Source organism: Mustela putorius, unplaced genomic scaffold (assembly GCF_011764305.1).
Source record: "Mustela putorius furo isolate JIRA1106 unplaced genomic scaffold, ASM1176430v1.1 tig00003903_pilon_pilon_pilon, whole genome shotgun sequence".
NCBI classification, from domain to species: Eukaryota; Metazoa; Chordata; class Mammalia; order Carnivora; family Mustelidae; genus Mustela; species Mustela putorius.
Window position 1 is genome coordinate 2,362,227 of NW_025422051.1, and position 70,174 is coordinate 2,432,400.

Here is a 70,174-nt window from a genome sequence, read left to right on the forward strand (position 1 = left end):
GGGTCATCAGGTTTTTGCCTTTTCTTTGTCCCAGCATGTAAGGTCTCTGAGGCATTAGGGGTTTATGCCCAGGCTTCAAGTCTCTGGTCTCCTTGTGGGCATGGGTCCCAATAGGTGAAGTCCCTGATCCATTCTTTTTTTTTTTTTTTAAGATTTTATTTATTTATTTGACAGAGATCACAAGTAGGCAGAGAGGCAGGCAGAGAGGCAGGCAGAGAGAGAGAAAGAGAGAGAGAGAGAGGAGGAAGCAGGCTCCCTGCTGAGCAGAGAGCCAGATGCGGGACTTGATCCCAAGACACTGGGATCATGACCCAAGCCGAAGGCAGAAGCTTTAACCCACTGAGCCACCCAGGTGCCCCCCCCCATCCGTCCTTTAGTTTATCTCCTAGGATATGAGCGCTTGGAAATGTTTATAGGTATATGTCCCAGCGCATGAGGTATCTGATATTTTTATGTGTATATGTCTCAAGGGATTGAGGTCTACGATCTGTTTGTGGGTATACGTCCCCAGATGCTATTTCTCTGAAACACTCGTGGGTGTCTATCTCTGCTCATGTGGTTTTTGATCTTTTTGTATGTCACAGGATGTGAGGTCTATTCGTTGGGGGCGTGTATTTCCTAGAATTTAAATTCTCTGAGCTCTTTTGGGTGTACATCCAGGATGTGAGATCCCTGATCTGTTTGGGTGTGTGTATCCCACTATTTGAGGGCTCTGATTTATTTTTTTAAGATTTTATTTATTTATTTATTTATTTATAAGAGAGAGAGAGCATGAGAGGGGAAAAGGTCAGAGGGAGAAGCAGACTCCCTGCAGAGCTGGGAGCCCGATGCAGGACTCGATCCCAGGACTCTGGGATCATGACCCGAGCTGAAGGCAGACGCTTAACCAACTGAGCCACCCAGGCACCGCAGTGGCTCTGGTTTCTTTGCTCTGCATCTAGCATATTCTCTGAATTATATTTTGAGGTCTGTACTCTAAGTCTCAGAAGGATTTCTGAATCCTCGATCCAAGGCTTCAGAGCTGGTTCTGGTCTGCATTCCAGGGGTGAGTTCACAGTGCTGTTTGGGTGGCTGTGTCTACACTGTATGATCTCTGAGCTGTTTGGCTTCTGTGTTCCAGAATAACTGGTCCTTGAGCTCTTGGGGTTTGAGAGTTTCTTGACACGTTTGGGGGATGTTTTCAGGCACAGAGTCTCTTTCTTTCAGAACCTCTCCATCCCAGAGTGTGAGCTATCAGACTCATTAGGGATTTGTTCCAGGGTCATGGTCTCTGAGCTTTACATGGCGGGAGGAGGGTGCCCAGCTGGGAATTTGCTGAGCTGTCTGGAGGTCTTCATTCCACAGGTGAAATCACTCCACTCTGTGATGGTCTGTGTGGAGTGTAGTGTCTCTGAACCACTTAGAAAGTCTCTCCTCTCAGGTAGGAGGTGGCAGAGCTGTCTGGGGTCTGTGACCCTCACATGAGAACTCAGGGGTGTTTGTTTGAGTATCTGTCCCTAGCCTCTCTTAATGTCTTGAGCCCATGCCCCAGCAAATGAGTTCTATGGTGTGGGTTTCATCCTCGGGTGTGGGTGATTTATCAGAGCAGTTTCAGGATCTGTTTCGAGTTCAAGGGCTTTCTACTGATGTCTTTATACTTTTGGGGGCCTCTGACGTGCTTCACCCTCTAGGACCGAGAGTGTGAGCTCTCTGATCTCTATATCCCTTGGTGTTGAGATTCGTGACTATTGGGGTATCTTTCCAAGGGTGAGCTAGCTCCTGTTGGGAAAGTCCCATTCCCGGTGTGAGGTCTCTCTGACTTACTACGGGTCTATTTCCAGGGTTTGAGGTATCTGAGTGGTTTGGGGTTCTGTCTCTTGGGTGTTTGGAGGAGCGTTGTCCTTTTCCAGGCTGTTAGGTCTCTGAGCTGAGGGTGGGGGTGTGTTTGTGTCCTGGGGTGTAAGGTTTGTTAACTCTGAGCCTTTTGGCAAGGTATGTCTGATACGTGAGGCCTCTAGCCTGTTTGCAGGTCTGCTTTCCCGGCGTTACTAACTCTTTGAGGGTTTCTGTCCCATACTGTGGCCGTATTTCTCCAGGATGTGCTGTCTCTGAGCTCTCTGTGGGTCTGTTTCCTGGGTTAAAAGTTCTCTGGGTCATTTGAGAGCCTGTGTCCACAACATGAGATCTCAAAGCTGTTGTGGGTCTTTGTCCCAGTTACTGGGTCTCTCCTGTTTGTGGCAGACTTTGAACAGAAAGTAAGGTTTCTAGGCTCTTCAGTGTTATGTGTCCATTGAATGTCAGGTGTCTGAAATCTTTCTGGATTCAGTACGAAGTGGGAGTTCCCTAAGCAGTTTAGGGGTCTGAGTTCAGGGTGTGATATTTCTTTTTTTCTTTCTTTCTTTCTTTGTCAGAGAGAGAGAGAGCACAAGCAGGCAGAGAGGCAGGCAGAGGCAGAGAGAGAAGCAGGCTCCCCACTGAGTAAGGAGCCCAACGTAGGACTCGATCCCAGGACCCTGGGATCATGACCTGAGCCGAAGGCAGCGGTTTAACCAACTGAGCCACCTAGGCATCCCAGGATGTGATATTTCTGAATCATTTGGAGGTCTGTGTAGAGACTATGTAAAGGCTGTGTAAAGACTCTGAGCTGTTTGGGGATATGAGCCCTAGGATATGAGGTTTCTAAGCTGTTTGGGGTCTGTGTCCGGGATGTGGGATCTGAGTCATTTGTGGCCTGTCTTCCAGGGTGTGCAGTCTCTGAGCCGTGTAGAGGATTTGTGTCCAGATTTTCAGGTCTCTGAGCTCTTCTGTGAACTAGAGTGAAGGCCTCTGGGCTCTTTGGGGGTCTTTCAGTGTATGAAGGCTCTGAGCTCTTTGGGGGACTTCTGTGTCTGGTGCGTGACGCCTCTGAGCAGAAATCTATGTCAAGGGTGCGAGGCATCGGAGCCAGTTTAAGGCCTGTGTTCCAGCATGTGTGATTTCGGAGCTCTCTAGAATCATGTTTAAGACAGGAGGTCTCCGAGTTGGTCTGGTGGTCTGGGAAAAGGGTGTGAGGTCTCTGAACTGTCTGTCCATCTTTATCCCAGTTTGTAAGTTCTCTGAGAAATTGGAGGTACAAAAAGAAAAGAAAAGAAAAGAAAGAAGGAAAAAGAAATTGGCGGGTCTTTGTCCCTGGTTGTGAAGCTTTGTTGGGGGGGAGGGGTGGCGGTGCTGTAATCAGATTTTCAGGACTCTGAGCTCATTGGGTACGTGGGTTACAAAGTGGGAGATCGCTTAGGTTTGGTAGTCTTTCCTAGGCTGTCCTGACCCTGAACTACTTAGGGGTTTTTGGGGTCACTGGGCTGCATATAGATTGTTTTCCAAGGCTTGCATTCTCTAAACAGGGTCTGTTTCTGGGCTGTGAGATTGCTGTGCTTTCTGGAGTCTACGTCTAAAACTTGAGTCTCTGAGTCGTTTGTGACACTCTGTTCTAGGGAGAGGTTTCTGGGATGTTTGGTGTCCTACTTTCCAGGCTGTCTCTGAGCAGTATGGGGGGGTCTGTGTCCAAAGTGTGAGGATTCAGAATCATTTAGGAAGCTGTGCTCAGAGTGTGATGTCTCAGTGTTTGGGTAGTCTGTGTCTAGGGCATCACATCTCCATTTTGGGGCTGTCTGCCCCCAGGATATGAGGTCTCCAAATGGTTTGGGAGTTCACGATTGGGGTATAAAGGCTCCACATAGCTTGGGTGGCAGTGTCCCAGGTTGTGAGGTCCTTGTATCTCTATCCCAGAAACCTCATTCTCTAATGTAGTTGGGGCTCTGAATCCCACTGTGTATGTTTGACAGTCGAGGTCTTAGAGCTCTTAGGGAGTCTGTCCCATAGTTCCAGCGCAGCCTCTGAGGTCTGGGTTCTGTGTCTGGGTGCAAGATCTGAGCTGCTTGGAACTGGGTCTCCCAGGGTGCGTGGTCTCGGAGTTCTAGGGTCAATTTCCGGGTATAATGAGGCCTATGAGCTGTTTCGAAGCCTGTGTCCTAGCTGCCCTGTCATCTCTCTGAGCCATTTAGGATTCTGTCACCTGTTGGGAGGTCTTCAAAATAGGTATCTGTGTCACCGCATATGAGGTCTCTCAAGCAAAGCAAAGAACACGGGCTCACACTCCAACTGAGAAGCAATGAAAACAAGTTTTTTGGAAAGGTCATCTCTGTTCTCTGCTTTCTTCCCTGGCACAGAGAGGCACTCATGGAGTATCTGTGGAAAAAGCTTCCCCCGGTAGGCAGAGCCTTTTCTCTCTGTAGTAGGTAGGCTTTGGGTTCAAAGCCTCTAAGAGCAGAGAGGTTCCAGCTCGAATTGTATCATGTTTCTCTATTTCTACTGTATTTTTGTTTATAAGTGATAATGGTTTGTTCATTTAGACAGCAATAGATTGTTTCTTTTTAAAAGAATTATTTATTTGAGAGAAAGACAGTGCACGCCAGCGAGCAGCAGCAGGGGGCGGAGGGAGAGAACCCCAAGCAGACTGTGCACGGAACACAGACCCCAACACAGGGCTCCATCTCAAGACCCCGAGATCACGACCTGAGTTGAAACCAAGAGTCGGACCCTCAGCCATCTGTGCCACCCAGGTGCCCCGGATTCAGTCTGCTTTTTCTTGGTGCGTTTTAAAAGTTCAGTTTTAAAAAGCAAGCTTATTTTAGGTCCCATGATCTATGATGATGGCGCAGGCGGTTCCTTGTGGGAGCATTCCAGCAGATGGCTGCAGTCCGAGGAACACATTCCTGGGCACCCCAGCACCCACCCTCTCATGCCTCCAACCCCCTCCCCCCACAAGGTCTTCAATCCCCACACCTTGGTTTGTTCAGCCATTGATTTGTTTTATTGATGCCCACCCCGGGCCAGGTAGGGCCAAGGGATATACAAGAGGAGAATCAGATTCAGTCCATGCCTGAAGGTCAGTCTGGGGGGCAGGGAGCATGGACACACACAGACACACATACAGGTCTGGCATGTGGTGGCAGGGCACACAGTCTCACGTAGGGGTACTCTGAGCACAGGTAGTCAGGGAAGGCTTCCTAGAGAAGACCTCACGGAGGAAGCAAGGGGCAAGGCAGCCATCAGAGCCTTTGCCTTGTGTCTGTTCTTGGGCAGGTCACTTTTGCGACCAGCGGACCCAAGGTGAGTGCAGAGGGCCTGGGGGCCGGGGATCCTGTCACCTCGCCATACCCTCCCGGGTAAACCAGGCCCACCCCCCTGCCCTTCTTGGCCTGTCCTTTGCCTTCTGCCACGTGCACCCTTTTCTGGGGTCCACCTCCAGAGTTTCCAAGGCTTCCCTGAGACAATCCACACAGGTCAGGTGCTCTGCCCAATGCCCAGCACCTTGCCAACATCCCATCAACGCACATTTTTGTCCTAAGTGCTATCTACAGCCTAGCTTGGTCTCGGTTCAGCCCTATGAAGTCCCAGCAGTCGTTATGCCCCAGGTCGGGGCTCCCGGCCCCCACCACACTGTCCAGAGCCCCAGGGTGCCTTTGTGTATGCACCCTCAAAGGCAGACTTCAGACCTGGCCCCCACTGTAAGGGCCGGCCAAGTCCAGACTGCCCTCTCACTGTCAGCGGGGCAGGAGCACCCACCCCTCTTCCAGTGACACAGGAGTGTCCACTTCCCAACTGTGCAAGCCTGAAAGAGAGACCCTGTGGCTCTGAGGCTCACCAGCAGCCGGCGCAGGCACAGGAGCAGAAACCAGCCCCGGCCCCAGCCCCGGAGATCCCTTCTCTCGATCCCTTCTCTTGCGTGCACAGAGTTTCTGTGGTGGGGGAAAACAGGAGGGCTGGGAACCCGGGGCTCTGCAATCAGCCTGCCCTGGGGCTGCGTCCCCACACCCTTGGGGCAGTAGGGAGAGGGCCTGCAACAGACCCCTCATGCTCCAGGCAGAAGCAGGTACAAAAGCAAACATCCTTCCATTCTGGGGCCCAGCTGGGTTCACCCCTTGGACCTTGATAGGCCATGACTCTCAACCGCAGAAGCTCCTGGTGTTAAAAAAGAACTTCTGAGGGTGGGTGGGGGTTTGTAAGTGCAACCCACAGATGGGGCTAGGACAGGGAAAGGGGACTCCTGGAGTCGGTCAGTCCTCACCACAACCCCACATCCCCCAAGCATGGGGCAGGCGGGGGTGGGGGGGGCAGGCAGAAGGCCCTGGCAGTCATTCCTCGACAGGAGGGCAGCGGTGGGTGGGTGGGGCGGGCGGCTTTATGCCCCACTGGCAGTCTGGCCTCAGACTTCAAAGGGCTAGAAGAGGTATTTACGGCAGGATTCAGTCCCACACTTGCATTCAATACGGACCCGCTTCTTGGGGGAGCCGGGGAGCCCAGCCAGGCCAAAGTTGGAGTCCATGCGGGTGCTCTCCATGTCCACGGGGTCCACTGTGGAGTCACAGCCGGGGGGGGGGGTACTTGTTAGAAAGCCAAGGTGAAGTGTCCCACTGCCCTTTTCACTGTGAGACCTAGGAATCTTGGGGGCTGGGAGCACATCTGGGATTTGGGTCAGGAGGGGGTTGTGGGGTTTGGTGGTGGTTTGGAGATAGGACCAGAGCTCAGCACTGGAGAGCTGTACAGGTGCTGGTAGGACAGCCAGGGGGTGAGGGTTCTGGAGGGAGGCTGGGGGCTGTCAGGGGAAGGGCCACATCAGACAGAAGTCGGGAATGGTCATCCAGAGAGGCACCTGAGCTCTCCTATCAAAGATCCCCCCCGCTTTGAGCATCTCAGGTGGCTAGTTTGTCAAGAGGGGACTGGCTGGCTGGAGGCCTTAAGAGTGTCTGGATGCTTGGACTGAGCCAGGCCAAGCGGGGAGGAGTGGGGAGGATTGAGGAGACTGGGGAAACCCAGATGAGTCAGTTAGGAGTGTCGTAACTATTAGGCCCTACATCCCAGGGGTCTGGGGAGAAGTCTATATGAGTATCTCAGGGTTGGGATCCAAGGGTCGGAAATGAGGGGGCCCCCAAAAGGTAGGCAGAAGTCCAAGAGTCCAGATGGACACTAGGAGTCAGGAAGGGCATTTTAAAGCTCCTCGGGAAGGGGTCCTCACGTCCCATGTCACCGTGTGCCCCTGTCCCTCGTCCCTTGCCACCCCCACCTTGCATGTTGTAATCAAAGGTGAGCTCCTCCCCTGCCCGGATGGTTCTTGTGGCGAAGAAAGCGATGCGGGGCAGTCGCTCATCGAGGTTGTCTATGAAGACGTTGTACACCTGGAGGTTGGGGTCACACTAGGCGAAAAAGAACAGTGGGAGGGTGAGGAGGGGCCCCAGCCTGCTCCTCCCGACCCCCGCCCACCTGCGGGGTACCCACACTGTGGTTGACAAAGTGGGAGATGTTGCCATAATAGGCAGCATCCACGGTGTACACGTCCTCCACGTAGTCCAGGTCAAAGAGGTAGGTGGCGCCCTGGCGGTCGTAGATCTGGCCCCGCCGCTCCGCCTCCTCTGAGGTAATGATCTGGGGAGAGGGCCGCAGGTGAGGGGAGAGGGGCCAGGAAGGCTCAGGAAAAGCAGCAGACCTCCTGAACGCCCCCCCCCAGCCCCTCCCAGAGCCCAGGCCGGTTAACAAGTGAGCAGAGCCAAGGCTGGCTCAGCTGAGGGCAGGTCCGGGCACGTGGGGGGTTGCGATGCAGGGGGTCTGAGGGCGCCCAGAGGAGGCCACTGGGCCTCAGCTGCCTGCCGCCACCCCTCCTCAGGCCTCCGGATGGCCTGGGGTCTCTCAGTGGTGCCGGAGACTGGCCGCAAGGTCCGGCAGTGAGAGAAAAACCCACAGGGAGACTCAGGAGACCACGAGCAGGGCTCAGACAGCGGTGCGTGTTCAGGGGAGGGAGGCGGCACCACGAGAGAAGGTGCCCGCGCTGGGCTGTGGCGCCACGAGGCAGCAAGGACACCAGGAGGAGAAAGCGGCCTGGAACGGTGGAAAAGGGACACGGAATGAATGGGGGAGAGACTCAGACGAGTGAGCTGAGGGCAAAAACTTAGAATCTTAATATCGAAAAGACCCCGGTCCAGAGAGATCAAGACCCTTGTTGAGATTCTGAGATGGCAAAAACACAGCTAAGGCCAGAATCTCAGATGAAAGAAAGGAGGCAAGAGCGTAGGTGAGTGGAATCGTGGAATCTAGGAATCTCCAGGAATCTGGAATCTAGGACGGCAGCAGGCAGTTCCCCCTCCCCAGCCGGGTCTCCAGCTGTCTGCCCCTCAGGTCCCCCCCTACACCCGGGCTGACCACGACAGCCCTCTGGTAATGCCCCAGCAGAGCCAACCATGCCTTCCTCTGGGGGAGGGTCCCATGGGACCCAAGACTGCCCCTTCCTCAGCCTCAGGTGCCTGCAGACCAGGGCAGACCACCTCCTCCACTCCCGGGCTTCCTGCTACCTCCGCCCAGCCCTCAGAGACCAGTGCCCACATGGCGCAAAGCAGAAGCACCGAAGTACCTTTCTTTTCACTCTGCTGCCTGGCCCAGTGACCTATCCTCTGTCCCGTGGTAGGCCTACAGGCACTGCAAACCCACCTCTCCTCTCATGAGGCACCCGTTGGCCACCACCACCTCTGCCACAGGATGCAGACCCAGAGTGGCCCCAGCTTCCTTCCTCGTTTCCCCGCACGCCCGCCACAACCACTCTCCGCTCCCTCCAGGCAGGACAGCCGTGCTGGAGCCCTCGCGGTTTCCTCCCTGCCTCTTGCCCCAGCACCTCCAGCCTCTGCTCCCGGCCAGACCCTCACGAGCACCTTGAGGAGACCTGGGCCCCACAGCTCGCTACCCCACACTCTGAGGAACCTGGCTCGCCCACAGTCCAAATCTGGGCTTGTTCATTCACTGGTTTATTTAGTGGGTTTTTAGGAGGCCTACCCTGTACCCGGTCCCAGCACTCAGGGGCCCGCGTCTGCAGAGGGAGACACAGGGGACCAGGCCGGGTGCCCACTGCAGTCCCAGTTGGGTCAGGGGAGACAACAGGAACCAGGTCTGGTCCCGGCCCTCTTGGGGCTGGGGGTGGTCACAGTCTGGTGAAAGAGAGACGGACTCAGATACCCGCAGTGCAAGGTGCTGGTCAGAAAACCCAGGACTTCGGGTTCCCAGGGCAGCAAAACATCAATACAGCATGTAAAGCAAAGCTACAGTCACAGAAGGGCTTGGACACAAGGTTGAAGAGTGGGGACACTCTCCTGAGGAACGCCAACAGGAGCCCCAGAAGCGTTCTGAGGGCTACATCAAGGTCAGTGTTCCTCCACCTCCCGAGAACACACACTCCTTGCGAGTTGGCTTGACAGGTGTTGCTTCTCTGCGGCCTCCTGATGCCTGGGCGCTGGAAGCCGCCTGTGTGCAGTCCCCTGCAGGCCTGGGACCGAAGGCGGCTTCCGCGGGTTCTCGAGCGTGCTGGGTGGCGTCTGAGCCAACTTTGCCCTTTCCACGTCCTCCTCCCTGGTCTGCATCTTCCCGCCTATTCTGCCTCTACCTGCTTCCTGAGTCTCCCCGAGAGTGAGTCACGCGGTGAGCCCTCCAGGGCACAAACGGCTCCTTCTCCAGCCGCCTTCCCAGTCCCACTCTGTAAGGGCAGGCTTACCCAGAAAATTCAGGAACAGAGCAGGCCCCGTCCCTGCTCTCTAGCAGCTGTCCAGAACGACTGGGGAAGACAGATGGGCTAGAAGCTGGCAACCTAGAAAGGGTGCTGACTGTGAACAGGACCCAGAAGACTGACTCCAAGTCCAGCCGCTGCCCTGCCCCCATCTGGAGAGGGGATCCTGAATGTTCTCTCCTGCCTGCTTCCTCAGCCAAAAAACCAAAAACCCTTCCACCAGGTCTGGCAGCGTACCAGTTTTAGACACTTGGGCCTTTTTTTTTTACCCACTTTGTTAGCTTGGTGACTCTGAGCACGTTCCTCTCTCCCTCTGGGCCTCCACTCTCCTCTGCAGAATTGGGGGGTGGCGCGGGTGGGGGGCGATAGTGGTAGTAGTGACCTGACAGGAGCTGTGATAAAGCTCCAGCGTGATCAGGGACATGAACGACTTTTCTGTTCTGGACGCTGAGCACTGTCAGAAATGGTCATGAGTGCCAGTCTTACCTAGTCGAACATGCTCCTTTATTTTTATGTGCCCTTTCCCAAGAAAGGAAACACTGCTAATTAAATGATGACGTACTGTCATTTAACTAATTGAGATGCACCTTCCTTTCGGTGTTGGTAAAATATAAAGCAAATTCAGGTCTTAGAATGGATAAGCTAGGCTGTTGTTCTCTGCTGGGCTAGGGTGCATGTTCTGATGGAACGTGGAAGGGGGCAGAGGAGAGGACAGGCAGCTCACGAGGAGGGACCACTGGTGCAGAGAGGGGAGGGCGGGTGTTGGGTCCACACTGTAGAAGGACAGCTTGGCAACCAGCTATGGGGTGCATGCCCTCTATTACGTGACACCCGTAGGGTCCGGGACAGCACCATGTAACCGAAAAAATGAATACTCCTGTGATGAGATCCATGACTGTTCACCCCAAGCAGGAGAACTAGGCTACATACCGGCCCAGATCAGGTCTAGCTGGGTGTTCTAGCCATATGGGTTACCAAAGACTGGGTTTTCTGAGCATTTTGGATTTTCTGAATTTCAGACTAATGGCTAGCGTTTATCAAAGACTTACTGTTCAAGTGCTTCTTCCAAGTGCTTCACACATCACAACTCATTTAGTTCTTATAACAAGTGAATGATATGGGTGCTGTTACCATTCCCATTCTACGGACCAGGAAACTGAGGCTCAAAGAGGGTGAGTGACTGCCGCTGAGTGGTGGAGCTCAGCTCCAGCCTCCAACCTCGGCTGTGCTGCCCACCCCCCCACGGGGGACATACGAAGAGGAGTTTCGCTTCGGCAGCAGCTGGGGATGGTGGGTGCCATCAGGAGGCCCCACAGGTCTGAGAGCATGAGGAGGGGGCCTGGAAATCACAGAATGTGGCAGGAGGGAGCCCGAGAAATAGCTTAAGGACAGTGTGTGTGGAGCAGGAAGAGGGGGCACAGGGGTGAGAAGCCCTGACCACCCCAAGTTTACAGCATGGAAGTGTAGATGCTAAGGAAGAACAGCACCCTGGCCAGGGGACCCTGGGGTACTTGGGGGCTGTGCACTCTCCCTCCTCTTCACCCGTCAGGATCCTGTGTGTTATAAAGAGCTTTTCTTCAAGATTGTCAGTACAGTGAGGCTGGAGACACTCCCTTTTCTGGACTTCCTCTAGAACCCGTGGGCTCGTGTGGGGGCTGGTCACCTCCTGCAGGCTGTCAGGGGCTCTGGAATGTGCACATGTCCCCCTTCAGACTGGTGACACCCCTCCAGGCTGTTAACATCTCCTGCACTGTTAGCATCCCTCGGAGGTGTGGGTACCTCCCCCAGAGGGTCAGAACGCTGAGGGCGTGGGTACTTTCTCCAGGCTGTCAGAGTTCTCTTAGGTGTAGACCCCATCTCCTTCAGACTGTCCCAGTCCCTCCGGGGTGAGGACACTTCCTTTTCCTGTCAGGACAGTGTGGGTGTAGACACTGCCTAAGCTGGACTGCCAGGGTCCTGTGGAGTGTGGAGAGCTTGCTCTCTCCTTCAGGTCACTCTGGGACAGAGACACCTCTTCCCACAAATTGTCGGGATCCCCATCCCAGACTGTCAGGATCCCTCTGGGGTATGGCGACCTTCTCCTTCCTCTAGACTGGCAGGTCCTTCTATGTGTGGACATTTCTTTCTCCAGACCGTCGGGATTATCTGAGTGTGGACTTCTTGTCTATAGACTCTCAGGGTCCTCTGAAGTGTGGACTGCTCTGCCTCTAGATCATCTCTGCCCCGTGGGGCTATGACCGCACCTACTTCATGGGTCATTATTGGGAGTCTCTCCTCTCCATCAGTGTCATTACTACGGTGTGGACACCTTCAGCTGTGTGTCCCTTAGGCCCATTTCTGTCACTTCCCAAGTATACCACAGCCCTAAGAGACATCTAGAAAGATGAAGTTATCTGGGGTTGTCACCATGACAACACTCTCATGGATTTACACGGTCAAGGTCCAGGTAGGTCGATTGTTCCCCCAGTGCATGAGATGGTCCGTCATAAAAAGAACTGCTCCACCCCAGATGCACACTGCATCCCACCTTAGAACATGACATTTGCTGTTGCAGACACTTGCTGGTTATTCATACACATACTCCTTTTGTTTTCCACCTAGGTACATGGCTGAGTCACACTTCCCAGCCTCCCTTGCACCAAGGTAAGGCCAGGGACTCGGTTCCAGCCAGGGAGTGTGGGCAGTAGTGATGGGCGCCGTATCCAGGCCTCCCCGTCCACCCTCAGCCCACACGTCAGCGATGCAGAGTAAGGATCAGGGGCAGCTCTAAGGCACAACACAGGCACAAGAGGGAAGGAGCCTAGGCAGCCATGCCACTGTACAGAAGGATACTACCTGAACACCCCAGGCTGGACTGGCAGGAGCAGAGAGATATCTAACGTGTGAGGCCACTGGGCTCTGGGGCTTGTATGATACGGCGGCCAGCCTGCCTAATCCAGCTGCCCCTTGAACACAGGTTTGAACGACATGGGCCCACCTACAGGCAGATTTTCTTTTCCATAAATACAGTAGGGGACTCTAAGTGCTCTTTTCTCTTCCTTAATGATTGTCTTAACATTTTCTTTTCTCTAGCTGACTTCACTGTAAGGAACATTATATCATACATGTAACATGTAAAATATGTATCAGTCCACCACTTAAGTTATCAGTAAGGTCATCAGGCTGCTAGTAGTTAAGTTTCTGGGGAGCCAAAAGGTACACACAGATTTGACTACACGGGGTTTGCACCCCTAACCCTCCCCCCGCACTCCCCTCCCCTGGGGCCCTGTTGTTCCAGGGTCAGCCCTATACCCAGGCTTTTCCTAGTGTCCTACAAATGTGGAGGAAGTGGCCGCCCACATTAAGGCATGTCTGCGTCCTACTCCAGGGTGTTCGTGCTCCCATTAGTAGAAGGCACTCCTCCTGGTCAGACATTGCGTGGCGGTAAGCTGAACCCTCGAGAAATGAGAAGTAGTGCCTTTCCAGGTGACGCAACCCTATGCTGAGCACATGGCCTGTTAAAAGGAATGGCCTGATTTCAGTTCCCGCTTTCCTCTTTGCCAGGTACCCTTACGAGGTCAACCCAGTCAAGAAGTATTTCACTGTGCTTTCAACTACCAGCTTGAAATGCGCGCCCCTCTCAGGATGTCCCTGTCACACTCAGGTTAGCCGCCCCCCACCTTTCCCGAGACAGGAAAAGCAGGGACGCTGCAGGCATGCAGTAAGGCGAGCTGGGCGCACACGATGGGAACATAGGGCAGGAAGAGCTCCCGCGCGCGTGCATATACACACGTTGGGCCCCGGCTCCCTACCTCTCCCACGTACTCCATGACGAAGCTGTTCTTGCGGATCTTCTCCAGCGTGCGGACGCCCCAGCCACGCCCGTCATCCGTGCGGAAGATGCAGAGGTCATAGCGGATGCCCTTCTGTACCACGCGGTTGGGGCAGTCATAGCCGCAGCGGCAGCGCGAGTTGCACTCGTAGATGGGCAGTCCCGCACGCAGCCGCACTTGACCCTGGTCATTGTAGGCAAACTTGTGCAGGGATGCCCCAGGGCAGCAGCCTCCGGCGGGGGCCCACAGACAGTCCTGGCACTCACAGCCCACAGCCACCTGGTTGAGGGTGATGCCCTCCCCCACACGGTACTCGTTGATGTATACGAAAGCCCGTGGGGGGCCATCCAGGTCCACCTCATTCTCCACGGTGATGCGTCCCAGGTGGCTGCGCTTGGCATTGAGCTCCTGCTCCCAGCGCCGGAGCGCCCGCCTCTGCTTGGCCTTCTGTACCAGGTAGTTGGCCAAGCTTGGGTCCAGGTGCCTGGGGGGCTTCGACCGGTGGTGCCGCCGGAGCAGCTCCCTCTCTAAGTCCTTGTGGAACTGCTTGAGAATGCGCACACACTTGAGATTCTGCCGTGGCTCCCAGGTGCTCTCTGAGTCTGGGTATCCGCGCCATTTTACCAGGTAATACTCTTGTTCCTGTTGGGGGGACCAGGGGATGGGGGCACCGTAAGTGGTGATACCCTTGGCCCAGCCCTTGTGGGACCTCCATCCCAGAGCCAGTAGGTAAGACCCAGATCATTCCCAGCACCTCTTCTGGAATAAGTCTATGTCGTGGTTACAAAGCATGGGCCCTAGCCTGAGGATCCCTAGGTTCAAATCACCTGCTCTCCCTTGGTACTGTCTAAATTCCAAGTTTTAATTTAATCAGCTCCCTCCTCCTAGCTGTTTCAGGCCCCAACTCTTGGAAGTCACAACCTTCACTTCTTTTTCACAGTCCCCACATCCACCCTCAGCAAATCCTGTCAGCCTCATCTTCAAGCTACATCCAGAGTCCAACCACTTCAAACCATCGTCACTGCCACCCCTGTCATCCGTCGCCTGGATTCCGGTAGGAGGCCTCCTCACCTTCTCACCAGTACCCCCAGTTCCACCCTTGCCCCCTACAGTCTGCTCTCCATTCAGCAGGCAGAGGGATATTTTCTTGCAGAGAGCAGCTAGACGAAACAATTTAACCACACAGATTCCACAGGCAGACACACTAGGTACAGATTCTGAATCTGTGGCTCCTTGGCTGTGTGGCTTTAGGCAAGTTAATTAACTCTGCAGACCCTCATCTATAAGTAAGGGAGGGGGAAGCTGACATCATCCTAGCTTTCAGTATGTAGCAGGTACTGTTCTAAGGAACTTCTGTGTCTTATTAACTAATTTAACCCTCACAACTCTGTGGGAGCTAGATAATACTAGTCCTCTCCATTTTACAGATGAAGAAAATGAACCACAGAGAACATGCATAAGTATCCCAGGGCTACAGGGCCAAAATCTGAACCCCACCATACTGGCTCCAGTCTGTTCTGGCAATGGTAACAGTTCCCATTTCACAGCATGGCTAGGGGGATTGAAGGAGGTTCTGCAAGTTAGTGCCCAGCACACTGGATGTGCTCAATAGTTGCTAGCTGTCACTGGCTCCCTTCCGGGGCTCAGCACCTCAAACCCTGCAGCTGGTGTGTATTCCTGTGGAGGTGGGAAGAGAGACTTATTAGGGGATTCATTCAGGCTCCTGCCCGCCCCTGAGAAAGCCACTTAGTTTCCTCACCTGCAAAATGAGGATAATAAGAAGTCCTACTAAACCTAATTTTTTAAGACCAGAGGAGAAAATTCCCTTTGGAAACAGATGCAGGCAGTTGGGGTGGGGGCAAGGGGACAGTAAGCCAGCTTCCTTGATACACCCCTGCCCTGGCCACGGTCACCCAGACTCACGCGGATCTTCTTGTAATCACACAGGTACTCGACTTCAAAGTCATAGAGATTCCTCTTGGAGATGCCAAGGGCTGGGCAGGAGAGCTTGGCCAGGCGGCACAGGTCCTGTAGCTGATTCCAAGAAGACTTGCAACACACACTGCAGCCTAGAACAAGGAGGCCAGAAAGAACTTACTGGGCATCGTGGTGAAGCCACGGGTCAAAGGAGACCCCAAATCCTCTCTGGGACTTCCAAAGGACTGCCTCAGTCAGTGAGATTTAATCCACAGGCCTTCCCAATGCTGATTCCCTTCTACAACAGAAACAGGCCACTTCTTCCACCCTAGTGCTCATTCCAAGGCTACTGCTGGAGCAGTAGACCTCAAAGTGCAATCTGCTGCTTGGATTGTCCTAAAGGGATCTATTCCCAGAGCTTCCAATTCCCTCCATACTCTTCCTAAAACTGCCAGCAAACCTGCCAGGTGTTCAGGACCTAATCGTCCCTCTCCCCACTTTGCAAAATAAAGAGAACAACCCCCCATCTCAGTAGGGTGCATTGCCCTGGAGGGAACGGGTGGGGATGGGATTACAACCTGTAGGCACCAAACAAAGGCTTAACTGGAAAGACTGGTCTGGAAACCCTTATCTAAAATTCCTGGGGTAGTTGCGTTTAGGAATTCAGATTTTTGGGGGGCAGATCTTTACAAGTGTAGTTCTAGGTATGCCCCACACACTACCTACCACCCCCAGTGTGGTCAGGGGTATCAAGCCATAATCAAACACATTAGTAATTCTGCAGCAAACATCTGAATTTTTACATTGAATCGGAGAAATAAAGAGGCAAGATAGTCCCACTTTATAATCTAGTTTTGCCACTGAATGGTGCCAAACTGAACTTCTCAGAGCTTTTTAGATTTCAGAATTAGGAGTAAGATACTGTGGAATGGTATTAGATTGCCGGAAGCTTCTTTGAAGGATTAGCCTAGGTCCTTTAAACCTGCAAGGTGTTTGGGGTTTTTTTTGAACCCGCATTTTGGCTTTCTGTCTCATCTACATTTCTGTGAGGGGTAAAGCCCAAAGGAGTACGCTCTGAATTCAGGAACCGGCAAATAGTATAGATTACTGACGTTTCTTTTAAGTATGCCTGGAACCTTTCTTGGGCTATCAGAAATTTTCAAGATGCGGATTTTTTTTTAAAAAGACTTCTGATTCAAGGCACAATGTGCTTTAGAAGCCATTTTATCAAATCATTCCACAGAACACTTACTCCAAATGCAGTCAGTCCTCATCCTATTTGTAGTATTTTCTACTTCCCATTACAAAAATCAAACATTTGAACTCATAACGAAATACTCTAGACCTCAACCTGAAAACGTCCAAGAGCTTTGCAAAATTATGCCGTGTGCTAACCCCCCCCCCTCCACTTAGGCAGGCGTAGTGGAGACTCGGCCTGTGCCCACGCTTTCCTCTCTCTCCCTGTGATGCCTCTCCCTTTCAAACCCCTTAACTTGCATTTGAAACTAAACCACTAAGTGGTCCCAACTAACCTCTCCAGCTGCTGGCTCCCCACTAACCACAGGTGGATTCCTAGCCTTCAGAGGCACCCCCTCATACTGGGGAGCCCATCGTCCCCGCAGCTTTTCTCATCCAGAACAGCCCACCCTCCCCAACATACTGGAAAAGTCACCCCTCTTCCCTTGCACACGAGAGAGTCCAGCTCTCCTATTAGAGCAGCCCCTTTCCCTTCTTCCCGGGCGAGTCTTTTCTACAGGAAACCCTTTCCCCATCACGCGGAAAGGAGGTACCCTCACCCTGAAGACTCTTCTGTCCCCCCACTCTGAAAACGAGGTCCGTCCCCTTCCCTTCCCTCCCCTTCCGGCGTCTCGCGTGGACACCAACCGGGTAACGGTCACCGGCGGCCGATTTTCCCGCGCGCGGGCGCGGCCTCCCCGACAAGCCCCCGCGCGTGCGCGCGCCGACTGGTCGCGATCAGGGGCGCGCGCCCCCCTCCCGCGTCCCCACTTAGCCCCGCGCCCGCCGCGTTCCCAGGCACGCGCCCCCTCCCCTCAGCCCCGCCCAGCCCCGCGCGCCAGGCCTGGGCTCCCTGAGCCCCATCCTTTCCGCGCCAGGCTTCCGGCTCCCGGCTCCGTGGCCTCGGACGCCAGGGCCCCGAGCCCGCGACGCCACCCCTCCAGCCCACCCGGCCCGGCCAGCAGGCCCGCGCCGCTGCCGCCACTGCTTCACCTTTTAAATTTTCCGCCATCTTTCCCCACGGCTAACGACATTCGGGCCTAACCGGCCTCGCGAGAAGAGAGCTCGCGCGGGCGTGGCCGAGAACGCGCAGCCTATTGGCCGCGCGGCGCCGCGAGCAGCGCCCGCGCGGACCAACCGGCGAGCCGTGACCGGACCCCTCCCCGCCACCCAGCTCGGTCCCGCAGGCGGGTGCTAGCCAGCGCTTTCCCAGAGTGCGTCTGGGCGGCAGCGGCGGCGGCGGCGACAACTAAGGTTGCCGGAGGCCCTGCCCGCACGCCGGTCTGTCTGTCACGCTGTCAGCCAATCACGTTCTTAGCCAGCCGCACGGGGGATTCTCCGTCCTGTCAGACCCCCAATTACCACCGTCAGTCAGTCGTCACTGCATTTTAACCCCAAGCAAGCCGTGACTCCCAAGATGGACTGTCGCCACGTACGGCTGCTCAGCCGGTCCCCAGACTCAAATCACACAATGGGTCCCGTCACCACAGACAACTGTTTAGTGAGACCCCGGCCCCCCCATTCACACTGTCTGCCAGTCAACAGCGGTCCCCGTTGGAGCCTCGCGCCAGCCGGGAGTCTCTTAAGGCAGACAGACGGCGCTAACGACTACACGGTTAGCCAGCCTGTCATTCCCCCGACTGCCCCTTTTTCACACGGTCAGTCAAGCAGCCGGTCTCTCCATCTACTCTTGCTCCGCGGGCATCTCTGAAACCCCCAGGGGAAACCATCTCACAGCCACCAGCCACCAGCCGTGATTAGGTCAGGACAGGCTGTCATTGTCAGCGTCTCAGGTCGCCCTCTCAGACACAAAGCCAATAGTCACAGCAACTGAAGCCCCCACCTGACAGTGGGTCAGCGGTCTGTCATGTCTCAGGGGAGGCATGCCCACCATTGGTCAGTCATCCGGACAGTCTCCTCTGACCCACCGGGGCCCCCTCAGGGCCGCTGTTATTCCAACTTGGTACGGCCAGGCAGTCAGTCAGCTTTCTACATGGATATTTCAGTGGGTCAGCTGGCCTCTGACTCGTTCACTGCCCTCCATCGTGTTGTCCATCAGCCAGGCAGCCATTCTCGGCATGTGACTGACCACGGGTTCTGTCAAGCATGCTGTGATTTGGCCAGGGTGGATGGTCACTCACCAGATACGGTTGCTTATCAGGCCATCACAGATCTGTCCATCAGTCAGCCTGAAATTCCCTCAGGGTAGCCCTGCCTTTACATATCATCAGACAGTGCCACATCCAGACACACTCCCTTGGGCCCGATGTGACTCCCAGCAATAGTCAGCCATTCACAACCAGCCAGACAGGCAGCAACCGCTCGGCCTGTCAGTCAGCCAGCCTGTCAAGTCCCTCAAGAGGCTGCCTGTCTTCTACGCTATCAGACCACCAGCCGGTCCCCAGCGGGCATAATTTAGTTAGATTTTCAGTACCTCACAGCATCAGGAAATTGCACTCTCCATTCCTCAAATGGCCCCTCTCCCTGTGGGTCCGTGAGTTATGTAGTCAACCAAATGATTATCCAGTTAAGTAAATGGTTGTTCTGTCTGCCTGCCGGTCTTGCTGTGAGCTAGTTGGGAGAAATGTCCAGTCTGAATTTCCAGCAGCCCTTGCTTACCATGGGCAGGACAACCAGCAGCGGATACCCCACCACACATCCTCTTCCCTCCCTTATTCTTTCTAGAACACAGTCAGATTCTGGTCCTCGAATGCTCCCAGTCTCCACGGACAGGCAGAACCCTCCTATTCCCAGGAGTCCACTCCAACCCATAAGAATGGCTTAAGGCAGGACTGAATCTCTAGGAGGTCAGGTAGGGGTCTGTGGGTGCTTGGCAAACATCCCTTTGTCAACCTTAAAGATAAAACTGCCAGTTATTTTACAAAAAAAAAAAAAAGATGTGTTTATTCAGGAATAACTGAGAATTGCAACGCAGGACAAGCAAGCTATGGCAAAACCATATGCATGTCCAATCAACAAAGGACAGGAACATTCTGTTATGGAGGAGGATGTTGGGAGGGGTTGTTTGGAACAAAAGGCAATTGGAGAAAAGCAAAAGTTCATAGCAATGATGGTTTCAGTGGCTGAGTTGCAGGTGTAGTCAGTTTCTTATAAGAGGTACAATGTATATCTTTCCCTGTTGGGGGCTTGTAACTGACCATTCTTTCCTGTTGAGATACTTCTGTTGGGTCTATAATTGATACTTTTTGTTGTAACTGACATTGAGTAGTAAATTTCCTCTACCCAGCCTCCCCTTCTAGCATCCTGAGTCCATTTTAGTAAGGTTTCCCTTTATTAATTTTCATACCTTCGTCCTCCCCAAACTGTATATATAAAAGAATATGTAATATAGTAGGTAAAGGTTTAGATCTTGGAGCCTAGCTACCTGGGTTCAAATCCCAGCTCCGCCATTTACTAAATTGTGTGACCTTAGGCAGTTTCTTCATCAGTAAAACCTCATATGAGTGACCTTGGGGTGGGCACCTCCCACTCATGTGGAAATGAATCTATCCAGACTAGCATCTGTCCAGGAGACCTCAAAAGTAAGAGGCCAGGGGTGCCTGGGTGGCTCAGTGAGTTAAAGCCTCTGCCTTCGGCTCAAGTCATGATCCCAGGGTCCTGGGATAGAGCCCTTCATCGAGCTCTCTGCTCAGCGGGGAGCCTGCTTCTCCCTCTCTCTCTGCCTGTCTCTCTGCCTGCTTGTGATCTCTGTCAAATAAATAAATAAAATCTTTAAAGAAAAAAAAGTAAGAGGCCACCCTATTCTTTTTTTTTTAAAGATTTCGTTTATTTATTTGACAGAGATCATAAGCAGGCAGAGAGGCAGGCAGAGAGAGAGGAAGGGAAGCAGGCTCCCCACCGAGCAGAGAGCCCAATGCGGGGCTCGATCCCAGGACCCTGGGATCCTGACCTGAGCCAAAGGCAGAGGCTTTGACCCACTGAGCCACCCAGGCGCCCCATACCACCCTATTATTCTTGTGTCCCAATCCCAGCCATTTGTCTGTTCATTCAGCATTAAATTAGTGCCAAGCATATATTGCCTTGCCCAGTGCTGGGGCCAATATAAGGTCTTACCCATTCCAAGCTGTACAGGTTTGACTTGTTTTTAATATAAACCTCGTATTCGAGTGTACCACATGTACAGAAGAGGGCACAGACCACGGGTGATCAATGTCATGAGTTTTCATAAGCAAACATACGTGTAGAACCAGAACGCAGGTTAAAGAACATCCCCAGCCAGATTCCAGGAACACTTAATTCTGTAACATCTCTGAAATCCGGCCGCGTCTCCCAAGCACTGGTGAGTCATAATTTAATTCGCAGTACTTTTTTGTCTCTCCTGGTGATACACACAATAATGGTGCATTTTTTGATCAACGGTGACTCAGGACCAACCGGCAGTAGGAGGAAGAACAGCAACAGCAGCATCTAATATTTGTAGATGCCTCAAGGAGCCAGACACTTTGCAGACACTTGAATTCTCTCCACAACCCTGCGAAATAATGCATTTTTAGTCTCAGTTTAAAGATCGAGAAAACTGAGGCCTGGGAAGGTCAAGCCACTTGTCCATGGTCAATATGCTTTTCTGCTAACCCCGTGCCTGCTGTAGGTGCTTCTGGGGATTCAGAGGTTGTGTGATAGACAGTCTTCTCCAGGATAAAGCCTACCGAGAGGGGTCCCAGCACAGTGGATTTCTGGGGTTTCCTAGCAGGGAGTGGGCAGGTAGGTGAGTGATAGTGACAGGCCCTTCCTAGACTCAGCTTGCCCCTGGAGACCGGGCCAAAGTGGGGTGGGGAGTAGAGTGGAAGGTGAAGAATGGTGAAAGAATTAAAAGGAAGCCAAGACTCCCTCTTTCTTCAGCTTCTGTGCCTGTGGGGGAATTCTTTTTTTTTTTTTTAAAGATTTTATTTATTTATTTGACAGAGAGAAATCACAAGTAGATGGAGAGGCAGGCAGAGAGAGAGAGAGAGAAGCAGGCTCCCTGCTGAGCAGAGAGCCCGATGCGGGACTCGATCCCACGACCCTGAGATCATGACCTGAGCCGCCGAAGGCAGCGGCTTAACCCACTGAGCCACCCAGGCGCCCAGCCTATGGGGGAATTCTTAAGGAGAAAAGCCAGCTCCCACCTCCCACACCTCCACCCTGGCCCTGCCTCTCCTTTGCTCCCTCCCCTAACCCCCAGCCTGAACCACCGATGGCTCAAAATTCTTCCACTGGTCTTGCAGATGGATGTAGCCTGTCCTTTCAGGATTCCTCCTCACTGTTATCTTTCTCCCCACTCCCCTCCTCCTCCTCCTCTAAAGGCAGGATACCTGAGGGTTTGAATCCACCAGATTTCAGAAATGGAAAGGAGTAGAATCCTCTGCTAAGGCTCTCATGTGCTGAGGCTTCTATCACTCCCTTGCAAATAGCTTTAGACACCAGGGACAGTTTTGAGTTGTTCATTTTTTTCTGGATCCTAGAAGAGGAGGGGGAACCCAATGGGATCTGAGTTGGAAATCAGTTACATATTGTTACCGCTGTTGTAGAGATGAAGAAACTGAGGCTTAGAGGCGGGGCATCTTGTCTAGGTTCTAGAGCCAATATGTACAAGTCTTTGCCTCTTCCATTGCCACTGGCCGGGACTTGGGTTTGTGCTGAGAACTGGGCAGAACCAAATTTTAAAATCGAGAGAGGGGTCCTGCCCATCAGGATCCTGGTGTATGAGTTGTGTGCATGGAGAGTAAGTCTGACCACTGAGTATTTTCTTGATCTAATATTGTGTTGATTGGACTTTTTTTTTTTTAATAACAAAGTAAGTAAATGAATAAATAATTCCTGCTTATTCACCATGTTCAACCTCACACCAAGTTTTCCCCAACACAGGGCCTTTGCACAGGCTGTTCCTACTGCCTGGAATATCCTCCCCCCAAAGATTTACTGGCTGACTCCCCTCTCTTTAGGTTCTGCACAGCTGTCATGGCATCCTGGTGACTTTCCCTGAATGTTCCATCAGAAGGCCGTTCCCCCTCAGCATATCACAGCACTTGTCACAATCTGTAACTATCTTTAATTTCTATTTGATCCCTGGTTTCATATCTGTCTCCCCCACTAGAATGTGAGTGTCACTAGATTTTCTTCCTGCTGCTTTAGCTCCAGCCCCAAAAGTAGCATCTGGCAACAAATGTTTGTAGAAAGAAAGAAGGGCAGAAAGAAAGAAAGAAATAAGGAAACAAATGAGTGAATAAAATAAATGAAATGGGAGAGATGAATAAAAGAGACTTTGGGGATAAAAGACCCCACATTTCCACATTTGGAATATAAACCAAATGAGACTTGGAGAAACAAAAAGACAGTTATTTTATTTTGGTTTCAAAATCCTTAATGTGAGGAGAACCGAAATAGTCTGTATATAAAGGGGCCCTAGCTACTGCTAGTCAGAATTAACTGCATTGGAAGGGTTGGCGGGAAACAAACAGGGCCTGAGAGGCCTGGAGGCCAGGAGTCGGGGCACCAAGCAGCAGCTGCCAGGAGAGAAGGCTCAGAACAGGTGGGGTGGTTGACTCAGTCGTCCCACTCGTCGTCCTCATCCTCGTCGCCGGCCTGGTCCTCCCCTTCGTCTGGAGGGAGAGAGAAAGTAGGACTCAGGATGGGCAGAAGGGTTCAAAGGCCCGGGGTGGGGTGAAGTTCCTGGGATTTGAGAGATCAAGACTCAGGGCTCTGGGGGGGCTGTGGCATCCTGGGGGCCCATGCAGCTGAATGAGGGAGGGGCCCCTCAGAGGCAGGAGATTTAGGGTGTGGGCTGGAGTTGGAATGGAAGTCAATCTCATTGTCAAAAACGTGGTTACTTGGGATATCACTATCACGCAGGGGTTAATGTTCGGTTTGTCACTTAATGGGGTGGATTCAAGTATTATTAGCAGAGGCAGAGTACTTTACAATATCACTGTTTTATAGCAGGCTAATGTTAATGTTACTGACCCATCCCAGGTTATCGAGGATCTCACTGTAAAAAGATGAGGTTTGTGAAAATAATCATCATGGAGCAGATTCATACTAATCTTGCAGACGTATCCTGGGATTAACGTGAATTACTATCGCCAGTAATAGGTTGAGGTTCACATTCCCCTCCTCTAATTGTCTCATAATGGCAATAGTGTTGCCACATCAGGGGACAAATGTCAACGTTATTACAGAAACGTTGGGTTGGTTATGGTATTATCACCACATTATCAGCTCGGGTCCCTCTACTGACTCCTGGAGTTCAAGTTAATTTTATTGTCCACGGTGAGGTTCCTTAGAACAGCATCACCTATGGGCTAATGGTAACGCTTCCTGCGTCTGGTATTCCTATTAATATTGCAGACATGCTCTGCAATATGTTTATGTTAATGTCAACATTAATGTCATCATCAAAAAAAGAGTGAATCATAGGATTGTTCCATGATGACAATGTTAACACTGCCAAAAAAGGAGATTGATAACAGAGTCACAATGGGGTGGCGGTCACCACAGTTGGTAACTGGGGGGGTTGTTTTTCAGCCCACACTGGCCCCCGGGAGCGGGCGCGCCATCCTGGCAGTGGGCAGGCTGTCACCTGAAGAGTGGATGGCTCGGCTTCTCTTCTGCATCACGTGCATCAGGGCTCCCACCAGCCCCTCTGAGCTCTGAGGCGCGGGCTGCAGTGCTGAGTTCTCGGGGGCCCCAGGCGTCTGCAGCAAGGAGGGTCCAGCACAGATGTTGGCTCAAGGCCCATGATGGGAGCACTCCTCCCTGCTCCTCCCACGTTATTCCCACTCTCATACACTCCAGTCACTTTCAGGGTTCCCAGCCAGCCTCTCCCCACTGCCCTCTGCACCCTGTCATTGAAACCCCAAAAGCCTGGGACCTCTGTCAGTCTCAGCCCTGCCCCAGATATCCTGACTGACACCCAAGTCTGACACCCAAGTCCCAGACACCCCCAATCCTCCCTCTCACCCGTCTTCACCTTGTTCAGCTGAATTCCCTGGCGGATTTGATCCAAAAGCGCCCCCCGACCTCCACCAGGGGCCAGGTTCCCCACAGGCCCCAGAGCAGGAGGTGGGGGAGGGACTGGCCCATCCCCAGAGCTGGGGGGTGGGGGCGGTGGGGGTGGGGGTGGAGGCACAGGGGGCCCTCCAGCTCCAGGGGGTGGAGGGGGTGGTGGTCCAGAACGTCCAGTGGCTGGAGGGGGTGGTGGTGGAGGGCCCCCTCGGCCTGGGGGTGGGGGTGCCCGGGGAGTTGGTGGGGGCGGAGCACCTCCCAAAGGTACAGGAGGCAGTGGACCAGAACGACCCTTGTTGCTCCCCATAGTGGGGGGCCGGGGAGCCTGGTTTCCTCCTCTGGACGGCGGTGGGGGAGGTGGAAGAGGCTCTGAAGGGGGGGAGATAACACAGAGGTACTGTTAGCTATCTTCAGAGCCTCAATTTTGCTCACTTGCAACACAGGAACCCCAAGTGACCAACTCCTGATTCAAACAGTGTAAGGGTTTTCATGAGGACTGAGCGACTACAGTGTATTTCTTAGGAAAAAGCTACTGGGGACGGAGAAGAAAGGGGGTGCTCACCCTGACGCCTCATTTCCTGCCGCACAGCCTCCAGGCCACCCTGGTCCTCAATGAAATCGTAGATGAGTTTGGAGGTTTCAGCATCTGTGAGCTGGGCCTCACTGATGCCTGCCCTGGAGAACAGACTCCGCAGGTCTGGGTCCAGGTTGTTTACCTGCCCAAGAGGAAGAAGGCCAGGGCAGGGGTGGGGGAATAAGGCAGGGAGGGGAGGGGCACCGATTATCACTGGGTCCATCTACCCCACAGGGGTATCTGAGAGGAATGTAAAAGGGGTTGGAGTCTGGAAGTAGGTCTGAGCCAGTGGACTATGGAAGGGTAGGTGGGTAGTCAAATGGGTCAAGGGGTCTTTGGAATTACTCACGTCAAATCCATTCTGGGGGTCCCACCCCACGTGGCTGACATGTCTGGGGGAGGTGAGGAGATCCCAGTGAAGCCCCATTCCCCTTCCTTCCCTTCCTTCCTAGTGAAGCCCTCTTGCCCTCCCCCTCCCCAGAGGGCCTCTGAGAGGCCAGAATGAATAGATGAGTCCTAAGTGAGTGAATGAGTGACTGAATGAGAACAGTAGTGATGGAATTAGAAGGGGTCCATGGGTTGTAATGCCCAACTGTCCATCCACCCCTTTTTCTACCAACCTTTCACACATCCATTTGTCCACCTAGCCATTTGCATTCACCTGTCAGAACACCGATCTCTCGTCTATTTGTCTTCCTACTCATCTGCCCACATACATCTGTTTACTCATTTGTCTGCCCACCTGTCTTCACACACACTTGTCCATCTACCCGTGTGCCCACCTGTCAATTCATCCACTCTTTTGCCTGCCTGTTCATCCATACACTTCTACTGATCCACTGAACTATCCATTCATCCATGCATCTGGCCCTATTCATCCCCATCCACTTTCTCTGTGAACCAACCAGATATCCATCCATCTGTCCACTCACCCTCCCACCTCCCATTTACCCATCCACCCATCCATCCAACCACTTACCCATTCATTTCCCAATCAACTAATTCATGCATGCATGCATGCATCCATCCATTCATTCATTCATTCATTCAACATTCATCCAACCACTCATCTACCACCCACCCATCCACTCACCTATCAGCCCACCCAGGGTGCGAGTAAGGTGAAGCAAGTGAGGTGTCTAGGATGCAAAATTTAAGGAGCCCCTCACTCTCAAAGAGTGATGAATTGCAGTTGCATGACCCTTAGAGTAACTGCCTCTATATATTTTGCAACTTTGGTGCCTTGCTTGCTTCTCCCTAGACCTGGCCTCGTACCCACCCACCTATCCACTCGTCTATCCACCCACGCACCCAACCATGCCATTCTTCCATCCACCCAGCTCTCTTCCTGTCCATCTTTTCATCTGCCCCCACCAACAGGGACTGGTAGGACTAGTGGGGAGAGGTTCTCACTTGAATCCACTTGGTGCACCAATATCGGCCTTGCTGATTTTCTTCTTCCCCGAGCGTTTCTTATCAGCTGGGCCAGGCCCAGGCGCTGGGAGCCCACGGTATCGGGAACTCGTGATGTCAGGGTTCTGGATGTCCACTGTTACTAGCCCCAGGGACAGTTGGCCAGATGCTGGGCCTGTGGGGAAAATAGGGTGATTGAGCCATTGACCTACTCACCTACCAGCCAAAGCATAGGGGAAAGAGACAGGACAAGTGTTGGGGGAATCTGTGTGTGTCTGGTGGTCATGGAGGGAGTAGGTGAAGGGTCCAATTAGGGCTTATGGAGAAGTGGATGGGTGGGTTCCACAAACCATTCTTACCTTCACCAATTCATTTCTTTATTCATTCACTCATCTGATCGCTTAAGTATTGATTCATTCGTTCATGGGTCATTGACCAATTAATTAAATTATTCATTCATTCAGTCAGTCATTGCTTTCTTCACCAATTGAAATGTTGGGTTAGTTATTCATTTATTCACTGTTCAATTCATTCACTTATTCGTTAACTAACATCCATCCGTCCATTCATCCATATATCCACATACTCATTCACCTACACATCTGTACATTGATGTTTTCATCTTCCCATCAATTCATCCTCCACTCAACCATCTATCCACCCACCTTCCACCCACCCTTTTGCCCACTTATCTCTGCACTCTCCCAACTACTTGTCCATCCACCCACTACACACCCATCTGTCCATCTACTCACCCACCCACCTGTCCACCCAGAGACACAGGGAAGAATCAGCACTCACCCCCTTGGTCTCCACCTGGGTGTGGGGGCAGGGGTGGGAGCCCTCCTCTTCTCTCTGGAAAGATGGAATGGGTAGAGGGCTATTACAACTCTGCTACAGTTTCCTGGGCTATCCCCTTAGTGCCCTCCTTGAACTTGAGGACTCACCTTCATTGGCTGGCGCCGGTGGTGGGGGTAGCTGGCGTCTGTCTGTGGGGAGACAGGTGGACTGGGAACCGGAACCATAAGAGGGGCTTTTCTAGCTCCCTACTCTTCACACACTTCCGCCCAACCTCCTTTCCACCCCGAAAGCCTCCTCACCTCCACTTTGCCTCTGATTCCTTTTTTGGATCTTCTCCTGCACCAGGGCCCGGAAGACCTGAGCCTCGCCCTCGTCTGCAAAGTTCAGCCCTGCCTGGCAGGCCTGCAGACATCTTGGGCTCAATAGCCTTCCAGGCCCCCCCCCACCCAGCACCTTTCCCATCTCCTCCCCACATCCCACCTGGGGCCCAGGGATTGAGGGGTCACTCACATCTCCAGCAAAGGTGTGGAAGAAGGGGGTAGGAGTAGAGTAGACCAGCTGTGAGTACAGCTCTTGTTCCCAGAGCAGACGGCCAGTCTGGAAAGATCCGGGGGGGCGGGGAGCGCATTAGCACAAAGACTTGCCCTGAGTGGCAGGCCTCTGTTATCTGGGCAAGGAGAACAGTGTCCTAATTTGGTGCCCCAGGATCAGATAAGAGACCTCCAGCTTATTGTCAGAGAGTTGGGGGGTCTAGATGTCAGGTGTGGAGGGTTGGGGTACAGTATGGGAGTTAGATATACAGTCAGGGATGGGGAGTTGGGGTTCAAGGCCCTAGAGGTGAGACTTGTGGGCTTGAATAGGAGGATTTAGGGCTCCAGTCCTAGGAAACTGAGCCCATTCACAGACTTCATCTTACACCCTTCCTTTAGGCGGGGGCCTTCATTTGGGCAAGTAGGGCTCCAGTACTAGGAGCTGGTATTCAGATTTGAGGTTCAGACACACAGACCCAAAAGTTCTGGGGGTGGAGGATTCAGTCAAGGTACATGCAATCTGACATTTAAGAAACAGAGCTATGGCTTAGCAGCTAGGCAAACATTTAGGGTCCAGAAATTTTGATGGGGGATTTCTGGGACCCAAAAGCTTGAGTTTAGAACGGATTTGAGGTTCAGGTAAAAGTATAGTGCTCATTTTTTTAAATTCATAAAACAGATTAGATTTGGGAGCTATACTAATAGTTGGGGATTATAGGTCTTGACCTGGGGATTCTGGGGTCAATCATCAAAGACAAAGAAAGTCAAAGCAGAGTTTGACATCTGGATGAAGTCTTTGGTTCTGGGGCTCAGGGGTTCACTGATCTGTCCAAGGCCTTGGGGCTTTGGACACAGATCTGGATTTGTGAGTTGAAAATTGGTTTGCACATCCAGCAAGGGGGATGGGGATCACCTGAAGGCCATAAAGACGGATGAAGTAGGACTTCTGGGGGTTATCCTTCACGAAGCACACAGCCCCACAGTGCTCCTTGGTCCAGTGTTCAGCTCCGGGAGGCAATGCCAGGTACAGTTGAACAACGGCAGTGGCCAGTGTCTGGGAAGGAAGAGCAGGGCTCAGGGGAATCTGGTTAGCCAGAAGGTCTAGTTCTTCCTTGTCCACGGCTGTTCTGGCTCTCAGGGAAGAGCCGCAGCCAGAGGGAAAGTAGATAGGCATCGCAACCGAGATCTTCCTGGGATTGGTGAACGGGAGGTAAGTGGGTTTTAGGAGGGGAAATGATGGAGAAGGGAAGAAGACCGGAAGAGGGAAAGAAAGTGGAGGAAAGGAGAAGGATGGGGAAGATGAGGAGGCAGAAGAGGAGGAAAGGGAGGGAGACAGGGAGGGCCAGGAGATCCCCAGCTCACCCAGCATTTCCGACCCAGCATCTCGAAGAGTCGCTGGTTCTCGTGGTCCTGGAGCAGTGTGGAGGGTATGTTCTGCTGAACCCCTGGTCCTCCGCGACCCCCAGACCTGCCTCCCACAGGGCCCCCACTCATGGTGCCTCCTGCCCTTGTCCTCTTCAGCCAGGCTCTGGGTGCAGGGTAAGAAGAGGAACTTCCGCAGTGCGCAGGGGAACAGGAAGTACAAAAAACCACAAGGGAAACAAGTCCTCCAGGGGCCTCTGGGTGGGCCTGGCCTCCTCCTCCCTCCCTAGGACAGGCTCGGACCCTCCTCCCTTAGGAAGGGGCCCTCCTCCATTTGGCTGGTTAAGACCCATCTTTTGGGCCAGCTCATGTCCTCCTCCTTCTTTCTTACTCCCTGAGGCCCATCTCCCTCGGACTGGCTCATGTCCCTCTTCCTCTGATTGGCTGGGAGCAAAGGCCAGGCCACTGCTGCACTTCTGCTGGAGGACACAATGGTGGGGAGCAGTTGGGGGGCTGGGCAGCCTCCTTCCTCCCCAAAGCATCCAGCTGGTCTGGGCCTGAGGCCCATAGCCCCTCATGCGGAAGGGTTACTGGGTTAAAACTTTTCCTCTAATGACATTGTGAGGGGCTGGGATCCCACCTCTCTCCTGAGACCCCCAGCAATGCTCGGGCACCCAGCACACTTCCCCATCCCTTACCCCTGCTTCCCCACAGTTCCCAAATCACTTTCTGCTTCTCATCCCTTCAGGCAACGTCTTATTTAATCCTAATTGCTTTTGAACCTTTTAAAAAGTCTGGATTCTTGGGGTACCTGGGTGGCTCAGTTGGTTAAGCAGTGGCCTTCAGCTCAGGTCAGGATCCCAGGGTACTGGGATCGAGCCCCATATCCAGGGAGCCTACTTCTTCCCCTCGCCCTAATTGTGCTCTCTCTGTGTGTGACAAATAAATAAATTCTTTTTTCTTAAATATTTTATTTATTTATTTGACAGACAGAGATCACAAGAAGGCAGAGAGGCAGGTAGAGAGAGAGGAAGGGAAGCAGTCTCCCCGCTGAGCAGGGAACCCAATGTGGTGCTCGATCCCAGGACCCTGGGATCATGACCTGAGCTGAAGGCAGAGGTTTTAACCCACTGAGCCACCCAGGCGCCCATAAATAAATAAATTCTTTTTCATTCTTTCTTTTTTTTTTTTTTTAGATTTTATTTATTTGGTAGAGAGAGAGAGACAGAGTGCAAGCACAGGCAGACAGAGTGGCAGGTTGGAGGCAGAGGGAGAAGCAGGCTCCCTGCCGAGCAAGGAGCCTGATGTGGGACTCCATCCCAGGATGCTGGGATCATGACCTGAGCCGAAGGCAGCCACTTAACCAACTGAGCCACCCAGGCATCCTAATAAATAAATTCTTAAAAAATAAAATAAAAGTCTGGAATCTTCAGAGTCTTGCTTTTTTTTTTCCCCCACACAACATCCTACGTTTATCCAACACTGATGGAAGCCACTGAACATATGTCCCAGACAGTGTTCTGACCTCTGTAAATACTGACCCCCTTAAATCCTCCTAATAGCCTATGGGACATACACTCTTCCTGGGTCCATTTGCTAGTGGGAAGTGAGAGAACTGAGGCACGCTGATTTTCCCAGTAGCTCCCAGCTAGCAAGTGGCAGAGTCTGGATCCCAAGCCAGGCCGGCTGGGTCCGGAGTCACACTTTCCATCACTGTGCTCTGTGCCTTCTCTCTGATCTGTATCTGCCTGTAACAATGACCATTCCTTTTCACTGCTACACAGTATTCCATTGTGGGTTTTTTTTTAAGATTTTTAAAATTTATTTGACAGACAGAGATCACAGTAGGCAGAGAGGCAAGCAGAGAGAGAGGGGGAGAAGCAGGCTCCCTGCTGAGCAGAGAGGCTCAGATCCCAGGACCCTGGGATCATGACCTGAGCTGAAGGCAGAGGCTTTAACCCACTGAGCCACCCAGGCGCCCCACAGTATTCCATTGTTTGTATAATTTGTTTATTTGTATTGTCCTAATAACAAATGTTTGGGCTATTCCTGGCTTTTGCTCCCTTACACATCTCCTGGTCCGCACAGGCAGGCATACACTCGGGAGGGGAATCAGGGGGTAGGGGTAGGTTTGTAGGGTTTGCCTATCTCCAACTTGACCAGATGATGCCAGACTGTTCCCCCAACTGTTCCCTCAGTCCTCACACCTCCCTGGGCCTTGGTTTACCGTTTGCGGACAGGAAGCTCCCAGCCACATACAGCAGTCTGGGGGAGCTGAGCAAGTCTGGGGTGCAACTGCCATCCCCAGGTACCTGAAGGCAAATGGCACTTCTCAAGATGGGACTCACGGTTCTGCCCAGAAACCTGGCTCGAAGCTCATTCCAGAGTGGCAATTCCTCCCTCCCCTTCTCACAACTCAGCTTCCGTACCTACAACTCACCAGGCGGTTTCGTACGTCTGGGCCTGGAGCATCTTCCAGCCTGTTCGTGGGGCAAGGCCCTGCTTTCTTCCTTAAAAAGCCATCACATTCATTCATTTTCATGCTGTTTATTGTTCTCCTGCCAGGTACCAAGCCTATCTCCGATATCTGGCACAAACTAGACACTCAATAAACATCTACTGAAGGAATCAGTGAGGGATTAGTGATTTAGTGTTTTCTGATTTTTTTCTAAGTGCCTTACATTTATTAACTCATTTCACCCTCACAGATGACCGCATGAGGTAAACATTACTCTTATCCCCATTTTACTAATAAGGAAGCTGAGGCCCAGGGAAGTTAGCTAACATGCCCAAGATCACCAAGCTTGTGAATGGTGGAGTAGAGGCCAATTACGTGAGAAATGATTCCTTATTTATTTGACAGACAGAGATCACAAGTAGGCAGAGAGGCGGGCAGACAGAGAGAGAGAGGAGGAAGCAGGCTCCCTGCTGAGCAGAGAGCCTGATGCGGGACTCGATCCCAGGACCCTGAGATCATGACCTGAGCCGAAGGCAGCGGTTTAATCCACTGAGCCACCCAGGCGCCCCAAGAAATGATTCCTAATCTGTCAAGGGCCACATCGGGGCCAGAGAGAAAATTCTTCTGCTCCTTCTCTGTCTTTCCTTATCCCTCTTCCTCCTTTTTCCTTCTCTGCCCCTAGATCTGTCTCCCTTAAGTTTATAGCAGGGGGAGGGGCTTAAGCTTCTGCTACATTTGCTGGTTGTTTTTTAAGTTAACATTTAAAAGTTATATATTGTGGGGCGCCTGGGTAGCTCAGTGGATTAAGCCGCTGCCTTCGGCTCAGGTCATGATCTCAGGGTCCTGGGATCGAGTCCCGCATCGGGCTCTCTGCTCAGCGGGGAGCCTGCTTCCTCCTCTCTCTCTCTGCCTGCCTCTGCCTACTTTTAATCTCTCTCTGTCAAATAAATAAATAAATAAACTTAAAAAAAAAGTTATATATTTTGGCACATTCCGTTGCGTGTCTGACTCTTGGTTTCACCTCAGGTCATGATCTCGGAGTCGTGGGATCAAGCTCCCTATGGGGCTCCATGCTCAACTCGAGGTTTACTTACGTTTCTTTCTCCCTCTGCTTCTCTTTCTCTCTCAACTGAATGAATAAATAAATAATAAATTTTTTAAAAAACTTGTAAAGGTATTTATTTATTTAACAGCGAGAGAGCACAAGCAGGGGGAGAAGCAGGTAGGGGGAGAAGCCGGCAGAGGGAGAAGGGCTCCCATGGGGCGCCTGGGTGGCTCAGTGGGTTAAAGCCTCTGCCTTTGGCTCAGGTCATGATCCCAGGGTCCTGGGATGGAGCTCTCTGCTCAACAGGGAACCTGCTTCCTTTCCTCTCTCTGCCTGCCTCTCTGCCTACCTGTGATCTCTGTCAAATAAATAAATAAAATCTTTAAAAAAGATTTTTATTTTATTTATAAATAAATTATTTATTTATTTTATAAATAAATAAAATATTTAAAAAAGATTTTTATTTTATTTATTTGACAGAGATCACAAGTAGGCAGAGAAGCAGGCAGAGAGAGAGAGATGGAGGAAGCAGGCTCCTTGCTGAGCAGAGAGCCCGATGTGGGGCTCGATCCCAGGACCCTGGGATCATGACCTGAGCCAAAGCAGAGGCTTTAACCCACTAAGCCACCCAGGCACTCCTAAAATAAAAATATTTTTAAAAAAGAAGCAGACTCCCGAAACCCGATGTGCGACTCAATCCCAGGACATCTGGGTCCCGACCTGAGTCAAAGACAGATGCTTAATAGACTAAGCCACCCAGATGCCCATCAATAAATCTTTTTTTAAAAAGTTATATATTTCCTGTTCTTCTAAGTAGCAGACAGGTTTAAAATGTATACTTTTCTCTAACTAAAAAAACTAGAGTTTTGTTATTTTGGTCCCTAACAGGAATGAGTCGCCCCACCCTGGAACATAGTGCTTTAGTAATCCTTTTTCATATTACCCAGATTATTAAATTACTTCGCAGACCTGCATCAAGAATCAGGAGCTGGCTTATGTCACTTTTACGTATCCCCATCGATTCTTGCTTTTCCGCACTGCATGACAGTCTTTGGTGACGTGAAGACCTCAAAGGTAATTTGCTCTCCAGGGCCTTCAAAGAGATTTAAAAACAAGAACAAGAACCTTAATTTAGCTTTTATGGTTCTCAGCAGGAGATTAGGTTGAATATGAGTCAGTCTGCCACAGCGGGGAGCAGCAGTTAGAGCTTACTTCTTAGTAAGCCAGTGAATACCCAGAAAGCCCAGCCCCAAGAACCAGGATCTACCCGTAACTCAGACCATCCTGATGTGCCTCCACTACCTCCTCCTCCCCCCCCACCCCCCTGCCCTAGGTTCACCAGATGGAAAACCATTTCCTGTTTATATCCTGTGCTTATTTTGCTTTATTCCAAGAGGATATTGCCTACAAGATCCTGCCTGACACATCTCAAGCCCTGAGTAGGAAATAAGACACAGTCAGTGCTAAGACATGGGGCTGTCTCCCACACTTTGGTCCTAGCCCACGACTGAGGCCACAGAGATGTGGGCACACGTAGGGGCCTCCTGCTGTCCTCTAGGACCAAGCTGAGACAAGATGGCTACATTTCCTTTGCCACACCATCCTTCTCTTCCCCTTACCACCCCCCACCTCCCATGGACCCCTGACTGAAGGGTGCTCCCTAAGGACAGGCTGAAGGAACCAGCAGTGCCCAACCCCCTGACCCAACCCTTTGACCATCCTGGAATGACATTCGGGTACATTACAAGTCTTGATGATGTGGGGCTGTACCCCAGCATCCTAGGCCCTTGCCCATTCAAAGGTGGAGCACCCCCATCACCATGACAACCAAAATCTGCCAGCCAGGAATTTCCCAAACACACCCCCAGGCCAGGAAGGAACATGACCCTTGTCTGTCTCGTTCATTGCCACATGCCAACCACCCCGGCACAAGACCTACACGCAGATCAGTCAGTATTTGTGGGATAATCATGCTACAGCCCAGCTATCTGTGCTGCGATTTACTGTCCTCTCTTCACCCCCCTCCTGCCTGCGGGAAGGGGGAAGAGAAGAACTAGGACACTGAAGAGACCAGCCTCTCACATGGAGATGTCTAAAACGTTCATGGTTGCCATGGGCAAGTGGGTGCCTTTTTAGGGGTGCTCAGGAGAGGGGCTGACTTCTAGTTCTGGTAGGGGTGGAGTGAGGATGGGGGCGCACAGAAAAGCGAGACAACTGGAAAGATAAGGATGGCTCAGTGGTGGGGCACCCGGCTGACTCAGTTGGTAGAGCAGTGACTTGATCTTAGAGCCAGGAGTTAAAGCCCCACCTTGGGCGCAGAGTTTACTTTAACAAAAAAGAAAAAAAAATGGCGCAGTGGTTCCAACCACAGATTCTGGAGCCCTACAGCCTGGCTCTGGCTGTGCCGCTTATGAGCTATTTTTTTTTTCTCTTTAAATATTTTATTTATTTATTTTAGGGAGAGAGAGTGTATGTATATGCAAGCAGGTGAGGGGAGCGGGTAGCAGAGGAAGAGGGAGAAGCAGACTCTCCACTACGGAAGGAGGGAGACGTGGGGAGCATTCTCATTCCCAGGGGCTCGATCCTAGGACCCTGGGATCATGACCTGAGCCAAAGGCAGACACTTAACCAACTGCGCCACGCAGGTGTCCCCACTAAGGACCTCTTTAAAGTCTGGGAACCTCTCAGCGCTTCCCTTCTCTCATCCATAAAGTGAAGATAATAGCAGTTAAGGTTGTTGGGAAGGCTAAATGAGGTAATTCATGCAAAGTGATTAGTTCATGTTATAATTATGCATTATTGTTGTTTTTCTGAAATAGCTGAGTAACTTGGATGGATGAACTATCCTTTCTCAAGCCAAGCCTTCTCCCACCCTCGCCCCAATCCTCTCCTCACCCTCCCCCGTAGCACTTTCAAGTCCCACCGCCCCTGGTGGATGGTCAGAGACCCAGAACACCTGACCACCTACCCATGATCGTTTCTCTACTTTTCCTTGCTGCAAAGACCATCTCAGAGATGCATCCCGTGCCCCAGCCGGATTCCTCCAGGGCTGTGGACATGTTCCTGGTGCCCTCCCTGGCAACCTTGGAAGTCCCACCCACCACTTGTTCCCCCCCCCCCCACTCCCTCAAGCTATGCAGGAAAACTCTGCCAGCCAGCCCTCCCCCTCCCTTCTAGGTTTGTGGCTGCTAACCTTGGGCCAGCCAGGTAGCCAAAGGTCCCTTCTAGTCCCTACACTGCCCACCCCCCTCAAAGTCACCAACTATCCCTAGACAGGTGCTCGCTACCTCCCTGGACCGCAATATTTGTGACCCCAAGTGTCCCTTCCCTAGTCTGTGACACCAGAACTGTCCACCCCTGGTGTGTGTGACCCCTCGAGGGTCCAAATCTCCACGTGTGTGACTCCAGGAGTATCTGCTTTCCGCTCAGCACGTCCCCCGCGCACGCCACACCCTTGACCCTGTGAACCCCCGGGAAGGTTAACGCCGCAGCCTGGAAAGGACCACAGCGGGCCTGGGGAGGAATGCGAAATGGAACAGTCCGCCCAAGATCGTACCACTAGGAAGGGGACGGCTACCTGGCAACATAACGTTTGTGGGAGAGGACTAAGACAGCTGTCTCAATCCCTAACAGAGAGGGAATCTTGCTTGTCCCAAGATTCCCGTCCGGTCCTCCTGACTCCCACCTGCCTCAGGGGTGCCTCACGCTCTGGTAGCGCCCCCCTCCTCCCTCACGTCCGCCATCTTAACCACTGTCACCGCCCCCACCTCGATTCCTTAGAAGCCGCGGTCAGTGTACCCAGGCCCCCAATTGGCTGACGGGTGAGGAGTCGGAGACCGCCGTGGGCTCTGATTGGCCGATAACCGAATTCTCCTTGGGCCTTGGAGACGAACATAGCCGACCTCCCCTCTCGCGCGCCGGGCTCCCATTGGTCACATACTCGGGGCATGCGCAGTGGATGCCAGACCGCGGTGCCCGGCCGCTGAAACGAGGCTGTGGAGATTTGGGAGCGTGGGTCAGATGGGTCAGAAGGGGCAGGTTTTGCTTCCCCTTGGGGGTTAATGAGCTGACCCACCAGGGCGTGGCGTCCCGTGGAAACTCGAAATTGTAAACTCTAACAAACCCAGTAGGGTTTTCGTGCGTTCCTTTATTCTCTAGTTAACACAAAATAAAAGGCGGTCTTTTGAATTTGGGATGTAGGAAATACTCTCAGAAGTTGGTTTAATAAAATTAAGACGCAGTGCGGGCTCTCTGGCTCTCCCTAAATACCATGAATTGCAGAGTGACAGTCTTATGGTCTTTATATTCAATGTGCCAAAGTTACTGATTTTACTCCTCTGACAAATGGGTACAAAGTTTACAGAAGCTAAGGTCCCTCCTGGCGAGGGATTTGACAAAGTGTGTTTAAGAGAATAAATACTTAACCCAGTTTTCGATACACAAAGCGATGGTTTTGGAGCATTAGGCCTGGCCGGAGAGGACAGGACTGTTGGATTGATACGTATTGTTTAATATACATCGTAGGCGATATAACCAGTGACCTGCCTTAAAGTTGGCGATTTTTACATTATATGTTCGTATGTAAATTAAAATATAAGTATATATTACGTACATTATAAAATACATATAAATGGCTATAAATACGGGATTCATAGGGATATAGATAATATAGATGGAGGAGTGGGGCCTCAGTTTACTGTGCTGGGTCAGTCACGTGCTGAAGGCAAGTAACTTGATAATTTCACGTGATGCCCTCAATTGTAGGAAACCTGACCCTGAGTCCCCTGCCTTTACCAGGTCAGGGGGAATTTCCCTTAGATTGCTTGGAAATTCCAAATCTATGCCCAGCACTCCTTCCACTGTTGAAAACAACCTGGCTTTTGCATCAGCCCTGATCATTATTTTAAGATTTTAAGTGTGTGTATGGTAGCTTGGGGTGCTAGGTAGAGCAAATCAAAGGCTGGGTTAAAATGCGGGCACTTTGTCATCACTGAATGTTTCTGATGGTGGCTGGGTTTGTAACACACATACTTCTGTTTAGTATCCTCACTCAAGGGCCATTGCTGGTAAGAGGCCTATTGTATTTGTTTGGGATCTGGCCCTAATGGTTATAGTAGCATAGCCCAACATGCAATAGCTCTATGATCTCTTTCTAGAAATACACCCCACAGTGATACAATGGAAGAAGTCGGAGGGAAACAAAAGAAAATCTTCAGCTTATGAATAAAGGAATGAGCTCATTTGAAAAAAATAAAATGCTGAAAGAAAACCTCCAGTTAATGTAGCTTGCATCGTATGTCAGTAGCCCTTCCAATTAGAGATCTCTTCACCAGCAACCACAGTTTAGATCTCGAATACAAGCAACTTGAGAAAAAAAAGTTGTTTTGTGTGTGTTTACTAGGTTTGGCAACTGTGGGAAAACAATGAGTGTTGTGTTTAAAATCTTATGAATGATGGAGCTTTCAGGAAATTGGGTGATAAATATGCACATATGCATAGTGTTAGCATAACTTGCAGGAGTCCTGGGAGTTAGTCAGGAAGTTTTAAAATCTATTTACTGGGGCACCTGAGTGGTTCAATCCTTAAGCAGACTGCCTGCCTTCTGCTCATGTCATGGTCCCAGGACCCTGGGATGTAGCCCAGCTCCCTACTCAACGGGAAGCCTGATTCTCCCTCCCCACTCCCCCTGCTTGTATTCCTTCTCTTGCTGTGTATTTCTCGTCAAATAAGTAAATAAAATAAAAATGTATTTATTTTTGGCCACCGGTAGTCTTCTAAAAATCGAAGCAAAATCTCTTAAAGCTATTTTTTCACTTTTGATTTTTTTTTTTAATTTGTGACTGAAAGCTATTTTTCAACATTTACAAATACTCAGGCTGAGCATGGGTGCTAACTACACAATGGACTGGGGTGGGGTGGGGCAGGGCTGCACAACCAGGACATTTGGGGTGCAGGGATTTTTTTAAAATTTTAAATAATTAATTAATTTTAAAGATTTTATTTATTTGTTAGAGAGAGAGACCACAAGCAGGGGGAGAGCAGCAGAGGGAGAAGATTACCCGCTGAGCAAGGAGCCTGATGTGAGGCTCCATCCCAGGACCACGGGATCATTACCTAAGCAGAAGACAGGCACTTAACCATCTGAGCCACCCAGGAATCCCAAGATTTTTTTTTTAAGATTTTATTTGTTTATTGGGGCGCCTGGGTGGCTCAGTGGGTTAAAGCCTCTGCCTTCCGCTCAGGTCATGAACTCAGGGTCCTGGGATCGAGCCCCGCATCGGGCTCTCTGCTCCGCGGAGAGCCTGCTTCCTCCTCCCTCTCTCTGCCTGCCTCTCTGCCTGCTTGTGATCTCTGTCTGCCAAATAAATAAATAAAATCTTTTAAAAAAAGATTTTATTTGTTTATTTGACAGAGAGAGACACAGCAAGAGAGGGAACACAAGCAGGGGTAAGTGGGAGAGGGAAAAACAGGCCTCCCGCTAAGCAGGGAGCCTGATGTGGGGCTCTATCCTACAACCCTGGGATCATGACCTGAGCCGAAGGCAGACAGTTAATTGACTGAGCCACCCAGGTGCCTGCCAATTTTTTAAAGGATAAACAATCATCCTTTCAAAGCTTCTTCCCCTTGGTTAATTCATAATAGATGAACTTCTGCGCAAAATTTGAATTATAAAAGAATTAGAGCAGTGCAGGATATTCAGGGGTGAGGCCAGGTAACAAACAGAATCTCTCTTCCCTCCTTAAGGCTCTGAATGTCTGCTGTGAAAGCCCTAATACCTTAGCCCTTTGGGTTTCAAAGAGTAAAAATACGGGCCAGATTCCAGTGCCATGAGTGGCCGGGCAGCTTCTGGGCCTCTTCCCAAGTATATATTTTCCCAGAAGAAAGAAACCATGTGTTGAAATGAAAACAACTAATTGGGATAAAACATCTTATAATCAGTTTATAACTAAATGCATCTGCGTAGATTGTTTGCAAAGAGGACACGATGGACGTAACTGTGTCCCTTGAAATCGTATGTTGAGGTCCTAAGGCCTAATAGGACTGTCTTTGAGGAGAGGGACCTTACGGAGATAACAGGTCAATGAGGTCACAAGGGTGGGACCCTTATCCAAAAGGACTGGGGTCCTTATGAGCAGGGGAAGAGACACCAGAGATGTGTGTATACAGAGAAAAGGCGATTTGCAAGCAAAGGAGAGAGACTTCAGCAGAAAGCAAATTGGCCGACACATTGACCCTGGACTTCCAGCCTCCACAACTGTGAAAACAAGGCCCCCAACAGTCCCCTCATATCTGTCGTCATGCCCCTTAGCAATGCAATTTTGCGGTTCCCTTATCCAGAGGTGGACCATATTTCCTCAGCCCTTGAACCAAGGCCAGCCTTGTGACTTGCTCTGACCAAGAGCAGGCTGCAGAAGTGCCACTGGGGGAGACCCAGAGCCTAGCCCTCAAGGGCCATGCAGTTTCTGCCTTGGCCATAGAGAAGGAGCAGGGCCCTGAGCCCTGCGCATGAGGAAGCTAGCCTGGCCCCCTGGAGGATGAGAGTAGGGGTGGCGGAGAGCCAAGACACTCCCCGATGACAGCTGTCACCAAGCGCGGACCCTCTCATTAGCTGCAGCCCCAGGATGGAGCAGAGGAAAGTCCAAGTGAGGCACCTTCCGCTAGTGGATCCCAACTCCAATTGCCTACCTATGGGATTGTGAGTGAATCTACTGTTGTAACACAAAGCCACTGTTTTAGGTGTTAGTGCAACAGTAACTAAATTGACATTCTTCTCTTCCTGAACAGGGCTGAGTGAACCCGACAGTGTTTCTAGAGGGCAGATCTTGTTGTGGCCACCGAAAGAGCAAACTTGGTAGGTCAAGAACTAATGCAAAGAGACAGCTGCTCTGGTCCTCCCCCTCCCCGCTACCTGGGTGTAGGGCTAGGAGCCCCAGTGTGACACTCAGCACTGTCTCCTTCAATGCTCTTTCCCCAGATTTGGAATCAGTAGTAGCCTTTCCTGTCTCTGAAATTGTGGTGATAAATACTGGAAAGTCCACAAACAAAAAAAAAAAAGCTTCTTTTTTTAAAAAAAAAATATTCTATTCATTTACTTGACAGGGAGAGAGACATAACAAGCAAGGGTAGCGGCTGGCAAAGGGAGAGGGAAAAGCAGGCTCCCCTCTGAGCAGGGAGCCTGACACGGGGCTGGATCCCAGGACTCTGGGATCCTGACCTGAGCCAAAGACAGGAGCCTAACCCACTGAGCCACCCAGGCATCCCCTGAGAATGGTTTCTTTTTTTTTTTCTTTTTTTTTTTTTTTAATTTTTTTTTTTAAGATTTTATTTATTTATTTGACAGAGAGAAATCACAAGTAGATGGAGAGGCAGGAAGAGAGAGAGAGAGGGAAGCAGGCTCTCCGCTGAGCAGAGAGCCCGATGCGGGACTCGATCCCAGGACTCTGAGATCATGACCTGAGCTGAAGGCAGCGGCTTAACCCACTGAGCCACCCAGGTGCCCGAGAATGGTTTCTTTAAGCAATTATGAGGCTTCACCAGGGGAAATGTTCACTACAAGGTATATTATGAACAAGTGATAGTATATCATTTGAATACCTAGTTATTAGTCTGAATAAGCACATGCTGTATAATTTTAAATGTAGAAAAAGCATTCTTCAAGATCTAGAGAGAAAGTGTAAAAATGTGCCTGATTATTTGAATACATACACTCAGTGTAGTACAGAGCTCTTTCCACTGCCACAGAGTAATTGGACTTTTTGCTTGGTTTCAAACCAAATCTATAACGTTAAAATACATCATAATTTCCATCAGCAACTTGTTGGCATTGAGTGAAGGGAAATCCCTCCTTGTACAAAGACATGTGATTTTGGGGGGTCTGGGTGGCTCAGTAGGTTAAGCTTAGAGTCTGCCTTCAGCTCAGGTCAAGATCTCAGGGGGCCTGGGATCAAGCCCTGTGCTGGGCTCCCTGCTGGTCAAGGAGCCTGCCTCTCCCTCTCCCAGCCCCCTGCTTGTGCTCTCTCTTACTATCTCTCTCTCTCTCTCTCTGTCAAATAAACAAATTTTTTAAAAAAAGACATGTGATTTCTGCTAAAGACTTTCAAAGACATTCTCTAATGCAATGTTATTAAAAGGATCTTTGGGGCGCCTGGGTGATTCAGTCAGTGAAGGGGCTGTCTTCAGCTCAGATCATGATCCCAGGGGCCTGGGATCAAGCCCCACATGGGGCTCCCTGCTCCCTGAGAAGCCTGCTTCTCCATCTCCCTCTGCCTGCCGCTCTACCTACTTGTGCTCTCTCTGTGTGACAAATAAATAAAATCTTTTTTATTTTTTATTTTATTATTTTTCTAAAGACTTTATTTATTTATTTGACAGACAGAGATCACAAGCAGGCAGAGAGGCAGGCAGAGAGAGGGGGAGGAAGCAGGCTCACCGCCAAGCAGACAGCTCGATCCCAGGACCCTGATATCATGACCCGAGCCGAAGGCAGAGGCTCAACCCACTGAGCCGGTGGCACGGAGCTTCCTCCTCTCTCTCTCTCTCTCTCCCCCTCCCGCCTCTCTGCCTACTTGTGATCTCTCTCTCTCAAATAAATAAAATCTTTTAAAAAAATATTTTATTAATTTGACAGAGAGAGGGAGAGAGCACAAGCAAGGGGAATAGTGGGGAGAAAGAGAGGGGGAAGCAGACTCTCCGACGATCAGGGAGCCCTATGCAGGGCTCCATCCAGGGACCCTGGGATCATGACCTGAGCTGAAGGCAGACGCCTAACCATCTGAGCCACTCAGGTGCCCCAAATAAATAAAATCTTTTTTTTTTTTTTTTAAGGATCTTGTATTTCCCAGCCCAAATGAACATTGACTTTCACGCTAAGACTTTCCACTGCGTATTTTGATTAAGCAGCAATGGGTTCGCATCTAATATTCATCAAAATAGGAAACTGGAATCCGTCCCCACATTGCAGAGGGCAAGCTGAACCACAAGGCAAAGAGAGTTCCACAAACTCAGGCAAACAAATGTGAGTGTATACTTTACACACGCCCTCACACACAGACAGGTGTGCATGTAGTCGTGTGGTCCCCAGAGCCACAGACTGGTCAGAGGCCTCAACGAGAAAAACCAAATACTGTGCAGGGATTGAAGTGATTCGGTGGGTGACACCCCCGTCCCCCATACCCAATTATTTCTCTCAAGTAGTTCAACGAAGTTACCACACAAGAGTTTGGAATTCAATCTCAGGCAGGAGAAGACCACCTATAAAATGTATGGAATGCATTAGATCCACCGAATCAAAATTCATTCGACAAATATTTTTTTTAAGATTTCATTTATGGATTTGATAAAGAGAGAGAGAGAGAGCACAAGCAGGGGAGCGGCAGAGCGAGAGGGAGAAGTAGGCTCAATTCGGTCGAATAATCTACTAACATCTGCTACATGCTGGGTACTCTGTCCGACGCTCTCCATCTGCATTTTCTCCTTCAATCCTCGCGACAGACCCATGAGGTGGCTGTTTTGTCCCCATTTTACTCATGAGGAAAGAGATTCAGAGAATTTAGGAGACTTATTTGCTCAAGGTTGCAGAGTCAGAACAAATAAGGCTGCGCCCCGTCCTCTAAACTCTGGCTCCCAGGGGCGCCTGGGTGGCTCAGTTGGTTAAGCGACTGCCTTTGGCTCAGGTCATGATTCTGGAGTCCAGGGGATCAAGTTCCACATCAGGCTCCCTGCTCACCAGGGAGTCTGCTTCTCCTTCTGACCCTCCCCTCTCTTATGTTCTCTCTCATTTCTCTCTTTTCAAATAAATAAATAAATAAATAAATAAATAAAATATTTAAATAAAGAAATAAACTCTAGCTCCCAGTACCCAACCTCTCACCTTATTCTTCTAGCAAACTCCTATTCATCTTTCACATCTTAGCTGAGATCCTACTCTCCTCGGAACTCCTTCCCAGGCATGCTGAAGTTCAGGTTCTGTTGCCTCCCACTGTGTGCTCCCCCAGGCTTCCTAGACTTGATCCTATACACCACAAACTCACGTATTCTTCCTCTGTAGGCAGTAAATGGGCAAGACTTTGGGCCATATTTCAGTTACGGGTGCATGGAAGACCCAGGGCGCCCGGCTGGTGTGCGTCTCTTGATCTTAGGGTTGTGAGTTTGAGCCCTACACTGGGCACAGAGTCTACTTAAAATAAAATTTAAAAATTAGCTATTGGGGTGGCTCAGTCGGTTTAAGCATCTACCTTCAGCTCCCTGCTCAGCGGGGAGACTGCTTCTCCCTCTCCCTCTGTCATCCCTCCCCCTGCCTCATGCTCTCTCTCAAATAAAATCTTAAAAAAAAAAATAGCTATTATGGGGCACCTGGGTGGCTCAGTTGTTGGGCGTCTGCCTTCAGCTCAGGTCAGGATTCCAGGGTCTTGGAATCGAGCCCTGAATCAGGCTCCCTGCTCAGGAAGCCTACTTCTCCCTCTCCCGCTCCCCCGTTTCTGTTCCCTCTCTCGCTGTGTCTCTCTCTGTCAGATAAATAATAAAAGCTTTAAAAAAAATAGCTATTGGATGAGTGACTAAATGAAGGTATGAATAATGCACTCCAAAGATCTCCTCACTCTCCTCCCCAGTCTCCTTCCTTGCATAGGCCAGGCCAGTGCTGAGCCCCTTGGGGTGGGAGACAGAGTTCAGCCACGCAGTAGACCTGCCCTTAGGAGGTCATGCTGGTTAGGGAGACATTCCAGAAAACAATGGGAGTGCAGAGGGCCCTAAGCTGGAGGAGAGGATGGGGTGGAGGCAAAGCAGCAGGGGAAAGGAAAATCAACTGATGTCATCAGAGATGAAACAAATTGTTTCATCCGAATAATGTTCCCACACCAAATAGGAGAACGATCATATGAGTATAAATTATGGACTGGAGAATAATTGAGCCTGGCACCTTTATTTATTTATTTTTAAAGATTTATTTATTTAATTAAGGGTGGGGAGAGAACACAGGTGTACAGGAGCAGGGAAGAGGGACAGAGGGAGAGAAGCGGACTCTGCCCTGAACCCAGAGCCTATCTACTGACTTCCAGATCCTGATCGATCTCATGACCCTGAAATCATGACCTTAGATGATGACCTGAGATGATGACCTGAGCCGAAATTAAAAGTCAGACACTGAACTGAATGAGCCACCCCGGAAACCCAAGCCTGACACCTTTAGAGTCAGATGCTGGTGTATAGGCTAAACACACACCCTTTTACCTGGGAGTTATCTGTTATTTACAAGGGAGTAATTATTGCAGGGGGCTCTATTATTTACCAGTAGTTCTAAGGCATTTTGCACACCCACCCCCGTCCCCTTGTCCCTGCTTTGTCAGTCACACATTGCTTTTTGTTCTGACTCCCGGCTCTGGTCCTCGCTTGCCTGGTTCCGAAGACGGACAGTACATCGGTGAGGTCCCTGCGAAGGCTAGAAGCAGTGTGAGGACAAGAATAATAAGTGACTCATATTTTGTGTTCCCTCCATGGTATCGGGGGCCTGTCAGACCAAGAGTTGGAGAAAGTAGAGGATGGGTGCCTGTTGGATAATGTGCACAGCGAGGTGTTTGTCTCTCGGACCCTGAATTCACATTTTCCTGGTCTGATAGTTTTGGCTTGCACTCCGGGAGGCATCAGCGGTTTGCTTCTGCCCAAGGCGCTATGAACTTCAGCCCCAGGCATTTCTTATCACAGACTGAGAAGCCTCTGTCCCTGATGGTATTTATTTGACGCCATTAATTCTAGTCCTTTGACGTGTTTTGTTTTGTTTTGTTTTTCCCTTTGGTTCTGGCATGGGAAAAGAGGTAGAACAAAGAGAACCTTCCGCCTGGCCCTGGGAGTCTTCTTGCCTTCTGATAAATCGCTGGCTTTCTAATCAGGTGACAGCTGGAAGGAGGACCAGCTGCTCCCCCAGCTCCCGCTACTCCCTACTGCTCCCTCCCTCCTGCTACTGACCCTGCTCCTCGCTGCTGTCCCTGTTCCCCTTTGTTCTTCTTGCCCTCTCCCACTGCTCCTCTTACTTACCCTCCTCCCTGCTGCTCCCCCTGCTCCCCACAGCTACCCTCTGCTCCCCCAGGTGCCACCCTTCACACTCCTGTAAGAGAGAAGAAATCGGGCTCAGGCTCTTTAACGGGGAACCGGAGTGTTGGCTTACCCCCTGCCACGGAGTAACCTCCTGAAGGTCCCCCTCTTAGCAGTGTCTGGGCCAGAGATCCCCGCTGCCACCTTCTGGGAAAATGAGTAACAAGTCAATGTTTGATTGGAATCCAAGGGGAGAAACAGTGGGATCTTGCTGAAGACTCCTCCCTTTAATTGATTGCTTTACTAACCAGCTGACACGTGTTTAAAATCTGCCCCCTAGACGTGGGGTAGGTTTCAGGCCTTCTTCGGCCATGGAATTCTAGCCCCTCTGCTGGATGACAGTCCTCCTGAAGTTTTTTCAAAAAACATTTATTAAAGACCTTGTTGCGCAAGGGAGTTTGCCAGGCAGTGTGTAAGGATAGTGGAACACCCAGCCTCTCCAATGCACAAATTCATTGGGGGAGGTGGGAATGACACGGGCATATGCAAGATAAAGAGCAGACTCCAGGCTGAACCCCTGTGGGCTGGGAAAGCTATTTGCCTTAATCATAGTCCGACCAGAGACTCAAACATTTTGGAAACAGAGAAAAAGAGATAGAGGGGCTCCTGGGTGGCTCAGTCGGTTAAGCATCTGCTTTCTGCTCAGGTCATGATCCCAGGGTCCTGGCATCGAGCCCCATGTGTGTCTGGGCTTCCTGCTCAGCAGGGAGACTGCTTCTCCCTCTGCCCCTCCCCTGCCAGCTCCTGTGTGTGTGTGTGTGTGTGTGTGTGTGTGTGTGTGTCCCTCTCAAATGAATAAAAGGTTTAAAAAAAATGGTAGAAAGCAAAGAATGGGGCCACCTGAGAACAATTTTGACATGAGCAGCTAGGAGTAGATCCCATGCAGTTGAGTAAATGAGTTCTCCCTAGCCAAGCAAATTTTTCTACATTGTATTTTCTGCCATGGTTAATATCATCATCAGGCCATCACTGTTGCATTACATATTACTTACTTCTTGGCACTCAGATAATACCTCCCTGTGGTCCCCTGTGCCTGAAACCCCACTGCACCCAGAATTCTTGTTCTTTTCTCTGTTCCTACGTGTCTGTGGGGCTACAGGGGAAAGAGGATAGCCCTGGGTCACACAGCAGAAAACATAAAATCAAGCACAGGTCATCCACTTTCTTAGCAGGGCTTTCAGCTCCGAGAGGGGGGGATTCTTGTTGCCCCAGCACTGCCCTGGAGTGCTGGGCACCGCCAGCCTGGTTTTCTTCTTCCTTGCATCCATCTGAGATTGTCTCTGGCTATTTCCTGGAGGCAGTGCTTGGCACAAGACCCAACTTTTGGCCATTATTATGTTTTATTCCTATTTTTAAAAAGATTTTTATTTATTTATTTATTTATTTATTTATTTATTTTTAAAGATTTTATTTATCTATTTGACAGACAGAGATCACAGGTAGGCAGAGAGGCAGGCAGAGAGAGAGGAGGAAGCAGGTTCCCCGCTGAGCAGAGACCCGATGCGGGGCTCGATCCCAGGACCCTGGGATCATGACCTGAGCCGAAGGCGGAGGCTTTAACCTTTAACCAGGCGTCCCACATTTTTATTTATTTGACAGAGAGAGACACAGCGACAGAGGGAACAGAAGCAGGAGGAGTGGAAGAGGGAGAAGCAGGTTTCCTGCTGAGCAGGAAACCCAATTCAGGGAACCCAATGTGGGGCTCGGTTCTAAGACCCCGGGATCACGACCTAAGCCCAAGGCAGACGCCCAGTGACTGAGCCACCCAAGCACCCCTGTTTTATTCCTATTTTTTAAAAAGATTTTATTTATCCATTTTAGAGAGAAAGATCACATGACATGGGGAGGAGGGGCAGAGGGAGAGGGAGAATCTCAAGCAGACTCCACGCCGAGCATGGAACCTGATGCATGCATGGCTCGATCCCACAATCCTGAGATCATGACTTGAGCTAAAATCAAGAGTTGTACGCTTAACCAACTGAGCCACCTGGGTGCCCGCATTTTTCCTTTAGCAGATTCACCCTTCTATAAAAGTTCACATTTTCAAGAGGAAATATGGAGAATATTGGTGACTTCATTATGAATTATTTTATAATAAATATTACATAAGTTCTTAAAGTGTAAGAAAATTTAGATATATAACATGGACACTAGCCACATTTTTTATGAACTAAAGAGCCCCCCTCCCCCCCCCCAAAAAAAACAGGCGTGGCCATGTATGTGAGTGTGTGGGAGGGGACAAAGGTTCGCCAAATGTGAATTTTGCCGAGTTTAGGACATTAACAAACTGACAAATCCTCAACGTCTAACTATTCCCACTATCATTTTATGAAAGAAAGAACATTTTTTTTTTCTGCACATAAAAAAGTAGGAAGGACATAATCTCGGAATATAGCCATGTCATCCTCTGGGACTTCAGAGATCCAGAGAAAGAAGCAGGAACAGAGGTGAAGAACAGACATATGGAAAAATACCCAGCATCACTCATCATCAGGGAAGTGGAAATCAGATACACAATGAGATCTCATTTCATACCTGTCAGAAAGGCCAGGATCAAAAAGATAAGAAACAACACGTGTTGGTGAGGATGTGGAGAAAAGGGAAGCCTTGTGCATTGTTGGTGGGAACGCAAGCTGGTGTAGCCACTCCAGAAAACAGTATGGAGTTTCCTCAAGATAGTAAAATAGATATACCCATATGAGCTAATAATTCCACTGTTAGGTATTTACCCAGAGAAAACGAAAACACTGACTCGAAATATATACACACCCACATGTTTATTGCAGCGTTATTTGCAATAGCCAAGATACAGAAACAACCCAAGGGTCCAACCGCAGATGAATAGATAACAAAGACGTGATATATATATATATATATATAAAATACATAAATATATGTATAAATGTGTGTATATCTATAAAGGAATATTACTCAGCCATGAAAAAGAATGAGCTCTTACCATTTGCAGCAACATAGATGGACCTAGAGGTATAATGCTAAGTGAAATTAGTCAGATAGAGAAAGGCAGATATCATAAGATTTCACTTTTATGTGGTATCTAAAAACCAAAAAGGAACAAACAAAAAACAAAACAACATGGAACAGAACAGACTCATAAATACAGAGACCAAACTGGTGGTTGCCAGAGGAAAGCAGGGTGAAGAAGATTAAGAGGAACAAAATTTGAGTTAAAAAAAAAAAAAGAAGAGGGGCGCCTGGGTGGCTCAGTGGGTTAAGGCCTCTGCCTTCGGCTCAGGTCCTGATAGCGGGGTCCTGGGATCGAGCCCTGAGTCAGGCTCTCTGCTCGGTGGGAGCCTGATTCCTCCTCTCTCTGCCTGCCTCTGCCTACTTGTGATCTCTGTCTGTCAAATAAATAAATAAATAAATAAATCTTAAAAAAAAAAAAAGAGTGGGTGTGAAGCTGTCACAGACTGAGGAGGAAGGAAAGAAGAAAGGTAACTCCACTTTTCCAGACCACATAAAATGGCACATCTGCTGGGGAGGGCTAAAGATATTTGGGGTACTGGTAAAACTTCAGAATACCTCTTGGGAGGAAATGGTAATTTCCTCCCCAAAGCAAACAAAGGTCTTTTTGATGGTATTAAGGCCCAGCAATACCTGTGATCCCTTCTTGGTTTAAAAAATTGGTATGTGGGGCACCTGGGTGGCTCAGTGGGTTAAAGCCTTTGCCTCTGGCTCAGGTCATGATCCTAGAGTCCTGGGATAGAGCCCCAAATCTGGCTCTCTGCTCAGCGGGGAGCCTGCTTCCCTTCTTCTCTCTCTGCCTGCCTCTCTGCCCACTTGTGATCTCTGTCAAATAAATAAATGAAAATTTTAAAAAAAGAAATTGGTGTGGGGAGGGGGTGGGGGGCGCCTGAATGGCTTAGTGGGTTGAGCAACTGCCTTTGGCTGAGGTGATGATCCTAAAGTCCTGGGATCGAGCCCTGTGTCAGGCTCCCTGCTTGGCAGGGAGTCTGTTTCTCCCTCTGCCCCTCACCCCGCTTTGTGCTCTTTCTCTTTCAAATAAATAAAATCTTTTTCTAAAAAAGAAAAATTGGGGTGCCTGGGTGGCTCAGTTGATTGTCTGCCTTCGGCTTGGGTCATGATCCCAAGGTTCTGGGATCAAGCCCCACGTTGGGCTCCCTGTTCATGGGAAGCCTGGTTCCTCCCTCTCCTCCCTGTTCAAGCTCTCTCTCAAATAAATAAATAAAAGGCTTTTTTTTTTTTTTAAGAAATGATTGGGGCACCTGGGTGGCTCAGTCGTTAAGCACCTGCCTTTGGCTCAGGTCATGATCCCAGGGTGCTCGGATCAGGCCCCACATGGGGCTCCCTGCTCATTGGGAAGCCTGCTTCCTCCTCTCCCACTCACCCTCTGGTGTTCCCTCTCTGTCAAATAAATAAATAAAATCTTTTAAAAAATAAAATAAAAAGAAATTATTTGGGGGGGAAACAGAGAGATAACATAGAAAACCTGGTCTATTTGTGGAAGACTGGAAAAGTCAAATTTCAAGCCAAGAAAAAGAAATATTCTGTTGTGAAGACTTCTGGAGAAGCTTCTAACATTTCTAATGGCAGGTCCTTGGGGAAGTCAGCAGTCTCTGGCCAGGAGACCACTGGCAACTGCCGTATTCCCCAGCTCCCTCTCATCTATGGTGTGAGGGCAAACCCCAGTCTTGGTTTCCGGCCACACACACTGTGGTTGGCATTGCTGTGGTTGCTGGGGCAAAAGATAAAACCTGTCTGCCTTTCCTGGCACTGGGCACATTTTATAGTTTTAATCAATGTATAGCTTACATATCATTAAGTTCACCCATTGTTAGTGTACAGTTCAATGATTTTTAGTACATTTATAGCATTGTGCAAACATTATCACAAGTCAATTTCAGGACGTTTCCATCAGCCCTAAAATTTCCCACGAGCCCACTTGCAGTCTTCCAGTCCCAGGCAAGCACTGACCTTTCTATCTCTATGGATTTGCCTTTTATGGACATTTCATATAAATGGAATCATACAACATAGGAAACATTGGATCTTGCTTCTTTCACTTAGTGCAACATTTTTGAGGTTCATCTGTGTTGTCAGTGTTCTGTTCTGTTTTATTGCTGATAGGAATCCATTGTGTATCAGAAACACCACATTCTGTGTATCCATTCATCAGTAATGGACATATGGATAGTTTCTGGATTTTTGTTCTTATGAATAATGCTACTATGAATATTAGCATATGAGGGCACCTGGGTGGCTCAGTTGGTGAAGCGTCTGCCTTTGGCTCCAGTCATGATTCTAGGGTCCTGGGATGGAGTCCCTGCATGGGTCTCGTTACTTAGCAGCGAGTCTGCTTCGCCTCTGCCCCTTCTTTCTGCTCATGGGCAGGTCTCTTTCTCTTGCAAAAATAAATAAATAAAATCTTAAAAAATAAAAAAGACAGGGGCACCTGAATGGCTCAGTGGGTTAGAGCTTCTGCCTTCAACTCAGGTCATGGTCTGAGTCCTGGGATTGAGCTCTGCATCAGGCTTTCTGCTCAGCCGGGAGCCTGCTTCCCCCCCACCTCTCTCTGCCTGCCTCTCTGCCTACTTGTGATCTCTCTCTCTGTCAAATAAATAAATAAAATCTTAAAAAAAAAAAAAAGACACCCAAAAGAGGGACACCTGGCTGGCTCAGTCAGGTTAAAGGTCTGCATTTGCCTTAGGTCATGATCCAGTTCCGCCTCAGGTTCCCTGCTCAGCCGGGACTCTGCTTCTCTCTCTGACAAATAAATGAATAAAAATATTTTTTAAAATTGTTTTTAAAAAAAGAGTCACATGCTCTACCAAATTGAGTCCCTAATTTTTTCATTTTAAAGTGTATTTTTTCTGTAAAAATATGGAACACTTCACTGATTTGTGTGTCAATCATGCTAATCTCTGTACTATTCCAATTATAGTGTATGTGCTCCAAAAGGAAACACCGTCTTTTCATTTTCTTTTTTTTTTTTTTAAGATTTTATTTATTGGGACGCCTGGGTGGCTCAGTTGGTTAAGCAGCTGCCTTCGGCTCAGGTCATGATCCCAGCGTCCTGGGATCGAGTCCCACATCGGGCTCCTTGCTCCGCAGGGAGCCTGCTTCTCCCTCTGACTCTGCCTGCCACTCTGCCTGTGCTCGCTCTTGCTCTCTCTCTCTCTCTGACAAATAAATAAATAAAATCTTTTTTTAAAAAATCTTTTTTTAAAAAAGATTTTATTTATTTATTTGACAGACAGAGATCACAAGTAGGCAGAGAGGCAGGCAGAGAGAGAGAGGAGGAAGCAGGCTCCCTGCCGAGCAGAGAGCCCCACGCGGGGCTCGATCCCAGGACTCTGGGATCATGACCTGAGCCGAAGGCAGAGGCTTTAACCCACTGGGCCACCCAGGCGCCCCCGTCTTTTCATTTTCTTAGTGGTGTCTTTCCAAGTACAAACACTTTAAAGTTTAATGAAGTCCAATTTATCAACTTTTTTGTTCTTTTATAGGTTCTTTTTGGTGTCTTCTTTTTGAAAGATTTTATTTCAGAGAGAGAACGAGAGCGTGCATGCGCACCAGTGGCGGGGGGGCGGGGGGCAGAGGGCTAAGCTGACCCCCATTGAGCAGGGAGCCAGATCCTAGGACCCGGGGATTCTGACCCAAACCAAAGGCAGACCCTTAACCTGAGTGGGCCAGCCAGGTGTCCCCTTTTTGATGTCTTTTTTTTTTTTTTAAGATTTTATTTATTCAGTTTTGTAAGAGAAAGAGAGAGAGAGACCACCTAGGAGCAGGGGGGAGGGGCAGAAGGCAAAGCAGACTCTGCTAAGTAACGAACCAGATGCTGGGGCTTGATGCTGGGGCTTGATGCTGGGACTCCATTAGGTACTCGACCCCAGCGCCCTGGGATCCTGACCTGAGACGCTCTTCGCAGGTGCTTAACTGACTGAGCCACCCAGGAGCCCTTTGTGATGTCTTTCTAAACTCTTTGCCTCAAGATTGCAAAGATTTGGAGTGCCCGGGTGGCTCAATGGGTTAAGCCTTTGCCTTATGTTCAGGTCATGGTCTCAGGGTCCTGGGATCGAGCCCAGCATTGGGCTCTCTGCTCAGCAGGGAGCCCGCACCCCCCTCTCTCTGCCTGGCTCTCTGCCTATTTGTGATCTCTGTCTGTGTCTAAAAAAAGTCGCAAAGAATTTCTTCTATGCTTTCTTCTAAACATTTTATAGGTTTATATAAAGGTCTATGATCCACTGGAGTTCGTTTTTCTGCATGGTGTGAGGTAACAGTGTAAGCCGACCTTTTGTATATGGGTAGCCAGTTCAGGCACCATTTTTTAAAAGATTTTATTTTTTTATTTCACACAGAGGGCACAAGTAGGAAGAGCGGAAGGCAGAGGGAGAGGGAGAAACAGGCTCCCCATTGAGCAGAGCCTGACTTGAGGCTCAATCCCAAGATCCTTGGATCACAACCTGAGCGGAAGGCAGCTGCTTAACTGCCTGAGCCATTCAGGCACCATTTGTTGAAAAGACTGTCTTTTCCCAACTGAATTCTCATAGTACCTTTGTCAAAATCAGTCAGTCATAAATGTAGAGGTTATTTCTAGACTCACAATTCTGTTCTCTCAATTTATATGCCTATCTACCAATCCCACACTGTCTTGATTACTGTAGTTTTCTGGAAAGTTTTGAAATCAGGTTGTAGAAGTCCTCCAGCTTCGTTCTTTTTCAAAATTATTTTGGCTATTCTAGATCTTTGGCACTTCCATATAAATTTAAGGATTAGCTTGTCAATCTCTACAACAAAGTTCTGGGATTTTCTTAGGGATTTCTTGGGATCTATAGATCAATTTGGGGAGATTTGCCAACTTAACAATATTGAGTCTTTCCCATTAACATAAACAGCTTCCCCATTTTTTGAGATCCTTAATATTTATCAGCAATGTTTTAGTTTTTTTTTAATTTTCATATTTTTTTAAATTTATTTTTTATTTATTTTCGGCATAACAGTATTCATTATTTTTTCACCACACCCAGTGCTCCATGCAATCCGTGCCCTCTATAATACCCACCACCTGGTACCCTAACCTCCCACCCACCCGCCAATTCAAACCCCTCAGATTGTTTTTCAGAGTCCATAGTTTCTCATGGTTCACCTCCCCTTCCAATTTCCCCCAGCTCCCTTCTCCTCTCTAACTCCCCATGTCCTCCATGCTATTTGCTATGCTCCACAAATAAGTGAAACCATATGATAATTGACTCTCTCTGTTTGACTCATTTCACTCAGCATAATCTCTTCCAGTCCCGTCCATGTTGCTACAAAAGTTGGGTATCCATCCTTTCTGATGGAGGCATAATACTCCATAGTGTATATGGACCACATCTTCCTTATCCATTTGTCCATTGAAGGGCATCTTGGTTCTTTCCACAGTTTGGCGACCGTGGCCATTGCTGCTATAAACTTTGGGGTACAGATGGCCCTTCTTGTCACTACATCTGTATCTTTGGGGTAAATACCCAGGAGTGCAATTGCAGGGTCATAGGGAAGTTCTATTTTTTTTTAAAGATTTTATTTATTTATTTGACAGAGAGAAATCACAAGTAGATGGAGAGGCAGGCAGAGAGAGAGAGAGGGAAGCAGGCTCTCTGCTGAGCAGAGAGCCCGATGCGGGACTCGATCCCAGGACTCTGAGATCATGACCTGAGCCGAAGGCAGCGGCTTAACCCACTGAGCCACCCAGGCGCCCTGGGAAGTTCTATTTTTAATTTCTTGAGGAATCTCCACACTTTTCTCCAAAGAGGCTGTACCAACTTGCATTCCCACCAACAGTGTAAGAGGGTTCCCCTTTCTCCACATCCTCTCCAACACATGTTGTTTCCTGTCTTGCTAATTTTGGCCATTCTAACTGGTGTAAGGTGGTATCTCAATGTGGTTTTAATTTGAATCTCCCTGATGGCAAGTGATGATGAACATTTTTTCATGTGTCTGATAGCCATTTGTATGTCTTCATTGGAGAAGTCTCTGTTCATATCTTCTGCCCATTTTTTGATATGCTTGTCTGTATTGTGTGTGCTGAGTTTGAGGAGTTCATTATAGATCCTGGATATCAACCTTTTGTCTGTACTGTCATTTGCAAATATCTTCTCCCATTCCGTGGGTTGCCTCTTTTTTTTTAATTTTTTTACTGTTTCCTTTGCTGTGCAGAAGCTTTTGGTTTTTATGAAGTCCCAAAAGTTTATTTTTGCTTTTGTTTCCTTTGCCTTTGGAGACATATCTTGAAAGAAGTTGCTGTGGCTGATATCGAAGAGATTACTGCCTATGTTCTCCATTAGGAAAAGACCTCAATGTGAGACAGGAATCCATCAGAATCCTAGAGGAGAACATAGTTTTTTTTTTTTTTTTAAGATTTTATTTACTTATTTGACAGAGATCACAAGTAGGCAGAGAGGCAGGTAGTGAGAGAGGAGGAAGCAAGCTCCCTGCTGAGCAGAGAGGCCCTATGCGGGGGGGCTCCATCCCAGAACCCTAGGATCATGACCTGAGCCAAAGGCAAAGGTTTAACCCACTGAGCCACCCAGGCACCCAATGTTTTAGGTTTTTAGCACACAAATCATGGGTTTCTTTTGTTGAACGTATTCCTAAGTATTTTATTCTTTTGGATACAATTATCAATGCTTTTGTTTTTCCTTCTTTGTTTTTTAAGATTTTATTTATTTATTTGACAGACAGAGATCACAAGTAGGCAGAGAGGCAGGCAGAGAGAGAGGAGGAAGCAGACTCCCTGCTGAGCAGGGAGCCCAATGCGGGGCTCAATCCCAGGACCCAGAGGCTTTAACCCACTGAGCCACCCAGCCGCCCCGCTACTGTTTTTCTTAATTTTACTTTTATTTTTGTTTTTTTATTTTTAAGATTTTATTTATTGGGGCACCTGGGTGGCTCATTGGTTTAAAGCCCTGCCTTTGGCTCGGGTCATGATCCTGGAGTCCTGGGATTGAGCCCCGAATCAGGCTCTGCTCAGCGGGAGCCTGCTTCTCCCTCTCCCTCTCTGCCTGCCTCTCTGACTACTTGTGATCTCTATCGAATAAATGAATAAAATCCTTAAAAATATTATTTATTTATTTATTTAACAGAGAAAGAATGAACAAACAGGTGGAAGGGGTGAGGGAGAGGGAGAAGCAGACTCCCCACTGAGCAAGGAGCCGAAAGTGAGGCTCGATCCCTGGTCTCCAGGATCATGACCTGAGCCAAAGGCAGATGGTTAATGGACTGAGCCACCCAGGTGCCGTGCCCCTTAATTTTACTTTTGAATTCACTTCTAGTTCACTGCTAGTATATAGAACTGCAATTGATTTTGTTTGTTGAACTTCTATCCTGAAGCCTTGCTAAACGCACTAGTTGCAGTAGTGATTTTTAAATGGATTCCTTAGGATAAGATTTTCAACAAATAGGATCATGATGTTTGTGAATAAAGACAATTTTACATCTTCCTTTCCAGTGTGCATACTTTTAATCCCCACTCCTCCACTCCTTTTTTTTTTTTTTTTTGGTTGATTGCACTGACTAGAACCCCCATTACAGTGTTGAATAGAAACGGCAAGGGGTGCCTCGTGGCTCAGTGGGTTAAAGCTTCTGCCTTTGGCTCAGGCCATGATCCCAGGATCCTGGGATCGAGCCCCACATTGGGCTCTCTGCTCCATGGGGAGCCTGCTTCCTTTCTCTCTGCCTGCCTCTCTGCCTTCTTGTGATCTCTGTCTGTCAAATAAATAAATAAAATCTTTAAAAACAAACAAAAAAAGTCTTAAAAAAAAAAAGAAATGGCAAGAACAGACATCCTTGCCTTGTTCCTGAAAGTGATGCAATAAAACTTTTCCTTCACTTCCAAAAAGAAGCTCTATGCAAAGATATTTTTTGATGATGCTTGAACGACAGTAAGGGGTTACTTAAAAATATCTTTTTCCATTTTTATGTCAGTGTTATAGAAATCATTCTAAGAATTTGTCTATTAGCTGGCGTTGGTTGCATGGCAAACAGTCCCCAAATTTAGTGACTTAAAACAATAAACCTTACATTATTTCTCGTGATTCTGGGGGTTGGCTGGGTCATTCAGGTATGGGCCAGCTCATTTGGGGCTGGAGGGTTGAGGGTGGCCTTGCTCCCATATTCTGGCAGATGGCAGGTGGTAAGTCTGAGAGGGGCCTTGGTTGGCTTGGCTCAACTCTGTTCCTGCAGTCTAGTATGGGCTTAAAGTTCCTAAGAGCAACATATGTAAGCATGTGTCAGGCCTCTGCTTACATCACATTGCTACAGTCCTACAGGCCAGAGAAAGTCCAAGGCCAGCTAAGATTTAAAGCGTAAAGAAGCAGACTCCACCTCTTGCTGGGAGAAGATGTGAAGACAGTGCACAGGGGCAGGGATACAGGGAAGAGTGGAGAATTAGGGCCAGTTCTGTGATCTACAGCAAATAGGTTTGATCTCTAACCATTAAATGCTTAGAGACCTCTGGATGTTACTTGCATTATAAATTTTATGTTTGTCAACCGAGTGTGCTGAAATAAAGCCTACAGGGATACCTGGGTGGTGCAGTTGGTTGGGCTTCTGACTCTTGGTTCTGGCTCAGGTCGTGATCTTGAGGTCGTGGGATCGAGCCCTGTGTCAGGCTCTGCATTTAGTGTGGAGTCTGCTTGAGATTCTCTTTCCCTCTACCTCTGCCCCTCTGGCTCATGCTCTCTCTCTCTCTCTCAAATAAATAAATAAATCCATTAAAAAGAAAGAAAGAAAGAAAGCTTATTTTTAATAAACCTTCTTTGATTTTATTTTACACAAATTAATTTTTTTCCAAATCATCTGATCTTTAGTACAATGTTGAATTGAAGCATAGAAAAGAAACTGCTGGGCGCCTGGGTGGCTCAATGGGTTGGGCTGCTGCCTTCGGCTCAGGTCATGATCTCAGGGTCCTGGGATGGAGTCCTGCATCGGGCTCTCTGCTCAGTGGGAGCCTGCTTCCTCCTCTCTCTCTCTCTGCCTGCCTCTCTGCCTACTTGTGATCTCTCGCTGTCAAATAAATAAATAAATAATCTTAAAAAAAAAAAAAAAGAAAAGAAAAGAAACTGCTGGGTGCCTGGGTGGCTCAGTGGGTTAAGCCTCTGCCTTCAGCTCAAATCATGATCTCAGGTCATGGGGTCTTGGGATCGAGCCCCCGCATAGGGCTCTCTGCTCAGCAGGCAGCCTGCTTCCCCCTCTCTCTCTGCCGGTCTCTGCCTACTTGTAATCTCTTTCTCTCTGTCAAATAAATAAATAAGTAATCTTTAAAAGAAAAAAAAGGCTCTCTCTCTTGCTCTGCCCCTCACTGCCCTCTCTCTCCCTCTCTAAACAAAAAAGGTAAGGGGTGCCTAGAAATCAGTGGAGCATGCAAATGACTCTTTGATTGTGGGGTTCTGACTGTTCCCCCCCATGCTGGGCATAGAGCTTACAAAAAAAAAAAAGATAAAAGGCATACAGATTGGAAAGGAAGAAATCAAAGTGCTTCTGTTCATGGACAAGATTGTCTATGTAGAAAGTCTCAGGGAATCTACGAAAGAAAAACAAACAAAAAACCCCTCCAAGAACTAATGAGTAAGCTTAGCATGGTCGCCACGTACAAGGACAACAAACAAAATTCAGTCACATTGGAAACCAATGTAGAATTGGAAATAGAGAACTGGAAACCAAAGAAATGTACAATGGGCGTATGGGTGGCTCAGTTGATTAAGCATCTGCGTTAGGCTCAGGTCACGATCCCAGAGTCCTGGGATCAAGCAAGTCCAGCCAGCATCGGGCTCCCTGCTCAGCGGGGTGTCTGCTTCTCCATCACACTTCCACCAGGCTCATGATCTCTCTCTCTCTCTCTCAAATAAGTAAATAAAATCTTTTTTTTTAAAGATTTTATTTATTTATTTGACAGAGAGAAATCACAAGTAGATGGAGAGGCAGGCAGAGAGAGAGAGAGGGAAGCAGGCTCCCTGCTGAGCAGAGAGCCCGATTCGGGACTCAATCCCAGGACCCTGAGATCATGACCTGAGCCGAAGGCAGCGGCTTAACCCACTGAGCCACCCAGGCGCCCAGTAAATAAAATCTTAAAAAAAAAAAAAAAAAAAGAAATGTACAATGGCTCCAACAAAAATTAAATACTTTGTTATAAACCTAATCAAGCATTTACTGCAACCAAGTGCTATAAACTACAAAACGTTGGCAAAAGAAATCAACAACAGCTCAGTAAATGAAGAGGCATATTGTGTTCAGTGACTGGAAGACTCAACACAAGAAAGATGCCAGTTTCCCCCAAACTGGTCTAAATATTTAATGCGATACTAATCACAATCCCAGCAGGAGTTTTTGTAATTATACAAACTGACTCCAAAATTTATATGGAAGGATAAAGAAACTAGAGTAGCTAAAGTCATTTTGAAAAGCAAGAATAAAGCTGGAGGAATCATACTGCTCAGTTGTTAATATTATGGTAAAATGATAGTACCCAAGGGGCGCCCGGCTAGCTCAGGGGGTAGAGTATGCCATTCTTGATCTCAGAGTTGTGAGCTCAAGCCCCACGTTGGGCATGGAGCTTGCTTAAAATAAAAAGAAAGAAAGAAAGAAAGAAAAACCTCCACGAAACTACAGTCCCTGAGACAGTGTGGTACTGGCAAAGGAACAGACAGATCAATGGAGCAGGAGAAAATACTGACATTCGATTTTTTACAAAGATGCAAAAGAAAATCAGTGGAGGCAGGAGAGTCTTTTCTTTTTTTTCTTTTTTTTTTCTTTTTTAGGAGAGTCTTTTCAACAAAATGTTGGAACATGTTGGAACAACTGTTTTTGCACAGCGAAGGAAACAACAAAACTCAAAGGAAGAATCTGGATGGAGAGCTGAGCCAGGCTAGGTCCGAGAACCGGTGGATCAAGAATGAGAGGAATCAAGCTGTTTTGTCAACCCTGATGTCCCAGGAGGGAGAAAAACCCTGATGTCCCAGGAGGGAGAAAAACCTTGGCAGGTGGGGGTCTCCTCCCCACGGGAGGAGCAGACATGATGGAAACACACCCAGAGCCTGGCAAACCGTCAGAAACAGAGTGCCAAGTGGGGTTATAGCAATGGAGGGCAGTCCGTCAGGAGAGATTTCTTGGCCAAAGGTCGTCATAAACAGGATGGGAAAAGGTGACAGTCACATGGTTGTGCTCCAGGCTTATGCACTGGGGCCCCTCCAGGAGTCTGCCAGTGCCCTGGTGGAGTCCTGGCATTGCCCTCAAAGCTTGGCTGAGGGCTTCCTGGAGGAAGAGCTGCAGCTCAATGCTGAACTGAGCCAAGTACCATTCGCAGAGCCTGAAGGCAGCATCTACAATCCTGTGGCATATTTATGGGGGCATTTGGCATGGGCCAGACTGGGGTGCCCTTTGGGGAAGGGATTGGTTGAGCACTGGGGGACCCACATTGACCCCACCCCAAGCATACCCAAAACGACCAGTGCGGGGACTGGAGTGCCCTCAGTCAGAGGGACCAGGACAAAGTGAGGGATATGGATGTTACAAGCGAACCTCATGGGAGACGGAGGCTGGATCAGAGGAGGAACTCAGTGTGGCAGACTGGGGAAGACCAGAGGATCTGGCTTTCTTCATCTCACCTTTGAGCCTTCATGACTTTGTGAACTTTATGACTTCAGACAAACTTGATGCACCTCTCCAAGCTTCAGGATCTCATCTGTAAAACGGGGATCCCTACCTCATGGGGTGGGTGTGGGGATTAAGCGAGGTAACACTTGAAGGTGCTTTGTGGCGTGCCTGGCAGGTGGGGGTCTCCTGAAACTTCTTGCTTTTTTGCCCCTTGGTTGGGGTGTCACTGTACCACACTACAGGGGGAGCTCCCCCACTCCGAAGACCTTCCTGGGTGCGGGCAGAGCTTTGCCCTGCCAGAGATGGACCAATAACTTTATGACAAACCCAGCCTGTGGTTTTTCAGTCCAAGCGTTAAAAACTCATAAACCTGGGGTGCCTGAGTGGCTCAGTCGGTTAAGCGTCTGCCTTTGGCTCAGGTCATGATCCCAGGGTCCTGGGATCAAGCCCCAGGTCAGGCTCCCTGCTCCCACTCCCCCTGCTTGTGTTCCTTCTTTTGCTGTGTCTCTCTCTGTAGGATAAATAAATAAAATCTAAAAAAAAACCAAACAAACAAAACCACAAAAACAAGACAAAACAAAACAGAAACTCCTAAACATGGGCGTCTAGGTGGCTCAGTTGGTTAAGCAGCTGCCTTTGATCTCTCTGCTTCCCCACTCAGCGGAGAGTCTGCTTCTCCCTCTCCCTTTCCCTCTGCCCCTTCCCCCGCTTGTGCATATGCTCTCAATCTCGCTCTCAAATAAATAAATAAATGAATAAATAAAATCTTTAAAAGGGGAAAAAAACCGCTAAAAGGCAGCCTATGGAATGGGAGAAGATATTTGCAAATGACATACCCAATAAAGGGTTCATATCCAAAATCTATAAAGAACTTCTACAACTCAACACCAAATACAACTCAACATTCAAAACCAAATAATCCAATTTCAAAAAACTGGCAGGGGGCTCCTGGGTGGCTCAGTGGGTTAAAGCCTCTACCTTTGGCTCAGGTCATGATCCCAGGGTTCTGGGATCGAGCCCCGCATCGGGCTCTCTGCTCAGTAGGGAGCCTGCTTCCTCCTCTCTGCCTACTTGTGATCTGTCTGTCAAATAAATAAATAAAATCTTAAAATGAAATTAAAAATTAAAAAAAAAACATGGGCAGAAGACATGAGCAGACATTTCTCCAAAGACATCCAGATGGCCAACAGACACATGAAGAGAGGTTCAACATCACTCATCATCCAGGAAATGCAAAGCAAAACTCCTCTGAGATCACTTGCACCTGTCAGAATGGCTAAAACCAAAAACACAAGAGACAAGTGCCAACAAGAATGCAGATAGAGAGAGAGAGAGAGAGAATGAGTGCACAAGCAGACAGAGTGGCAGGCAGAGGCAGAGAGAGAAGCAGGCTCCCTGGCGAGCAAGGAGCCCGGATGCAGACTTGATTCCAGGACCCTGGGATCATGACCTGAGTTGAAGGCAGTGGCTTAACCGACTGAACCACCCAGGCATCCCAAATAAATAAAATCTTAAAAAAAAAAACCAAAACAAAACAAAAACAAAACCAGGAATTAGGGTGGAGAGCTCTTAGGACACAAAACACAATCCACAACAGAAAAGAAAAATGCAAATTGGACTTCACCAGATTTAAAACTTTTGCTCTGTGAGAGACAATATTCAAAGAATGGAAAGACAGCATATAGACTGGAAGGAAATGTTTGCAAATCACATTTACAAAGAACTCGAATCCAGAATATGCAAGGGACTGCTGAAACTCAACAATTAGAAAATAAACTTAATTTCTTATATTTTAAAAAATATTTTAAGCCTAATTTGTTCTAATGGGGAAAATATTTGAATAGATATGTCACCAAAGGGGTTATAAGGATGGCAAACAAACTCATGAAAAAAAAGGTCAACACTGGGGAGCCTGGGTGATTCAGTCGTTAGAACATCTGGGTGGCTGAGTCATTAAGCCTCTGCCTTTGGCTCAGGTCATGATCCCAGGGGCCTGGGGGCTCCCTGCTCCGAGGGAAGCCGGCTTCTCCTCCTCCCACTCCCCTTGCTTGTGTTCCCTCTCTCGCTGTGTCTCTGCCAAGTAAATAAATTTTTTAAATCTTTAAGAAAAAGGAAAATGCAGATTCTCATCATGATGAGATATGTCACATTTAAAATAGCTAAAATAGGGGCACCTGGGTGGCTCAGTGGATTAAGCTGCTGCCTTTGGCTCAGGTCCTGATCTCAGGGTACTGGGATCGAGTCCCACATCCGGCTCTCTGTTCGGTGGGGAGCCTGCTTCCCCCTGACTCTCTGCCTTGTGATCTCTCTCTCTGGCAAATAAATAAATAAAATCTTTTAAAAAATAAAATAAAATAACTAAAATAAATAATACTGATAACACCAAATGCTGGAGAGGATATGGAGAAACTGGATTGCTGGTACATTGCTGGTAGGAAAGCAAAATGGCACAGCTGCTCTGGAAAATGGTTTGCAGTTTCTTGTAAAACTAAACATATATTTACCTTGTGACCCAGCAATTTCACCTCTGGGTCTTTACCTTAGAGAAATAAAAACTCCACACGAAAACCTGTACATGAATGTTTATAGCAGCTCTAATAATAGTTTCCCAAAGCTGGCAGTAACCCAAATAACCACAAATATACAAATGGATAACTATACTGTGGTATATTACATTCATAAAATGGAATATTACTCCAAACTATTGATATGCAGCACAACTTGAATAAATCTTAGTGTCATTATGGAGAATCAAAGAAACCTGTTTGAAAAAGTGACATACTTTATGATTCTATTTATATGACATTCTTGAATGGACAAAACAAGTGATAGGAACAGATCAGTTTATAGCCAGTAGGGGTGGGGACAGGGTGTCTTTAAAAAGGGATAGTATGGGGGCATCTGGGTGGCTCAGTGGGTTAAAGCCTCTGCCTTCGGCTCAGGTCATGATCCTAGGGTCCTGGGATGGAGCCCCACATCGGGCTCTCTGCTCAGCGGGGAGCCTGCTTTGCTTCCTCTCTCTCTGTCTGCCTCTCTGCCTACTTGTGATCTCTGTCTGTCAAATAAATAAATAAAATCTTTTTTTTAAAAAGGGATAGTATGGGGGTGCCTGGGTAGCTCAGTCGGTTAAGCGTTTGCCTTTGGCTCAGGTCATGATCTCAGGGTCCTGGATCAAGCCCCACATCAGAATCCCTGCTCAGCGGGGAATCTAGTTCTCCCTCTCCCACTGCCTGCTGCTCTGCCTGCTTGTGCTCTCTCTCTCCCTCTCTGACAAATAAATAAATGAAATCTTAAAAAAAAAGAGAGAGGGTAGATGTTTTTGTTGATCTTGAACCTTGGACCTTCGTGTTGGGGGACCTAAAGGATGGATGGAGCACCACAGGCTGATCCCAAGGCCCTTCTTGTCCCCCTGGCTCACCGCCCAGCTCCACTATCCTCCTTCCCTGACTGGCACCCACTGGCAATGGCTGACAGAGGTGGGCCACACCCCCTCTCCATGGCATTCTTTATCGCTTTGGTAAACAGAGGATCCGCTGGGCCCTCCAGGGGATATCGTCATCAGTGGGTTTTTGTAGAGATTTTCCAGATCCACATAATAGACTTGGGCCAGCAGGCTCTCATCTTGGACCCTTCTTCCATCGTCTGCTCTGATAGTCCTGACTTTTCTTTCTTTCTTTCTTTTTTTTTAAGATTCAATTTATTTATTTGACAGAGAGAGACACAGCGAGAGAGGGAACACAAGCAGGGGGAAGGGGAGAGGGAGAAGCCGGCTTCCCACAGAGCAGGGAGCCGGGCTTGATCTCAAGTCCCTGGGATCATGACCTGAGCCCAAGGCAGAGGCTTAAGGACTGAGCCACCCAGGCGCCCCAGTCCTGACATATCTAGTCTACTTAGCTTGGTGCTTTCTCCAAGCTGTGGGAATAGCAGTGGAACTTAAAGAGTACAAGGATCAAAAGAAAATCCTGGAAAAGTTAAGAAAAAAGAAAGATTAAATTTGTAAGAATACGGATCAAAGGGGTATCTCATTTCTCATTCAGTTGAATGCAGAATATAAGCTGTTTTTCCTTTGATGTGTACAGTCCCTGAAACAGGGCCAGGCAGATAGTAGACACTCAATAAACACTTCTTTTTTTTTTAAAGATTTTATGTATTTATGACAGAGAGCGATAGCAAGAGATGGAACACAAGCAGGGGGAGCTGGAGAGGGAGAAGCAGGCTCCCTGCTGATATGGGGCTTAAGGACGGAGCCACCCAGGCGCCCCTCAATAAACACTTCTTCTATGAAATGATTGGAGTAGTTTCTTTAAAAATAGTTTTAAACCTAGGCCTATATCGCTGCCCAGTTAACCTTCAAGAGTGAGGATAAAATATAGTTATGATCGGACAAATAAGGATTCAATGATCAATGGCCAGAAATCCTGGGTGAAAAATATCCCCAAATGAGCAAAGCAATTGGTATAGAATGCTGGCATATGTCAATGAACACTGACTAGCAAATAAGATAACAGTATATTTTTTATGCTTTTGATAACTTTTATTAACAAGCTAGAAATTAAACTACCAAAAATATTAACATGAGAGACGGGAGGAAAAAGAGTGTCCTGTGATCCTGACGAACCTGTTCTTGTTAAAGTGATCACACTTTTATTTTTATTTTTAAAAAGATTTTATTCATTTATTTGACAGAGACAGAGAGACAGTGAGAGAGCGAACACAAGCAACGGGAGTGGGAGAGGGAGAAGCAGGCTCCCAGCCAAGCAGGGAGCCTGATGCGGGGCTCAATCCCAGGACCCCGGGGTCATCCCCTGAGCGTCCCGAAGGCAGGCGTTTAATTGAGCCACTCAGACGCCCCTAAAGTGATCAGGCTTATAAAAAGCAAAAAATAGGGGCGCCTGGGTGGCTTAAAATGAAAGCAAAAGGAAACGGGAAGCAACGGAAGGCTGTTTAATGGCATGAGAAAGGATGCAGGTTCCAGTACCAGTGATAAAACCACAAGACCAAACTGTCCTTCCCCTCCGCGTGGAGTCCTGGGGCGGTCCTCTGAGCCTTGCACGGTGCGCACTGACCAACCGGTCGGGACTGTCCCACCGTCCCTCCCGAAAAGACTTGCCCTAAATAGCTATTTCCCACGGAGCACGCCTGGCCCCGTGCAGTAATACTCGGAATCCACTGGAGGGCTTGCTTCAACCCAGGCTCCCCAGTTTCCCATCCAGTGGGTCTGGGCTGGGGTCTGAGAATTTACATTAATAAGACGTTCACTTTGAGAACCCCGGGCCTCCGGGTCCGGATCCGCACCTGGAGGCGGACACACTGGGGAGGGGGGTCGGCGCTGGAGGGTGTGTGATCCACCCTGCCCCCCCTTCCCCCGCCACCGCCCCCGCCGACCTCCAAGCGAGGTGGCTGGGGCTGCTTTCTTTCCTTCCAGCCTTGAGTTTCCAGCATTTCTTGGCAACACGGTAACTTTGCGGGGATTTAAGTGGAGTGAGCCACGGCGGGCTGACCAAGCCTAGGACGAGCAGAAGTGGAATTCTAGAAATGATGTCTGATGAGAGTTTGCCCTTTAGATCTCAGACTGATTTCAGCGCCAAAGAAAGGCAAGGACTGCGGCCACCAGCAGGTTTCCCGCAAAGCCAGCAGCAACAGGTTGTCTCCTTTCGAGACTTTCTCGCGCCTTAGCATTTTTTTTTTCAGACGCGAAGGGCGGGGGCAGAGGCCGCGTGAGGGTGGGGGTGGAGGGAGGGTTGGCGGGCTTGTTGGCATTTCTGGAGCAACACTGTCACCAAGAGGAAATTCTGACAAAAGCCACCAGCCCTGTGGACGAACCGGATAAGCCAGCAGGACTAGAGAGAAAGGAATGCTTCATTAGAGCAGAAAATTCAGAAGTCCTGAGAAAGGATCCAGAAATCACAGTAAAGATGATCCCACTCACTGGTAGCGCCCACGTGCTTTGCGACTGCCCAGTGGATTCAAATACATTAATTATAAACGTGTTTGAAATTCACAAATTAGGGGCGCATGGCTGAGTCAGTCGGTAGAGCTGCAATCTTGGGGTTGTAAGTTCGATCCACATCTTGGGTGTAGAGAGGATTCAAAATCAAATCTTAAACAAAAATAAAAAAGGGGGATCTGGGTGGTTCAGTCGGTTAAGCACCTGCCTTCTGCTCAGGTCGTGATCGCTGGGTCCTCGAATCCAGTCCCACCTCGGGGCTCCCTGCTCAACCTCCCTCTCCCTCTGCCTGCTCCTCCCCCTCCTTGTGCTCTCTATCAAATAAATAAATAAAATATTTATTTAAAATAAAGTAATAAAATTAATTAAATTAAAGTAATAAAAATTTTAAAAATAAAGTAAAATCCACAAGGTGGACTCCTGATTAACTACAGAGAGCAAACAGATGAGTAGCAGAGGGGAGGTGGGTGGGGGGATGGATGAAATAGGTGAACGGGACCAAGAGTACACTTACCTTCACCTGCACTGAGAAATCTATAGAATTATTTGATCACTATACTGTACACCTGAAACTACTATAACACTCACTGCATGTTAACTACATTGGAATCAAAATTAAAAACTTAATATGAGGGGCGCCTGGGTGGCTCAGCGGGTTAAAGCCTCTGCCTTCGGCTCAGATCATGATCCCGGAGTTCGGGGATCGAGCCCCTCATCGGGATCTCTGCTCAGCGGGGAGCCTGCTTCCTGCTCTCTCTCTCTCTCTCTGCCTGCCTCTCCACCTGCTTGTGATTTCTGTCAAGTAAATAAACAAAAAATCTTAAAAAAAAAAAAAAACTTAATATGAGGGGCACCTGGGTGGCTCAGTGGGTTAAAGCCTCTGCCTTTGGCTCAGGTGGCCCATTGGGCTCTCTGCTCAGCAGGGAGCCTGCTTCTTCCTCTTTCTCTGCCTGCTTCTCTGCCTACTTGTGCACTCTCTCTGTCAAATAAATAAATAAAATCTAAAAAAAATTTAAAAACTTAATATGAAATCCACAAGTTCAGAAATAAATAAAATAGCTCATTAAATAAAACCAGCTCATTGTTCGCCTTATTTACCTTGAGAGGATGCTCAGGGAAACAAGGGTTGATACTTAAAACTGATACACAGGAGGCAAGAATCGAGCAGTTCTGTTTTTCTTACACAGGCCAAAGAGTTGGCCAGGGGAAGTTCTCCTTTATAGGTATGTTTGGCACATAAATGAAGAAGGAACATTGGACATTCTGTCTGGCTACCGCTTGTGAATAGATAATCCGGAATTGCTCATCAGTGACTGCTAGTAGCACTGAAATTTATCACCAACACTTACATGACTGATTGTGGAGGTGCGCGGCGTCCTTTTTTTTCTCTAAGTTTTTTTTAAAGATTTTATTTATTTTTTAATTTATCAGAGAGAGAGCACACACAAGCAGGCAGAGTGGCAGGCAGAGGCAGAGAGAGAAGCAGGCTCCTGGCGGAGCAAGGAGCACAGTGCGGAACTCGATCCCAGAACCCTAGGATCATAGCCTGAGCCAAAGGCAGCGGTTTAACCGACTGAGCCACCCAGGCATCCCCTTCCTTAAGATTTTATTTCTTTGTCAGAGAGAGGGAGAGAAAGCACACAAGTGGGGGTGGGCAGCAGGCAGAGGGAGAAGCAGAATCTTTGCTGAGCTAGGAGCCCCGATGTGGGACTCGATCCCAGGACCCTGGGATCATGACCTGAGACGAATGCAGATGCTTAACAGAATGAGCCACCCAGGAGCCCCAGTACACAGCATCCTTATGAAGCCTTCCCTAATATATGTATATGAAATCAGGGCAATGTGAATGCTGACTGTAGTTTATGACATTTACAAATTATTATTAATGTTTTAAGGTTTAATTTATTTGAGGTAGAGGGCAAACGAGAGGGACAAAGAGAGAGAGAGAGCATGAGGCGGGGAGGGGCAGAGGCAGAGGGAGAAGCAGACTCCACGCTGAGCAGGGAGCCCGAGCTGGGGCTCAATCCCAGGACCCATGAGATCGTGACGCTTAACTGGCTGAGGCACCCAGGCACCCCAAATGATTATTAATTTTTTAGAGGAGAAAAATGGTATTGAGATTAGGTTTTCTAAAGTGTCCTTATTTTTCAAAGCCATATACTGACATATTCTAAATGAAAGAATATGATGTCTGGAATCTGCTTCAAAATAATCTGAGGGGTGCATAGTAGGTGGCCTATAGAGGAAGTAAGATTGGCTATGAGTCCAGACAGGCTGGAGCTGGGTGATGGGTACAGAAAGTTCATTTTTGCTGTTCTCTAGACTTGTGGAATGTTTCTTTCTCTTTCCTTTAAAAAAAAAATCTTTATTTTTAAGTAATCTCTACGACCAATGTGGGTCTTGAACCCACAACCCTGAGATCAAGAGTTGGACACTCTCCCCACTGATCCAGCAAGGTACCCCTTGTGGTGTGTTTCTAATTTGCCAAAACAAAAAAATTGATGACTGGAATTACGCCTTTTATTTATTTATTTTTACTTTTATTTGTAGGTGCTCTCTACACCGAACATGGGGCTCGAACTCACGACCTTGAGATCAAGAGCCCCACGTTGCGCTGACTGGGCCAGGCGGGAGCCCTGGAATTATGCTTTTTAGAAGCACAGTACCCTTAATCAGAGCTAGCTTTGAGCACACTCTTAGAACATAACCCAGTTATATAAGCAGTATACATACAGCTTGCACGAAATGTGACTTAATCAAGTTTTACATGTCCCAGCTTTATGGGCTCCTGAGTCATGTCCCCTGTTATGAGTCATTTCCCAAGCCCATGACACCTACTTCCTGCTAAGGAAATAGCTCAGCCCACGGTTAGCTTTCCTTTTTCTAGTGGGATTAGTGCAGTACGGCATTTCGTGTGTGTGTAGAATGACCGGGGTTCTGATGAACACAGTTGGTTCTCAACTTGCCCTGAAGCATGTGGCAGTTAATCGCACACATAGGAAATTTGTGTTGCAGCCGCTTGTGAGACGCGAAGCTTCTGTCCTCAGTCCACAGTGTTAGCTGTGAGCATTGCTTAAAACCCTTCAGTGACTTCCTGCCAAATGAAAGCCACGCTCCTTCCCTGAACCTACAGTCCTAGCCCCTTCTCCTGCCTCATCTGTCATCATGTCTTCCTCTTACGATACACCCCCACAAGTATAATCACAATAACTTAACGCTTACTGAGTGCCTACTGTGTGTCACGCACTCTGTGTTGTAAATACTTTGCACTCGTGACTTCATTAATCCTCACAACAACCCACGAAGTAGATACTATTATTCGCATTTTACAGATGAAGAAACTGAAGCACAGAGAGGCTGAGTAACTGGCCCAGAGCCACACAGTAAATGGCAGAACTGAGATTTGAACCTGGGCTATCTGACTCTGGACATTCCTTTCAGTTCTCTGAGAAATGACATAGAATCCTAAGTCACCATGCTGAGGTGCCTGGGTGGCTCTTTATTTTGGCTCAGGTCATGATCTCAGGGTCATGAGTTCGAGCCCCATGTGTGCTGTACTCAGCAGGGAGTCTTCTTGTCCCTCTCCCTCTGTTCTCTCTCTCTCTCTCAAATAAATAAATAAATAAATAAAATCTTAAAAAAAAAAAAGAATTCTAGGTTACCATGCATTTGCCCATTGCTCCATCTTTGGCTTGGAATTATAAGCAGATACTTTTTTTTTAAAGACATTACTTAAATGTCCCCTTCTCTCTGTAGCAGTTCTGATTCCCCCTAGGTAAATAATACTTCATGACTTTCCTCTCTTCTTTCCGTAACAAAACAG

At 49.0% G+C, this 70,174-nt stretch overlaps 2 protein-coding genes and 1 pseudogene across 3 annotated transcripts; all 3 read right to left on the reverse strand.

The window, feature by feature from the left end:
• Positions 1-6,125: 6,125 nt before the first annotated feature.
• Positions 6,126-17,746, reverse strand: SUV39H1 (SUV39H1 histone lysine methyltransferase). The gene is made up of 6 exons (XM_004755029.3): positions 17,518-17,746; positions 15,295-15,440; positions 13,351-14,013; positions 7,294-7,440; positions 7,082-7,211; positions 6,126-6,372 (listed from the first exon to the last, which is right to left on the reverse strand). Exons 1-6 carry the CDS (start codon positions 17,534-17,536, stop codon positions 6,239-6,241), a joined length of 1,239 nt encoding a protein of 412 aa, XP_004755086.1. The 5' UTR covers positions 17,537-17,746; the 3' UTR covers positions 6,126-6,238.
• A 5,093-nt stretch (positions 17,747-22,839) lies between these two features.
• WAS (WASP actin nucleation promoting factor) lies at positions 22,840-29,399 on the reverse strand. Of its 2 annotated transcripts, none has more exons than XM_004755026.3 (12): positions 29,206-29,399; positions 28,757-28,897; positions 27,824-27,910; positions 27,613-27,715; positions 27,460-27,501; positions 27,314-27,367; positions 26,513-26,687; positions 25,449-25,491; positions 25,088-25,241; positions 24,491-24,894; positions 24,101-24,215; positions 22,840-23,123 (listed from the first exon to the last, which is right to left on the reverse strand). In XM_004755026.3, exons 1-12 carry the CDS (start codon positions 29,335-29,337, stop codon positions 23,068-23,070), a joined length of 1,506 nt encoding a protein of 501 aa, XP_004755083.1. In that variant the 5' UTR covers positions 29,338-29,399; the 3' UTR covers positions 22,840-23,067. The 2 variants fall into 2 exon arrangements, with proteins under 2 accessions (XP_004755083.1, XP_012912981.1); XM_013057527.2 differs by having other exon boundaries at positions 24,481-24,894.
• A 22,251-nt stretch (positions 29,400-51,650) lies between these two features.
• On the reverse strand, positions 51,651-51,741 carry LOC123388602 (annotated as a pseudogene).
• Positions 51,742-70,174: the final 18,433 nt, after the last annotated feature.

Bases quoted from the DNA above. Each gene is read 5' to 3' on its own strand.
- SUV39H1 (XM_004755029.3), bottom strand. The intron at 7,441-13,350 runs GTAGGGAGCCGG...CCCTCTCCCCAG, and splicing joins TCATGGAGTACGTGGGAGAG to ATCATTACCTCAGAGGAGGC. The intron at 7,212-7,293 runs GTGGGTACCCCG...TTTTTCGCCTAG, and splicing joins CCCACTTTGTCAACCACAGT to TGTGACCCCAACCTCCAGGT.
- WAS (XM_004755026.3), bottom strand. From the start codon at position 29,337: ATGAGTGGGGGCCCTGTGGGAGGCAGGTCTGGGGGTCGCGGAGGACCA. The intron at 27,911-28,756 runs GTGATCCCCATC...GGATCTTTCCAG, and splicing joins TCCGTCTTTATGGCCTTCAG to ACTGGCCGTCTGCTCTGGGA. The intron at 26,688-27,313 runs GTGAGTGCTGAT...TTTTCCCCACAG, and splicing joins CCCAGGTGGAGACCAAGGGG to GCCCAGCATCTGGCCAACTG.